Consider the following 72,089-nt stretch of genomic DNA (forward strand, 5'->3'; position numbering starts at 1 on the left):
ATGTGGTTGGGAATGTGGGGGCACCACCATGTCTACTGGCACGCCACACCCCGTTGCAACATTGTACAGGACACATGCTGCCACAATGATCCTGCACACTACTGGGGGTGAATATAGCAGCTGGCCACCAGAGCGGTCAAGGGAGCGGAAACGTGACTTGAGCACTGCGAATGTGTGCTCTACTATGCCCCGGGTTGCAATATGGGCTGCGTTGTATCTTACCTCAGGTGGTGCGGTGGGGTTCCGTATTGGCATCATCATGTAGGTGCTCAAAGGGTAGGCACTGTCCCCTGGGGAGGTGATAATGGTTGTGATTAGTTGGGTTTTGCCATTTCGCTGTGTGGGACATGCATTTATGTGCACAGGCAGTTGTACTCACCAATGAGCCATGTGTCGCCATGCCTCCCAGCTTCCAGGTCCCGGTTTAGGGGTGACATTCTGAATATGAAACTATCATGGGTGGCCCCTGGATAGTTTGTATAGACAGAGGTGATCATTCCCTTGGCACCGCATACCACCTGCATGTTGATGGAATGCCAGTGCTTGCGGTTGCAATAGATGTGCTTAGTGGCCCTAGGTGAACATAGAGCAACATGGGTGCAATCAATGGCACCAAGCACTTTGGGGAAGTATGCCACCCCGTAAAGGTCCTGGACCGCGGCCTACCTTTCTGCAGATGTTCTGGGCATGTATATGTGCCTGCGGACTGAGGGGCATGCAGTCATGATTGCCAACATCTGGTGTAGGCAGTGTGACTGTGTGGGCTGTGAGATGCCCCCAACAATGGCACTTGGCCGCTGAAATGACCAAATGGCCATGAAATGCAGTACATTGAGCACCTTTTCCAAGGGGCTCAGTGTTTGGGAGCACAGGGTGGGTGATGTGAGGTCATCCTCCCACTCAGCAACCAGGTCTAGGATGATATGGGGTGGAAACCTGTACCTGCCATAGAGCTGGTCATCAGGCATTCCAAAAAGGCTGGTCCTGGGTAAAAAAATGCAGGGCGTGGCTATCCTCCTCCTCCTGTGGTGTCCCATGACCACTGCTGTGAGGAACGGTACATTCATCATAGCGGTATGAGCTCATTTGCTGTTTGTGTGCACTTTTATGCTGAGTGGGGGCGCTTATGCCAGCTTTCGCCTGGCGTACGTGTTTCCGGCTTAGTGTGTCTTTTGTGGCGCACAGGTTTCCCCTGTTCAATTCCATGAATATGTGTTGTTATCGCGCGTGTGGGTGTTGCAAGGATTTGGCAGTGATACTTCCCCCAAAACGCCCACATTTTTGCGTGTTGCTCTCCATTCCGCATGTTCTGCCCCCTTTTAAGGTGTGTGCGCTTGTAGGTGGGCGCATTCACTGGCAGTCTTGCGCACAGCCTTCTGGATGTCGCAATGACGTATGCGCCACACGTGAATTCGGCACAGGTCACAGGTAAGCCACGCGCAGCGCCTTCCATGAATCACCAAACTGGCATTTGCGTTGCTTCCACACGCGTGCACTGCGATTTTCACGCTTGCGCCTTCGTTTTCAGTGCACATTAATTTCATGAATTACTCTAACTGCGTTTATTTACTGCTAGCCTTTTAAGCATGCAGGAACACCGAAATTGCACAGAATACAACTTTAAATTGATTGTGTTCACTGACCAGCGCTCATTATTTCTTGATGTGAAATATGTAGAAACAAAAGTATTGTAATTTGTGTTTTTTACAACCCATTGGTGTGATTTGTTTTGTGTAACAAGTAGTTAATTGTGAGCCACAAAGAAGGTGGCATGTGTAGTTTAGTCTGATTTCTTTTACCTATAATTCAAATAAATACAAATATAATTCCTTTGCACCGGCCTGGTTCTTGGCTCATTGGTAGCTCAAAGTGGGGGACCCAAGGGGCATGATATGAGGCTGAACTAGTGCTAATTAACCCCTTTAGTGACATTCTGTTCTGCAAGTCTATGCACTTAAAGGGTTCAAGAACTAACATTAAAATGTTTCTTGTTTGACACCTAGTTTGGGGAAGGAAGGAAGTCCCTGTGTTGAGGGTCGCCTTACAATAAACCGTTACAAACTGGGGACTCCTCCAGGATCTGGCTGGCTATTTCTGACTCATGACAAGTGCATTGTGACAGACCATTAATGTTGATGCAAGTTCATGAAGGTTGAGGGAAAGTCATCTGTGTTTTGTTAAAGTGCAGCAAGCACTTGAACCGTGAATTCCAGTGTGGTCTATAGGTGATAAATTAAGATTGAGTACAAATATATTTTTGATTTGGCCATGTGATTGGAAATTAAGCAGGTATTAGAGCAATTTTTGCCCCTACGCAAATGAAATTCACAAAAATTGCAAATAGGCAATTTTTCAAAATCTATTCATTTGAATTAGATGATGCCAGGAAACATGTCCATACTAAATTGTTCATTTGTGGTGAGTGGACAGGGGCAAATAAAGGGAGCTGGCAAGCTAAAATGATGCAAAAAGTCACATCATAAGGAATTGGTCTCAGAGTTAAAAAGCCTGCTCTCTGAATACCATCAAGAAATGAGGACCGATAGAAGCAGGTGTGAGAGTTTTGAAAATTAATTTGAAAAACACAAACAGGCATTGAGGTATGCTGCCCAATCAGGATATGGGAAAGGGCCCTCTGATCCAGGGGTGATGCCCTCCCCATCATGAACTTAATGCCAGTTAACCACATCTTCCTATGAGCCAACTGCGACTGACCTCATGCTTTCCACCTACCAAGCACAAGGAAACATAAGGCACCTAGACTTACCCAGGCCTAGCCATATGGATCCAGAAGGCTAGACTTATCTGAGATTGAGGAGTACTCACCTCTAACGCACAGAAGGGAAAGTGTATCCTGGGTCGTAAGTTATATTCCAGTGAGTACTTCAGGCCATGAAAACTTCCTTGATGAGAAAATGTGGGAGTTGGACTTAAAATAAATGAAATTGCAGAGAGACTACCTAGCCTGCTTTGCTGGCGAGGAACATTTAAAGCATCAGCCCAGGAAGGGCATTTTAAAAACCTCTGTACATTCAGGGGGAGTAGAGACTTCCCAGACTCGCTGGAAGGAGGAGTAAGGAAACTGGGTTCTGTCCTGGACCTAAAAGTAACTACAGGGAGACTGACCCTGAGAGTTCACTTTTGGCCAGGCGAGAGGATTCCAGGCACTGTAGTTATGGAAGATATTCCCAGTCTCATAGAGATAGGGAGTGACTCAAAGAGAGGTAAGGGAGTACCATAAGCAGTTCTGAGTCTAATGGTTGATGGACTCTGGGGCAGATGAAGAAAAAGACAGGGAAATAAAGCAAGGGTTTTGTGAAAGACCCAATAAAACAAATCAAGGCCACAAAGAGTTTCTTGACCCCATACCACAAGAATGCAAAGTATTCAGTATGAGAGCACCTGGATTTCTATGATCAGATGATGACATCATTCCAGATCAGAAATGATGTGAATTGTGTAGCATTGGCTAAACGGATCTCCTCACCTGAGTACTCCAGTTACATTGTAGGACTGGAGGACCAGGATCATTATAAAAGGTCCACCTATAAGGCGGCCATCATACAAAATTTCTCATCACACAGAAACCCACAGGAGGCCCGTAAGACTGCATATATTTTTCAATTGGCGAGGATCAGGCACCTAGGGACTTTCTGCAGACGTTAAAGCAGGCATTTGCTTAGACTTCCCGACGGGTGAACACAAATAGTAGGGAGTTTATTACAACTGACGTTGAAACAGGTGTCTTTTGATGGGTGCCAAACATCTGTCGAGTTTCGCACGAACTATCGGAATCTACAAGCCCTGCAAAATCTGGAGTGTAGAAACAGCAGATAGGCCAGATGTGCCTATTTCTTCCCCAATACAATTTTCGGATAACCTTCATACCGGTTAGGATGTACACCCTGGCAGATGCCTTATCCTGAAAGATATCTATAGCCAACAGAACTGCTAACACGACTGAACGGATTCTACCTTCCAAAATGTTCATTTTCGTGGTACAATCCATTTTTCAACAGCTACTCAGGGACATTTTGATTTCCAGTCCTCTGCCTTGTTCCTTTTGTCCTTGCCTTGAACTACTGCTTTTTATTCTGTGTCTTCATTTCTGCCTCTACTTGACTTGCTATTTTGGATTCCTATGTTGTATGACTGCCGAAGCTTGGCTGGGTTTGTTGTTGCTGAGTGGAATATTCTTCCTTGCCTGAAACAATGTGCTGCACAAGACAGAGAGGGGTTTTCTACCCCAGAGGGTTTCCCCTATGTTTATTGGATCCAGCCCTGGTGGTGGCCTTGCTGGTCACTTTGTATATGATCAGTGGGGTTTCAGTCTGGCTACTCCCAAAGATTGAGCCTACCTCTACGACTTCAGAAGGAGATGAAAACAAGAGGTGAGATGAACTTTGGTTTGAGATTCCAACAGTGACAGGTCCAGCAACTGACTGATGACTTGTGGCGCATGCTGAGGGCTTAGTCCAACCCTCAACCTAATGCTACTACCCAGAATTCTCCAACACCCAGGGCTGATGCCTCTAGGGAGAAATGACAGGAGGATACATCCGACAAAGCACAGGTTCCTAAGGAGGTGGCCCGGGTCCAGGATATATGCCAGGCACCATGAAGAAGCTTCCTTTCTCACTCAGATAGAGCCCCTAAAAAAACCTCCAAGCCTGAAATTGTCTCTTCTACCCCCAAAATGTTAGAACCCAAAGAGCAAAGGGTAAGTAGGAGATGCCAAAGAAGAACCCACTTTGTGGAGGAACTCTGGACCATCCCCTTTGTACGAGAAGAATCTCTGGAGGAATCAGGTAAACAGACCTTAATTTTCAAAAATGGAAGGATCCCTCTCAAAGAGAAATAGGTCCCAAAAGACCCTGAGTGGGACAGGGTAAGTATGGAGACCGATCTAAAACAAGAAACTCTACAACCTCAAAAAGGCGAGCCAGACAGAATTGAAACTGAGGGGTTGTCCTTTCTCCAAACAGGTTCTAAGAACTGGCGACAGATAAAGGTGGATAGCCAAGGAGCCGAGGAAAAGGAGAAACCCGCAACGACTCCCATTGTGAATTGCAAACTTTTCTTTACGGATCCCCAAGATTGAACAATGTCGGAGTCCAATATCAAGAAAATGAACACTGGCCTGGAAAATGACTCACATTTTCTTTGCACCATTGAGGAGAAAAAGGCAGTTTCTATGCACCGGTCATGGTGCAGGGTCATTGTGAATTATCAGCTCTGACGGATACTGAATCCCAAGCCACCCTCCTGTCCAAAAAGGCCTTTGACCAACTAAACTCAGGACTGTGGGAGGGTCACCAAATTCCCCTCACACCATTCCCTGACAGTTCCAAAATTCCAAGGGGAATGATATTCATGTCGAAGGGACTGTGGATCCGAAAGTCAGCTGAAACATCCTGTGATAGTCGTGACTCCAGAGTGCACACTTTGTTTACTGTGGAAAGATTGACTGAGGAAGTTATCACCTCTGATCGACTGTGTAAACAATGTCCTCTGGACCCATACTAACCGCCCTACGAAATTCAAAATGAGTACCAACTATGTGAGCAGGACATGTAGGAGATCAAAGACGTGATGGGAACCCTTCTCCAATCTTGAAAATCCTCCCAGTTTTAAGTGGAAATCCACATTGGAAGCGGATATCCCTAAACTTTACACCAGTGCAAAATCAAAAGAAACCTTCAGTCCATGAAACCAGACAAGGAAGAACCCGCTCAAAGTCTGAAAGTCACTCAGAAAAAGGGCAGCCAGTTGTTTTTCCCCATTCAGTTAAACCCACATTTAAATTGATTGACAAATGGGAAGTAAGTCTGGAAAACCAAAACCCGAACATCGCCTGCCTAGCAGGTGTACGCTAAAAATGCCCATTGCTGACAAAAGCATAGAACATCATAGTTAGGTCCCATCAAATGTGAGCGTGAAGTCATGATGTATGGGAAACTGTTTTCGTTTTCGTTTTCTTCTGCGGCGACTTGCTGTGACTGTTTTCATGCTAACAGGTATTCCTTTGCAGGCACCAGCCATAATCATTATGTGAGGGGATTTAACCCATCATATTTGAGAAGCAAGTAATTTCCAGCCAACTTTATGCTGCCTATTTCTTTAATTAAGCATTAATTAACAGTGAAGTAATAAGTCCTCACTGAGTGAGTTATACTCATAATTAAAGGCACGTCATATATCAATACATTTGAAATATCTCTTACTAATATGCATCATGTCTAATCGGGCAATTGTTCACATGTTACCTATTTGTAATTAGGTATATTTGGTATACGTTTCTGGAATACGACTATACTTCTGTGACTATAGGACAAATTTATCCTCTTTGTAGACAACGTCAATATCGAGCACGAAACGGGAAGTTTATTATTAATAATAATAATAATAATAATAGTAATAATAATAATAATGAAGTCTTTAACCAAATTAATCAGATTCACTTTATCAAAGGACTTGTTGAATACTAACATCAGAATTACTATATTCAGGTGAGAACATTTGCAATGCAGAGCTATTTTTTGTGATGCTCAAAAACAACGTTTTCTTTCACTTTCTAGCCAAATGGGCATTGAGGATTGTATATATATTTTTGAAAACATATTTCGGAAAGGTCCATCTAATATGGCTATATGAAGCATTTGGATAGGATGGTCATTCCAGATTATGTGACAACACGGTAATCCAAATAAGGAACTGAAACTCATTGACACCAGTGTGGTAAGGTTGATGTGATAGCTTACAACATCACTATTACATTATTAGTGATGAATGCACCAAATCTTTGCATGTATTTCTTTATCACTTTAACTTTGGACTAGTGATACCAACAAAACGCTTTCTACTGTCCTATCACTTTAATGTGTTTCATTTTTTGGATAACATCACGTTTGTAATAATACTTACCCACTTCAAATACTTTGGGCCAGGCAGAATGGTCTCACTTTTTTCTTACAATTGTGTGATGCTTGGACTATGGCATGCTCAACATTAGACCGGGTTGAGATGTTTCACTAATGTGACTTACAACTTGAAACAGAACCATGTATCTGTTATCTAATGACCAGATGTATCGGGGCTAGTATTGTAACCAGTGTCCCTTTTCTATTTTCCATAATCTAATTTTTTTCCTCATATGACTTGCTACCACGTGAATCCATTCCTCCATCCCATACCTGACATGTGACACTATATGGTATGGTTTTTAACTTATAATAATGTGAACGAACACAACATTTACTTATTTTGGACAATTTTTAATTCCATAATGTAATGTGAAATGTGTGCTGTATCATATTACTGTTGATTTTTTCTTACAACTCATTTGTGTATAATGCCAATACATCAATACAGCCTTGAAAACGACCAGAGGGTCGAAACACGTGTCGGCTGTCTACAATCTGAAGAATAAATTAATGAATGTTTCTAATCCTCTGAACTGTTGCAGTGATATAATGTTCATATCAGAGGACTCTCTATACATTTTGGGCGTGTTAGTGTGTGAGATACTTTCCAAAACCCAATCTCTGTTGTCTATTTACTTTCAAATTTTGTAGGAAGTTTGTGGTAAGTGGGTTACTCGCTGCCACCCTAGCTTTAGTCATTTTGGAATTGTATTTGAACCCTACTAATTATAGAGTGCTAACTAGCGCACATCCAACAGATTTATCCCACAATAGCAATCCTATCATCACGTACGTGAGCAAGACTTTGTCCTCTGTTGAGAATAAAATCAATGGACCTCATTATAACTTGTGCGGAATGGGTTTAACGGTGCCGGTAATGGTGCCGGCGCCGTTAAACCCATTAAGCACAATTAAGAGGTCCCCTTGCAGGACCCGCGAGGGGACCAGGGAGCTAACAATGGACCAGTTCGTAATAGGCCCGTTGTTAGCTCCCTCCCCATTCCCATTGAGCCCTATGAGGGCTCAAATGGGAATGGGGAAGGACCGGGCCAGGGTTCCCTGAAGGAGGAAATACTGGGCCCTTGATACTCGGAATGGCCCGGTATTTCTCCATTCAGGGAACCCGGACCCGGAAATGATTTTGCAGGCAGCCATGCCCTTATTAAGGGCATGGCTACCTCCAAAGTCATAATGAGGCCCAATGACTGCGATAAGGCACTCCTGGCAACGGTATGGGAATTGAAATATTACCACCCATTCATTGAGGGGGAGCACATCATTGTCGAGACTCCTCACTAACTCTTGCAATATCTCCAAAATTACAGAATCCTGGTGGGGAACGTTAGTAATTCCAGGATTACTTTCTGGATTCTGACCATGCAAGGCTTTCCTATGGAAGTCAGATATTGCCAAAACAAGAAGAGTCCCATAGCACAAGGGTTGTTGGACTTGCACGATTGTGTTCAAGAAAACTGTCTCAAGGACGAAAGTCTAATGACCAACAACAACATGGAGGCACACTTTAATTCTCCATGCAAAGGTCTATGAAGAAGAAACATGTCAGGGGATACTCACAGTTTATGTGGATGGGTTTTCCTTTCATGTTGACAAAAACGTAGAAAAGGAACTGGTGACTGGCATTGCAATTGCCAGAGTTGATGGCCATTCATCAAGCCATCCTCACTGCAGTGCACATCAATTCCGTGAACTGGTCATATTCACTGACTCTGATTATGTCAGGAATGGGTTTGTGGAACACCTGATTAACTGGAAGAATCAAGGCATACTTTGTGCCAACAATAAACCCCAAAAGCATGCCAAAATGATCCAGTCAATTGACGATTTTGTGACTACCAATGAGATGACCATCTGTTGGAAGAAGATAAGAGGTCATTCCAAGATAGCGGAACCAGGTAAGACTGGGAATTACCTGGCCGAGCAGCTGGTTAAAACAGAGCTCGGCAGGGGGATTTCATTGAAACAGAATCCCTGCTGGGAGAAATCCAATTTGCGCTATCACCAGGTCACAAACTCGTGTGAATAGTGATCTCTCGACTGCCCAGTGGAGTAAAGATACTCCATATGCAGATTTGATCACTGGACAGAAAGAGGACCCGTTCATTGGAGAATTCTATCAACACATTGAAGCCCCTGGTGGGTTTTCTGATAACAGAATCGGATTATACCAGTAACAAGGATCTACGGTGTTGATGAAGTTTTCTCAGATGTTCCAGATCCAAGATGGTTTGTTGGTAACGAGAGCCCTATCTGACAGTGACCAGTGGGTGGTACCTACCTCAATCCAAAGCCTGATGTTGAACCAACCCATGACACAGTCACTGCCAGTCATAGGAGGTTTCACACGACCTTAGAAATGCTTCAGGTTGCCTACTGGTCACACATGGGCCAGGACCTCGATACTTACCTAAAGGGGTGTCTTGTGTGTGCTCAATTTCAACCCAGTTCACTCACAAACAGAGTTCCCCTACAAAAAAGTGGAATGACACTGCCTTGGTCGGATTTGGAACATCGATTTAATCCAGCCAGAGATTCACTCCTCTAGAGGAAACAAATACATGTTGAAGTTGACATTGTTGTTCACAAAGTGAGTAGAACGTCTTCCAGCCCCGAATTGCAAGGAGGAGACAGCTGCTGCACTAATGATCTATCACATCTTCTCTCGTTTCGGCCTCCCGCAAAGGATTGAGTCGGATTGAGGAAGTCATTTTACCATTGAGGGGATGGTGAAGATTTGGGAGACTTTAGGGGAAAAAAGAAAACTCTGCATTGCCTATCACATAGCCTCAAGCGGGGGTAGAGCGATACAACAAAACAATTATGAGTATATTAAAAAAGTTCATTGCAAACTTTGGACCCAGTTGTGACATCCGATCACCACCTGTCCTGCTGGCTATTAGGTCTACACCATCTTCTGCAACAAAGATATCTCCATTTGAGACCGGACAAAAAATTGTGTTATCTCAGCATCTGCTCTATAGAACTCAGGAGCAGACACTGATAAATGCATCCACTACTCATGAGTAAATTGACAATTTAAGGAAGCACCTCCAGCACACTTTTGCTGATTTATTTATTTATTTATTTATTTATTTATTTATTTATTTATTGTAATGTGATACAGTTTTAAAGAAATTAAAACTTTACACATTTAACACAAATTTACAGGAAGACACAAGAAATTAGAACACTTACTTTATAATTAATACATCAGTACATCAAATGTCAATCAATTCATTGGACTTTCTCGTATAAATACATATACTTAATATGTACATTGACAGAAGAAAACCTTAGTAACACACTTAATAAGCAAATTTCCCAGAAGGGGGTGTACAAATTAATCAGATCTTAGGTCAGGTCATTAAGATCAGAGCGAAGAATGATACCTCTTACTGATCACAACTACTCATTTGCCTAGAGTTAAGAGTGTTAATACAATAATTCCAGAACTCATGAGATCCCAGATGATCCATTTTGTGTACATAAGTTCTGAAATACTTGGAATAATGGTGGCTCATCGATGGGCACTGTGTTAACACAATCCTTGCTGTTTCAGGGTTTGATAAAATACCACAAACTCTGCAATTTTTTTATAGATTGTGGAGACACATGAACCCAAGGTCTATTTACTAATGTGGGTAGATAATTAATGCGCAGGAGCAAGATGAAACATCTCAATGCAGGGGAAGGACAGAGATTGAGATATAATTGACTCTTCTTGAAAGTATAGCGGACATAAGTCACAAAACTATACCTTTTCAAGGTAGCCAAATGCACATAATTCTCCTGCCAGTCCCAAAGTGCGATGGACTTCTGCAGACAGTAAAACATCTTTTGGTTATCTTGGCTCCAACACGGGGACCAGCCGCTTGCCTCACTCAGCGCCAACATATCTTGCTCCAATTTAGACTGTTTACAGCCTCCCATAAGATCTTTTACACATTTCAATAAGGGGTTAGTTGGATTGTTCTTAATCTTAATGTAAAGCTCAGCTCTCTTACGCAATACAACAGATTTAAGGGAAAGAAGCCCTAGTTCTAAACGTAATATTGCCACCGGGATGCATTGGGGGAGACCAAGTATACGTCTCCAGAATTTCCCCTCCAAGAGCTGAAGCCAGTCTCGATTCATGTTAGTCAATGATTCTAGCCCATAGGTGACCATAGGTATGAAACACTGCACATAAAGTTGTCTTTCACCCCAGATTGAATAGCCACTCTGATCCTGGGTAAACCTACATATTAAAGATGTAAGTTGAGCTGCTTTTATCTTTCTTGCCTGGATACAGAGTATATAGTTACCTCTATTATCAAACTCCACTCCTAGATATTTATAGGAGTTTGTGTAATTAATTTCAAGCCTGCCAACATACATAGTGGGGCGTGCACCTTTACCTGCAGCATATAGAAGTACTTCGGTTTTATTCTGATTGATGGTCAATTCATTCGCCTCTGCGTATTGCCACAGCCTAACCGCTGATCTCTGAAGTCCACTGAATGTGTGATCAAAAATCACAACATCGTCGGCATAGGCCAAGATAGTACACTGGGTCTTACCCACTTTTGGGGGACAATTCCGTATGCCCCGAAGGTATTCAGGTATGTCTGAGACAAAGAGGTTGTAAAGCAGGTGAGCAGTAACGCAGCCCTGCTTAACACCCCTTAACTGTGTAACTGGGTGTGTTAAATTACCTGTATTATCTAAGCGTAGCTGTACCAAGGTGTTTGTGTGAAGTAACTCTAAATAGTAAATGAGAGCTGGAGGACAAGACCAACTTTTAAGTTTGTGCCAGAGTAGAGCTCTATTGACTGTGTCAAAAGCTGCCCTAAAGTCGACATAAAGAGCATATAAAGGTGGACTATTGGGCTGTAATGCCTTGTTCCTAAATGAATCCATGACTAACAAATTGTGTGACGTTGAGTAACCAGGTCTAAAGCCGCTCTGAAAATGGTCTAAGATCCCCGTTTTTCCACCCATGCTTGTAGCTTTTTTAGTAGGAACGAAGCAAATAATTTTCCAGTGCTATCTAGCATTGAGAGGAGTCGATAATTAGAAGGGTCCAGCCTGTTACCCTTTTTAAAAACTGGTATCAGAATGGCCCTTTGCCATGTTTTCGGCACTCTACCGTCAGCTATTACTTTCTGGAACAGTAACTTCATTAAGTGTGCCCAAAATAGGGGATTACTCTTTAAGACTGCGTTGGAAAGTCCATTGGGTCCCAGGGCACGAGAAGCTTTTAAGTTCTTGATGTTACTTAATAGATCATTAATAGTGACTGTAAAGGGGGAAGGTATTAGGGAGATATAACCAGATGACTCTTCGAACCCAGCGCCACTTCCATTACGCATTTCAAGAAAGGAAACCCATTCCTGGGCACCTATTGGGTTCAGCATTGGGATTCTCCCTTTACTCTTTGCTCCCCCTAGGATTGCCCAAATATTACGGGAATTTCTGGAGCAAAGCACACTTACTGTTTTACACCAGTTGCCCAATTTCAGATTTTTTTTATAGTGTTTTAACCACGTATGGTATTTATTTTTTAATTTTTGGGTATTGAGGGCAATTAGACTTAAAGAATGGTTAGTGGTTCTGAGTTTCCTTATATCTCCCCTAAGTTTACGTTTTGCATTGCAAATTATCTTATCAAATGGGGGATTCGAGGACATTTCCTTCAGTGCCAATGGGCGTCTGCATATCGCATGTTCCCCCGAGAAATTGGTTATCCAGTTTTCAATTTCATCGGGCGACATGGCACCTAGTTTTGTTGCATAGACTAAGTTCCACTGGTCAGTAACCCTAGAGGCCTTAATAATATTATTGTCAGACCAGATAATTCGGTTTGCTGGATAGTTTACAATTAATTCACTGCTATGAATATTCTGAGGAATGGAGAAAATAGTATCTATGGTCAAAATAAGCGGATTATGATCACTCCAAGGGCTCTGGGTTAATGACATATCGAGGACCTTAGTTGCCACTTCGGTACTGGTGTAAATATAGTCGATTGTACTCTGGTACAATCCCTGATGCCAGGTACTCTTTCCTGGTCTATCACTCTGGGTTCGACCATTCATTATCTCCAAGTCCCAACATTTGAAGAATAGACGCCAGCATTCACCCTCGGTATCCTCTAATACAGTCTCCATTCTGCTTTCTTGGTGTAGGCCATTAGTGTGAACAGATCCCCGGTCCCCAATAATATGACAATTCAAGTCGCCGGCAAGAATAATGTGGTTAGACCCGGTGTTCATTCTCCATTTGCCAATTAAATCGTGGAGTGCTTCTTGTATTAGTTCTCGATGCATAGCACCCGGGGGGTTGTAGACATTGATTATGAGCACTTTTATCGCTGTGACATCCATCCCTAATACTGCTTCAATTGCACAGATATAGTCCTCATAGGTTGTGGTTAGCCTGACACTAGGGAAGGTATTCTTCACTCCAATCAATAATCCACCAAATGGGTGACCTCTGGGTCCTTTCTTAGCTGGACAGTAGTGTATAGCATAACCGTCCATGAGAAGTGGTGATATGAGCCAAGTCTCCTGGAGTAGGAAAAAATCTTGAGTACCAATAAGCTGGGGAGAACACTGAGAGGTAAGAAGATGAGTGAAGCCTTGAGTATTCCAAGACAAAAGAGAACAAGTTCATTGCTTTTGGAGGACCATAGGGAGTGAGTCAGCCAGCCATTTCAAGGTGTTTTGAATATCACTTAGTTGTACCTTCTTGTTAGTAGGGAAGTTAGGCATTATGGCCTGACTTGTCTTCCTGGTACTATCTACGTTTGGAATTAATGGGTCCTCTTCTTCTTTGTTTACATCAACCCCCAATCCCACCTGTGCTAGACTAGATTTATGAGCACGAATTAGCTCGATCGTTTCATGTACCTCACAGTGTAGCGTAGTTACATTGGGGTTGGGTACTTTCAAAGGTTGCACAAAGGAGAAATCTTCAGACCGTATAACCCGCAGTTGTGGGATTAGATGAAGTTTGGCCAGCACTTGAGGTCTGTTCAGCCATTTATTTGCATTCCTTTGATTCAAATTTTTAATGTAGCATATTTTCAATAGAGTATTGTTAGGTTTATCGTTTTGTTTCACGGCTGATGAAGATTTCTGTGGAAATGTATCTTTCCTGCGTGGAGTAGAATATACATTGGATTCTTCCTCTGAATAGATTGGTGATCCTGGCTCCTGATCATTGCTACTGACATACGAGATCTCATTATGTTTATCAGGCAGTAACCAGCTAGTTAGTTTGCCTGCTTGTGCACTCAGGCGCTTCTTTGATCTGCAGGCTCTTTTCCGTGCTTTCCTAGATTTTATTGGCACGGGTGCTGTTGCTGGGAGTGGGGAGGCTATAATCACAGGAACCTTTTGGTTCTTTAACCGTCTGGTCAGTCTCCGTTGTTTCTTGGATATAGGAGCCACCTCCCCTTCCATTAAAGCAGATGCCCTTTCTTCATTAATAGAAGGAGCCTCAGTTGTAGAGATTTCTTTGGGACTCACAAGTTCCAGATGGGGGGTGTCTTGCAAGATTCGAGGGTCGGGTAGACCCAGCTGGAGGACTGTATTGACATGAATTCTACCACAATGTTTGAGTAGAATTTTTAGGGCAAATTGCATGGTGCCCATCGAAGTTTGGAGTTCAGCAATTGATGTTGCTTGGGAATGGGAGTTATCGTTTCCCCTGATCTCATCGGCCCCGGCTGACCCTTCCAGGTCGATATACAGATTAGGTGAGGCCGAAAGGCGGTCCCTTTCCGAGGTAGATGATGGGATATTGGGGAGAGGTGATTGTAGGTCTTTAACTCTGCTAGGGATAGTGCCACCAGTTGGTATCAGGTCTTGAGGCTCAGCGAATGATGCTGCCAATGCATCTGTCGCACGCAAAACCTGCGCTTCAACTGTCTGGCCACCATTGATGGCAGGATTTCCACCTCCTGGGAGAGGGGTCATGGATTTTTGTATGGACAGACAGAGATTCAACAGCGAGTTGTTATCAATATCCTCATAGTTAGAAACATCCAATGGTTGACTCCCATTGTGATTAGATTCATGGGAATCACCTAAAAGGTCAGAGCCCAATTTATTTTTTTAGGGATGACTTTTTGGAATAACGCAGGTATAGTGCCTTTATCGGGCTTCTCCCCCTCATGCACAATCTTATTGTCTTTAACAGTAGGTGTATGATCGTCCTTGGCACCGTTACCCCTCCTCAAGTTGTAGCGGGTTTTGGAAGTTTTAGGTTTAACCATTTTGAGCAATTTGAACGATTAAAAGGTAACCAGGATCAAAGAGGCTGTTAACACCTCCGCAGTCTCCTGATCACACGTATGTTTGCTTACTTAGCAATATTTCATGGAATAGTAAAGTTCAGCTTCACAGCCCTTACCTCCACTGAAGTTCGTAGTGTTTCGGTTCGACTGTATAGGGCCCAGTGTAGCTAGGTTATATGGCACCCCAGCACCAAACAGCCATAAAACAGTCAGCGCCCTTGACACCGTTGGGCTTAACGCCGCAAGGGTGAGTGTGGGCGTGTTTTAAAAGAACTTCTGGTCAGGTGATGTGTCACGTGTCCACCAGTTGGCTCCGCCCCCTCCAGGGAACGAAATTCACACAGCAAGAGTCCGTGCTGACTCGCAATGCTTTGGTCCAGTGAACAATTCAAAACGTTCGGTATGGTGAAAGAAAAGCTGCTTTGCAATGGATAAAAACGCACCGCTCGCCTGAATGCGGGCGCGTTTTAAAAGAACTTCTGGTCAGGTGATGTGTCACGTTTCCACCAGTTGGCTCCGCCCCCTCCAGGGAACGAAATTCACACAGCAAGAGTCCGTGCTGACTCGCAGTGCTGTGGTCCACTGAACAATTCCAAACGTTCGGTATGGTGAAAGAAAAGCTGCTTTGCAATGGATAAAAACACTTTTGCTTATGCTCAGCACAATTTACAAAAGTTGGCTGAAGGAATGGAGACCTATTATGATTTAAAATCCACCAAGAAAGAATATGAAGTAGGGCACAAGGTTTACCTGTACAATTTTCAAAGGTATTAAACCAAGGAGTGGAAATGTTTTTGTCTTGGCGTGATTCCTTTGAAATTGTAGATTAAATATCACATGTTGCCCAGAAGATCTGCATCCTAAAAGGGGAACAGACAGAAGACAAATGGGTCCACATCAATCAGTTGAAAAGCTGTCATCCCAGACACGCTTTAAGACTGATTGTAGAGACAAAACAAAGTCGAGCCGACAAACCATTCAAGGTGTGAAAACCCTGGATGGGAAAATATACCAGGTGATTGTTGTAATTATTATTCTTTGGAAATGATAAAACAAACTTGTTGAAGATATGTTCTCAAATTTGTGTATAGTTTTATGTAATATTTTCCTCTTTTGAATGGAAGTCTTAAAATGTATGTCTATTTCTATGTAAATATTTTCTCTCAAATGCATTGTCCATCTTCCAGGGAAATGTGGTGTGTAAAAAGTACCAAACCTGTTTTTCTTTCTATTGTTAGATGTCTAACTTCCTTAACTTCCAGCCTTGAGGCAAGAAGGGAGTCCGGAGAGGACCTTTGGGACCCTGCAAGGAAAAAATAAAGGGGGTGCCAAGCTACACCCCCAACCCAAAGATTAAAGGGGAAGCTGGAGTGCCCACTCCCTAATGAAGGAAATTTAACTGGATTGACTCCACCCGAAAGAAAAATATAAGAAAAAAAGAAAGGAGTCTTCGGATTAAACCCCACTCTGCCCTGTTCTTCCCAACAAAAGAATCATGGAAGAAAAGGCGGGGGGCATGTGGGGTGTTATCAAAGGCCCCAAAACAACAGAACTGACGAGCCCTCTGGAAAACTGACCTGCCGGCATTCAGAAACCTGCACACTGATAAATTGGGCCAAATTAGGCAGATTGTGAGGGTGTCTTTCTGCAGGAGAAGTCCAGAGAAGGCTAAAACAAAAATGTAATCCAAGTGCAGATTGAAAAAGAACGTCACGTTGTGGGCTGAGAAATAAATGCAGCAATTTTTCACTGTAACTGTCACCCATCGAAATGGAGTGCACCGTGACAATTCAGACCCACTTTTTAGCAGAAAAATTAACAGCAGATAATTAAAAGTGTATTTTGTTCAAGACTGAAAGAAACAGCCCTGCACTCAAAAGCAAAGTGAACTCTGGTCAGTAAAACACACAGTGTGTCAAAGAATAATGGCTCATATTAGAAAATGCAGTATGTGAGTTCATTTCAGCCAAGAATAATGTCCACAATTCAGGAATGTCTTCCCCCACTGCCAGCCTTGTTTGTGCATCCCAACTGTTTTCAAATGCAATAAAATGTGGCCTGCCTGAAGGGTGTTCAAAAACAAACTTTCTCTAGACTTGCTGTCTCTGAAGGCTTGGCTTTCTGCAGAATAAATGGCACTAGCCGGTACGTGACTGAAGGTGAGGAGGGGTTACACATAAGGGAAACTGAAACTTTGAAAGAAATTCAAGAAATAGAAGCCTTTCTGATCAAAATGGTGGTCCCCTTCATATAAGAGGACAGTATGCCATATGGCACAGGGCCTCGTGACATCACAGCTCCTTATCTGCAGTGGGAGATCTCTGTGTAGCAAATGCATCCCCCATTTACGATCTGTATCCACCAACTTCAAACAACCAACTTCAAGCAACAAAGAGACTAATAAAAACTCTGGTCACACGCTGGTCAAGAGAGACAAAAGGCTTTGAGGAAGCATAGCTCCTATTTGCATAACTTAAAGATGCAATATTAATTTAAAATAACTATTATCATTTAGGCTTTTTCCCCCAGCAACCACAAGTCGTACTGCCTTGATTTAGGAGTGATTTGTTAGATAATTTTCAGACGATTTTGTTAAAATCATCCACCTGCGATTTAGTAAACTGTAATGGCCATCTAAAATGGGTTTCTGGCTGATCTGAAAATGCCCTGAATTTAAGAGTTTGCAAAATGGTGGAGGGTACAATTAGGAATGTTGGGAGTAAATTGCGTGTTCATAATTGATATGCGTTTTGTGTAAATGGTGGAAAATTGCCACATGGCCGTGAAACATAGTGTGGACCGGGAGGTCATTTTATTAAATTCCCTTTGAGTAGCTGAAGCAGAATATATGTATGTTATGGCAGTTACAAGTAAAATGATGAAGTTCTGCTACAAAACTCAATAGATCCTTAGCCTATTTAACTAAAAAATATTAATTAAATAGATTCCCCTTGGTTGCACACCACATAGTGATTTTTGTTAAAATTCAAATTAACAAAGCTCATTCCTGGTGTGCACTGAACACTATAGAATGTAATTTAATTGGGTAATCTTATGTGTCCTGTTCAACCTGACTTCTTTAGAAAGAGAGGTTACTTTGTCCCATAACTAAATAAATCCCTAATCTGCCAGCTTCCCCAACATAGGCCTTTAAGTGGAGAGGGGGTCTAAATTCTGAAATTCTAAAGTCATCCCAAAGTTTTGCTGTCCAGCTTCCCCAATACAGGCCTTTATGTCGAGGTGGGTCTCTAATCCAAAATTCTTCAATCATCCCAATTCTTCTGTCCAATTTATCCAACACAGACCAAAGTAGGGGGGTCTGAAAAACCCACTACTCAATCACCATGGTTAATTTTACTGCTAGCCTTTTAAGCGTGCAGGAAAACCTAAATTGCACAGCATTGCATCTGTAAAATAATTGTTTTCACTGACCAGCACAAATTATATCTTGAAGTGAAAGAAAAGTATTGTAATTGTGTTTTTTCAACCCATTGGTGTGATTTGTTAGTGTAACAAGAAATTAATTGTGAGCCACAAAGAAGGTGGTGTGTGTAGTTTTGTGTGATTTCTGTTACCTATAATTCAAATAAATACCCATATATTTCCTGTACACCAGCCTGGTTCTTAGTTCATTGGTAGCTTAGGGGGAGGGACCCAAGGGGTATGAGATGAATTGGAGATAGGGCTGAATAAAGAACTGACATTAAACCGTTTCCTGTGTGACACCTAGATTGGGGAGGGAAGGAACTCCCTGTGGTGAGGGTGGCCTCTCAATAAACCGTTGCATATTCAAGTAGGTGTGACCATTCTAATTTGTGTCTACACACATGAGAGAGATGTGCTTGTGCATGGAGGGCCATGTGCGCTTCAGGATGTTTGTGTTTGTGTGTGAGTGTGTGCGCACATACACCTTTAGGTGTGTTTGTATGAGAAGGTGTCTGCAGCTCATACCGCTAATCTACCACATGTATTGCTAGCAAAATTGTTCTTTCCTGAAGTTTGCAACTTAGAATAACAAGCTATTTCATGCCTTTTGTGGTATCCTGTGCTTCCTGCACCCATGTGGATGGTAGGAGCTAATTCGTATATTATTGTCAAGCAAGAAAGTCCAACACCAGTGTGTTAGAGGGCTGTGTTCGTTCTGAAATATGTGCTGCTGCCTTATCGTTCCTTAAATCTGCAGTGTGATGAGCCAGTTAATTGGATGACATATTCTTACAAGAAAATAGACTTTCAATCTATATTTTTCAGTATGGTAAGAAGTTGCTTCACAACTCTAATTATTGCCTCCTTATTTAACAATGATTTCAATTGTGCGTTCAATATTCCAGGGCTCTGAGCTCAGAACTCAATAGTTCTTTCAAACTTCAAACAGCTCGCTTTCAAGTCCAATAATGTATCAGTTATTTAAGTGTGCTAGGATCTTGCCTCCAATATCCAAGACTTTACTCCATGTACCAGAATGCTGCAGTATTTTATATGTACCAGCATCTCGACTGGTCATAGAAACAGGTTGTTCAAAATTCCAAGACTTTAACTTCAAGTCCCAAAATGTAACAGTCCCTTCAATGTTCCAGCACCTTGACTAGAGTGCAGCGTGTTTCCACATTCCATGTCTTTGCTCCCAGGCCCCTAAATGCAACAATAATACAAAATATTACCTGTTTTATTCCTTTTTCTTTGTGGAGGACTATGCGGGCTTCCCACAACTCAAGATGCACATATCACATGCTCCTCCTGTTACTTGCACTAGGAAACTCCCACAAATAGTTCAAAGACACAGCGCTTCAGCTCAAGTCTCATAGTGTTCATTTGGGCATTTACTCGCCAATGGAGCACGTATGTCTTCCTGTGTCCGATGGCTGGTCTGTCCTCCTCTTTTGGCATGTTGGCATTCACACACTACATGCAGCTCAGTGACTTTCTCGTGATTCATTTTGGTCTTAGGCAATTCCTGGCGGCCTTTTTCCTCTGTTCCATGCTTCTTTCTGGCTTAGCTACTTTAGACAGCTTTCTTCACCTCCATTCTCCCATTCCTCCTAGCATTTCCTTTCTGCTCCTGACAGAGTATTCCTTCTGCGGCTCGGCGAGCGCAGTGTCTCTTCACAATGATGCTCTACAATCAAAGGCACCTTTAATACAATTTGAGCCTCATTAGTGTGAGGTTGATGCCGTACGTCTTGATGCTAATCGCTGCTTAGGGGAGCTTATAAATGATTTGTTGGCAAGTTCTATATGAGGGGAATGGATCTACTTCCTCAGCCTGGGGAATGCTTCTTCTCTGAGGGATGGGTCTGCTGCACGAGAAGAGGGGGCTGTGTACCGTCTGCGTATTTAAAGGGTGTTAGACAAATAATAGGGGGTTACAGAAGCGTTTCCAAAACGTTGTGATGTTAGGCATTCCTTTTGAGGCTGTATGCTCCGTTATATATTATGACTATGTCTGCACCATCGTGTATTATACACAAAATTATGTTGCCAGATAAAAATAACCTGTTCTTGTCATGGCACGGCTTGTGCTTTTCTGCTTAGAGCCAGGCTAGGACCCATGGCTCGAGCATAGCTTGCCTTTTTGCTTGACTCTAGCAGTAGATTCTGAGCATAAGGAAAGTGAGAGTGCAGTGTGCTATCAGGGACGTCATTTCACCAAAATGCCTGGCCTAGCGGAAGTGACATCACATGACCCGTGACATCTGATGACAACACAGGAAGTGATGTCATTTGACACCACCTCGAAGTGTCATCACGGGAAGGGAAGGAAAACGACCTTTCACCCCTCGACAAAACAGGAAGTGGCATCACATAGCATTGTTTCTAAGTACACTATGAAAAATATGGTTACGATATCACTGTAAAGTGATATACACTTCCTACAAGAATGGATCTCCATGTGTATTGTTAATATCAGTGCGTATAGGCCCATATTACCAAATCAATGTGAATGCAAGCAGACATCCAAGGCCAAACGATAATGATGTATTGTATAGTATTTACACTTAAGCGCTTCATATAGAACAAATATACATACAATATCACCCAACCTGTGTTGGTACTCATTTATCAACCTCAGTAGGATGAAAGGCTGAGTTGACCTTGCTCAGAGTCGAACTAGTAGATCACACACTCATTGCAGCAGCCAGCACTCTACCCTCTGTGTTATCTCATTGGCTATAGATATCAGAAACCCAGCCACTCCAGAAACAATGAGCCGCATGCTGCTGGCCACAGCCCACGAGCCTCAATTTAAATAAATTAAATATTTGTTTTTTTGTTTAGGGATAGCAAGGGAGACCTCAGGGGTCACAGTTGTGCCATGCTGGTGAACGGGAGTCTGTTGTGACATTAGAGAGACAGGGAGTGGGTGGGATTCAATGACTGACAGAGAGTGCAGTGAATTAAATTAGGGAGTCTGAAATCAAAAGTAATGATTTAGGGGAGCATAGAGTGGAGGTCTTAATATGGGGGGCAGAGAGACGAGAGACACTAGCAAGGCTGAGAGAGGAGGGGGCAGACATGAGATGGTCTGACAGTGCAGGGGCCGGGGGGCGGGGCGAATGTATGGTAAAAGGGGCTCAGGACGGAGAGGATGATACCAAGTGGTCTGAGAGTGGAGGGGTGCTTGAGCATGGAGAGTAGTGATATGAGGGTGGGGGGAGTGGGTGGTATAAATGAGTGGGTGTCAGTGTGGAGGAGGATAATATAAAGGGACTCACACTAAGAAAGTAAAGATGAGGTTGGGCAGGTGGGCAGGAAGGGTAATAGGTGAGTCATTGAGTGAAAGGGTGTTAGCTAGGTTCCATAATATTTTGAATGATATCTATCAGTGAAGGTGGCTTGAAAACTTTATCAAACCTATCGACTGTTTTTCCAAAGACTGTTTTGCGGCCATTCCACTGCTAGCGCGTGGCACAGTTTTGAAGCCGCCTAAACTAATGTAAACAAACATGTGACTGAATTGACCTCCCGCCCTGGCTGCACGCAAGCCATTTGAATGTTTCCGGCATTTGAATGTTTCCGGCGATGTGATCATCATACCCATGACATATCACGCATTTGGCAGGTATCAGACTCCACCCCAGCCACACTGGCCTTCTCATATGTTTCCGAACTGCCACACCACCACCCACTTTGAGGTGCTCCAAAATCAACCCTAAGATGGACATACTCTGCCCCAGCCCCATTAGCCATTCAAAAGCAGAAGCCTGATAGGAAATCATATGATTTCCATATGGTCACCTTCACCACCAGTCCTGCTCAGTGGGCTTCAAAGCTTGTATCGGCTCTGGGTCACAGAGCATCGTCAGTCAGCACTGGAACCTTCCTTCAACCAAAACAAATTGAAAGAAGCATTGGAAATGCCAACAGTTTGGGCTTTTATATAGACATGGGAAAGGCACTTGCCAGGCACAGCAGTATTGGTATTAACTGATCCTTGATGGTGGCAGGTGCAACATAGTGTGAGTACCAGGGCATCTAATAGTTGCAAATGCTTAATACTTTTACCCAAGCCTACATTGCTGGCTTTGCCAGTGCTTGTGTTTATGCCCCGGCTGGCCCTGGCCCTTTCTGCCTCTGCCCTTATTAACTCACCCCTCTGTGTAACCTATGTCACAGGGAGTCACTCCCAAGCCCGGATATCGGTCTACCATTTCTTGCTAGGCCTATACCGCACAAAGGGCCCTGACTGTGCACAGTCCCATGAAAAGGTACCAAGCGCCTGCCAGGCGGCAGGGTACGTACATCGCCCGACGCCACGCGTGGCAGCAAGCCCCGGCAAGAGGGGGCCCCCGCCTGTTCTGTTTGTGCTGCTAACAGTTTGGGAGTCAGCGGCCCACAGGGACTGACGGGAGCCAAACCCGCACAGATGGTGCCGAAGGGACGCCACGATTCCGCGCCCGCCATCTGCATCTGCCTGGCAACGTGAACGGATGGATTTCTTCCTCTGCCCTTGATCGGGAAGCCAATGTTTCTCTGTAATCTGTGAAAAGAGCCAGAGTTTCGAGATTGCAGAATGTGAAAACTGCTTTATCTGTGCTCGGCCGCTAGAGGCGCGCAGCCAGGGCACGTGGCCATGGTCTAACGGTAACCGGAGCCAAGGTGAGAGGCAGCAGAAGAGCACATACTAAATGGAAGAGTTTCTAAACCAAAGACGTGACGTTGTGTAAGCTCTGAGAGGCTGGCAGACTGGCATGGAGCAAACAGCCAAATGTGGGGGTAGGCTTAGAGAACACCTTAAAAGCATATCCAAATAATCACTCACTCCCCTCTAGGAGTGCCCACAAACATCCGTTTAACATGTTCAGTAAAGCCTCTTATTTACTCATGTCCTGATGTGTTCGTTTTTTTCTTTGAGTCTGTGTCTAGGATTTTCGAAGCCCTGTTTGGCAAAAGCTTATGCGTTGTCCCCATCTGATATGACGTCATAGAAAAGCCCTTACGAGGAATGTCATCTGTCATTTGCAACACTCAAGGGCATCATAGAATGTGACATTGTAAGAAGTCGCCATGGGTAAGCCAAGAGAGAGGAATACATTTGTGGAGTGTAATAGAAGAATTGCCAATTTTATTTTATATATTATTTTACATACAGAGAGCAGCACGATAGTAAACGATGAGTGAGGCTTTTTTTAACAGTATAAACTGGGAAGTGAACATACCAATTGTAGCTGACAAGGCATAGCACGAATCAATTAATTGCCCAGGATCACACACTTTGGGGAGACTCGTATTCAAGCTCATTATGCATTTTAGCACTGAAAGCAGGCATCTTTCCGGCTTTAGCTTCTGCAAATATTGTGAAGGTTTGGGTTTCAAGAGGCAAAACAATAGTCGTATCGAAATGCCATGAAAAAATACATGTTTCATAATAAACTAAATTGACAACATATAAATCGCAAAGAAACATATTGATCAAAAGAGCTTGATTACAGCTTTATTTTCCCCATCTTGAATGGACGTTTTCAATAGCAACATGCAAAGTTCTGTGAACCCAAATAAATGCCCTTTGGGTTTTAAAACGATGTTAGCCAAAAACTGAAGGCAGTGCATGATAGGCTTACCGGCTTGTAGTCATTACTTCACACGAATGCACGGTTTGTACTCCTTCCATGTGTAATCATAAAGCCGCTGAGGGAAGGCCAAGTGGAAAGGCCTTTGCCCCTCTCTGCAGCTCGGCTGCGAGGCGAACTACAAAGAGGCACAATCGCTGTGCCCGCAGCACCAGTGCTGTTCCAGGGCCCCCACTTGCCTGCCCGAGCACTCTCTGGGGCTACGACACGCTATGAGGAGCGTAATCAACCTAAGATGGCCGCCGCCGTATCTGTATCTATGGAAACGACCACAACAAGAAAATGCCGCCGAGCCGATTGCCTCCCACACCTCGCACCGACCTCCCCTCCTGCTTTAAATGGAGCGGAGGTGAACTGCGAGGTGAGGCCGTTGAGGGAAGGCCAACTGGAAAGGCCGTCGCCCCTCTCTGCAGCTCTGCTGCGAGGCGAACTACAAAGAGGCACAATCGCCGTGCCTGCAGCACCAGCGCTGTTCCAGGGCCCCCACTTGCATGCCCGAGCACTCTCTGGGGCTATGACACGCTACGAGGAGCGTAATCAACCTAAAATGGCCGCCGCCGTATCTGTATCCATGGAAACAACCACAACAAGAAAATGCTGCCCAGCCGATTGGCTCCCACACCTCGCGCCGACCTCCCCTCCTGCTTTAAATGGAGGGGAGGCGTGCAGCGAGGCGAAGCCGCTGAGGGAAGGCCAACTGGAAAGGCCGTTGCCCTTCTCTGCGGCTCTCCGCTGCTCGGAGATGCTGGATGCAGGAATCCATTCCCGAAAGGGGATCACTATATGCTCGCAAGCCTATACGGCCCTCCCACCCAATCTAACACGCAGAAACGAGCACCTCTCGCTGCGCTCTGGCTTCCGGAAACCCGGCACATTCCCGCCCAGTATCGCCTTCCGAAATGATCGCCTGCGCACAAGGTATGAGGCACTAAGCCGCTTTCACCACCCCACTAGCGTGTACTCTAGCCATGGCACGTTGAAGCCCCGTTCTAATGTAGGTCACAGTACACTGGCAGCACGTACGGACACTATATCTGAACATACCCGCAAGCCAGCCTTTACACGTACAGAACCTGCAATCAATGAGGCCATACGCCGCATGAATAGGGACGATCCGCACGGTGCCCTTCCTGCAGCACAACATGTAAGTTCTATCTGCACAGACCTAAACGCTTTCACTAGTCTGGTAATTGTCGCTTCTACTGCCTTGCCGATCAAAGATGCCCCTACCAATGCAATGTTATGTAAAAGTGACCCCACTGCGCTGCTGGTCAAAGATGCCCCTACCAATGCAATGTTATGTAAAAGTGACCCCACTGCGCTGCTGGTCAAAGATGCCCCTACCAATGCAATGTTATGTGAAGGTGACCCCACTGCGCTGCTGGTCAAAGATGCCCCTACCAATGCAATGTTATGTAAAGGTGTACCCACTGCGCTGCTGGTCAAAGATGCCCCTACCAATGCAATGTTATGTAAAGGTGACCCCACTGCGTTGCTGGGCAAAGATGCCCCTACCAATGCAATGTTGTGTAAAGGTGACCCCACTGCGCTGCTGGTCAAAGATGCCCCTACCAATGCAATGTTATGTAAAGGTGACCCCACTGCGCTGCTGGTCAAAGATGCCCCTACCAATGCAATGTTATGTAAAGGTGACCCCACTGCGCTGCTGGTCAAAGATGCCCCGACCAATGCAATATTATGTAAAGGTACCCCACTGCGCTGCTGGTCAAAGATGTAACTGCATTCAATGATGCCTTGCTAGATTCTGCTGCTCCGAGCAATGATGCCTTGCTAGATTCTGCCGCCCCCAGCAATGATGCCCTGCTAGATTCTGCTGCCCCCAGCACTATGTCTGTAACTGCATTCAATGATGCCTTGCTAGATTCTGCTGCCCCTAGTACTATGCCAGTAAATGCCTTGACTGCACCATGCTAGACTCTGCTTCTCCTAAACCCACACTGACCACAACAACCAAACACTGCAGGCCCAACCCCAACCTCCTCTTTTCCGCCCCGGTTAACGCCCGTTCCATCCCAGCACACATGCTTGACGTGCATGATCTTATCTCCAAAGATAAGCTAGACATTCTCTTTGTGTGCGAAACCTGGTTGCAAGACACCTCTGGCCCTGCCCTCTCACTGGCTATCCCACCAGGATACACCATATTCAGGCAGGACCGGCTAGGTCAAAGGGGTGGAGGTGTGGCCATCATAGCCAAGGACACCCTTGACATTAAAAGAATTCAGTGTGATTTTGGTCATAATGCGGAATACCTCCTCATTAAACTCAAGACCTCCCCCAACTCTTCCATTGCCTTTCACCTCGTATATCGCCTGCCAGGCCCGCTAGGTGACTTCCAAGAATCCATCATCCACTCTCTCTCTCCCACAACTTGAAAACTACAACTAACGTAGTATTACTCGGCGACCTCAATCTCGGTCTAGGCGATCCCCATGATTCCAATGCCTCCACACTTCAGAAAGGACTAGCCACCCTTGGATTTCTTCAAAGCATCACCGAGCCCACTCACATCAAAGGACGTACACTGGACTAGGTTGCACATCACAACTGTCCCATCCCATTCTCCACCACCACACCCTTACCTTGGTCAGACCATTTCTATATCAACTTTCACATTGACATGTCCTCAGATCCCTCCAAACCCTCTATCCTTCTCCCTGCCATACTTTTTAGGAGCTCCAAGAAGCTGACAAAAGACTCTCTCCTACCGCACCTTCTAGTTCCTGCACTGCAACCTCCCTTTCTAAATGATCCTGTTATCCTAGCCAACACCTTCAACCAGTTGATTACCACGGCGGTAGACATCATTGCCCCCCTTACAGCCAAAAAAGGCAAGAAAACCAAGCATTCTAATGCCTGGTTCTCCCAAGCACTCATGGATCTTTGAGCCAAAAAAAGGGCATCACTTTCCACATGGAATAAAAACCCTACTGAACTGAACAAAACCGCATTCAAGACGATTGCGAGGGAATATAAATCAGCCATCATTCATGTCAAAGCTGATTCCTACAATACTAGGATCAACAATGCAAAATCAGGGACCAAAGAAATCTTTGCGATTTTTAGGGAACTCGAATCACCCTCCTCTCCACCCACCACAATTGTTAAAGATCAATCATGGTGCAACCAAATCCAATCTGCCATGCTTGACAAACTTGACACCCTGCACACCAAAATTCTTGCCCATCAAGAAGCCCTCGCCTCCCTCATAGCCTCCCACACAGCACCCCCCACATGCAATGCAGACAACCGGATACCTAAATTCGAATTTACTGCCATGAACGAAACAGAGGTCATGGCCCTCATAAAATCCATTAAGCCCTCCAAATGCAAGGGGGACGCATGCCCGGCGCACATCATCAAAGAATGTGCACCAGCACTTGCGCCATTTGTTACTGCTTTCATCAATTCGTCTTTCCAAACAGCTCATGTACCTATATCCCTTAAAGAAGCTTGGGTGAGACCCCTACTAACCTGTCTCGATCCAATGACACCAGGGAACTATAGACCCATCACCACAGTTCCGTTTTTATTAAAAATCCTCGACAAAGCAGCCTACCTGCAAGTTCAAAAATATATTGAGGACAATCACCTTCTTGGACTTCACCAGTCTGGCTTTCAACCTCGCCATGGCACTGAAACGGCACTACTAGATTTGAAAAACCAAATAGATGACCTCAGAGATGCAGGCAAACCTGCTCTCCTCCTGCTTTTAGACCTCTCCGCTGCCTTCGACCTCGTTGAGCACAAAACCTTATGTCACCATCTCACCTCCACGGCAGACTTCTCTCCTAAGGCCTGCGACTGGATCAACTCGTTCCTTCAGGAGAGAGTAATGAAGGTCTTTTCTGAATCGGCCAATGCCACCCCGAGCCCTATCAAATGTGGGGTCCCACAGGGCTCATGCATAGCCCCTACACTGTATAACCATTTATCCAGACCCTTATTCAAAATCTTAGACTCGCTGGGCATCTCATATACTAATTATGCAGATGACACCCAGGTGCTCATACCTCTCACAGGAGACTATCTAGCTGACTCCAACACCCTCAACCTCATCTACTCCACCATACAATCTTGGATGGCAGATAATTGGCTCTGTTTAAACGGTGACAAAACGGAACTCCTGCTGATAGGATTCCCCTTCACTCAAAATAAACTTGCCAAAGAATACCATACATTCACAATTGATAACATCCCTATCACAGTATCACAAACGATCAAAACACTAGACGTGTACCTTGAACCAAGCCTCAACATGGACAGGCAGGTCAACGCCATCGCATCCTCTGCAGCTTACCACGCCAAACTTATTAACGCTGTCAGACCCTTCCTAACCCAACAGAACTGTATCACCATAGCTAGAGCCCTCATCGGCTCTAGACTGGACTACTGCAATGCCCTCTTCATTGGCCCATCCCAATAGAATCTGGCCAAACTTCAGATAGCACAAAACAACGCCTTAAGGGCAGCCACTGGCCTTTCACGCAGGGAACACATCTCCACGATCAGAAGACAGGCACATTGGCTACTAGCCCTAACCCACAAATGTATTCACAGCCTCGCCCCCAGATATCTTACGCAAAGAATCTCCAGACAAACAGCCTCCAGACCTGCAAGAACTGCATATGCTAACCGCATCACAGTACCTCACTCACGCAGAGTGCGTGCTGGAGGATCTAGCTTCCCAACTATGGCCGCCACTCTTTGGAACAAACTCCCAGACCAGATTAGATCTATTGAGTCCCATGCCGCCTTCCGCAAGGCCCTAAAAACAAGGCTCTTTGTCTAAAGAGGATATTCTTCTTCTATAATGTCTCTACTCCTGCTATAACTTGAACTCGACATACTCTGTATTGTAGAACATTGTACTCAGTAACTCACCTGTATAAATAACTATATGTTGTTAAGTTTCACACATTGGGCTGCTTATTGTAACCCACAAGCAAGCCTCCTCAAGTATACTTATAGCGCCTTGTTGCTTAGAGGTTTGCAGTGCGCTTTACAAATCCCAAAATAAATAAATAAATAAATAAACAAATCACACCTCATAAGAGACACAGTCAACCTATAACAACCAGTGGGGTCGCTAGAGGGGGATCTGGGAGGGGGGCGCTTGTGCCCCCCACCTAAGGCGAGAAAAGACCATGTTCTATGTTCGTGGTGTTATTTGTACTCACTAAGGCAAATGTCTGCAGATCACACAGCAAATACTCTCCTTTTGTCTCAACACTAGCAGTGATCTTGGTATGCATTCTTGCATCGGTATGAACATGAGCACGAGCCACTTCTCAGGTGTTCCTGCCCGGCTTCTGCACAGCGACCTCCATAGCGTGCAGGGCAGCTTGTCTCCCCCTCCCATCAGAATGTAGTGCACGAAACTGCTAATGATGGGCCATTAGTAATTGAATGGTTTCGTGCCTGTATTCTGATGGGAGGGAGGTGCAGTGGGGTGTGGGTAGCTGGTGTGCACAGCAGCCTCTCTGTAGGAGTGCTTGTGACATCACACAATACCTTTCAAAGGCGCGCCCCCTACCCTTTTGTCTCTGCCCCCCTATTTTTGTCTTTGGTGCCCTCTGTGCCCCTCCTAAATTTGATTTTGGCGACGCTACTGATAATAACCCCTTCACTGCCGTGTATGTGGCCACCTACCACTAAGCCGTCCTTTTCGATGCACCGCCTAAACAAAGGATGCAGTAAGAAACTATTTGGCAGATCTCATGGAGAGCTAGTGGGTCTCCCTGTCCTTTATGGGAAAAACAGGCAAACTTAGCTCTCTGGGCTGTGCCCTGAGCGCTCTGAAAGCTCCGAACGGTTGATCCTGGGCTGGACAAGTGACATGTCACCGGGACCGTCTCCTAAACGGTTGACCACGGACATGCAGTAGAGCATGGCTAGCTTGGCACGCTGTAGCTTGCAGTGTTCCTCGTATACCGAGGGTCGAGTCCCAATAAGCGGCTACCACTTTTTTTGTAGGTGAGGCTCGGCACGTGCTTTGGGCTGGCACTGGCCGGAAGCTTGGTTGAGGTGCGTCAGCCCCCCCCAACAACCCCCCCCCCGCAGCAGACGTTGTAGTGCAAGATCTGTCATGGATCTCAGACGGGGGTAGGGTCTAGACTGCCCTGTTCAGGGTAGGTGTTTACACCCTCACTTGAAAGTTAGAGAGAATCGTATGAAATGGGCGCGCAGCCGCAGCTGTGATGTTTATCCAATATAAACCCTGCTGGACAGTGTGCCAAGGGAAAACCTAAAGCAATCTTGGTTTATTTCATGTCTGCCAATGAGGTCCCAATCGACAACGGATCATGAAAGGAAATGACAGCGTTCCAACATTTTGTAATGATCCACGTGACGTGGTGTCAGCTGGTAACTGTGCTGTTGTTTGCCCTATTCGGCGGTCAGAGAAAAAAGTGACCAGAGCCACGAGGTTGAGCATTGTGCATGTGGCATATGATGGTTCAGAGCTGGTGCTGAAACAAGGCAATGGTTGGTGGCTGCCAAGGGCCCACCAGCAGCAGTGCAACACAATGCCCACTCCTGGCCCAACAAACCTCAAATCTGGCCCCATCGTAAGGAAGGGGGCATCAAAATGTCACTCTGCCCGGGGTTGCTTATTCCTTGCACCAGCCCTGGAGAGGGTGAAATAGCCACCGTTCAGACCATGATCTTAGCTCATCCTGACTTTCGGATCAGGCTCAGTCCTTTCATCTGGCAGCCGGTTTGGCACGTTGTGCCCAGTGAGCCCGGGGTACAGCTGCACGTCGCTCTTTACCAGTCTGACCCACTTTAGAGGACTTTTTGTCTTTCTTCGACTGAAGACCAGGACTGATAACTATTGTGTTACCTTTGGGTTTGTGGCTACTGAGATGGATGCTTCTCCTCAACAATCACGTGTTTCACATGTGTTGAGAACATAGAATGGCCTCGCTCTGAGAGATCTGCTTGTCCCCATGTCTGCTCCCGTGGCCATGATGGAGTTATCAGCTGCCTTTCCAGAATTCTCACGACAATGCTTTACCCATCTACCTCATCTTTCTTGGGATCATTATCCCCCCTCCTGTTACTGAGCTCGACACCCCAATTCAACTTGATTATTTACTGATCTCAAGGCCATGTTCAATTTGGATTTTGTTTGAAATTAACCATGGCAACAAGGACTCCCTCGGGATACAAATTCTACTCAGGCCCTGGGTGGTGTAAATCCAGCTGAGTTTTTAAGCTCGGTTATAGGTCGCTCTGTGTCCCATTTTGAAGACAACTAGGGGAAAGCCCCTGTTCCGTGTCTTACTTCTCGATGGCTGCTAGCAGCAAACAAAGTTGCTCAATTAACAATCTCATTTTGGACTTTGATCTAGATTTGATTTCTACTACGGAAACCTGATTGGCAGGTCACACCCTGTCCACATTAAATGATCTTGCCCCACTGGGTTTCTCGGCTTTTATCCACAATCGCTCAGCGGCGCATAGTGGCGGAGTCGCTATACATTCTAAGGAATCATTCAAAATCGTTGTTAAATGTATACCTGAATTTGGTTCAGTGAAAATGCTACATGTTAAGTGCATTGTTAACTCTTTAACTTCAGTTGATTTTCTGTTAGTTTACTTTCCCCCTCCCTTAATACTTATGTCTTAGTCTTTTTCGTAGACGCAATTGCTCAGCTCCTTCCATTTTGCTCTAGCCTTTTACATTTGGGAGACTTTACTTTCTGGGAAGTAGGTGGTAACCACAGCAAAGCTAACCATTCCTTGATTCCCTGGCAAAGCTCGGCTTGGCCCAGCATGTGTCATCTCCTACCCATGTAGCCGGGCATATTTTAGATTGTGTTTGTGATAATTCGGGGTTCGTTAAGGTTGATGCACCGGTTTTCTTACCTTGGGCGGATCATGTGGGCATTCCCTTTATAAATGGTTAAGCCGATGATAGTGCCACTTTTTCATCTATGGTCACCACACACGTTACTATTGGGAACATTTGCTTCTAGAGAGTCTAGCACCATGCATTCCTGCCTCCAGTGGTTCGGAGTCACTTGAAGTTTCATTTCCTCACCCTTCTTGGTTACTAGATGCATTTCATGAAAAGATTTCTTTGGCTCTTGATCAGTTGGCACCAGGCCTTCCACCTTTGTATAGGGTAGGGGGCTGGAGGCAGGCTCTTTGTTTCCCCCTACCCTTAAATTATTGAAAAAAGAAATGAAGACAACGTGAAGGGATGTGAAGGAAACATGATTCAAAAGTCAGATTTGCTTACAAATTGCAGCTGCGTTGCTATAAAAAGAAATTAATCAGAATTGACCAATGCTTGATATTCCTAAACTTATCTCTTTGGTAGACAGGTCAGGCGACGGATTTCCTTAGGAAATCTTTTCATCTTTCTAGGCTAGGACAGAATCTGCCCCTCACGAGCCCTGTCCCGCTAGATGTTTAAAGAAGGTCTCAATCTCTGCCTAGTGATAAATATGTTGCATCGGGCTTGGTCTTTGACTACCTGGAATTTGCAATAGTTACTCCTTCACTGATAAAACCCTCTTTGGATCCGAGTAATCTAGCACATTTTGCCCGAGTCCTCTGTTACACTATCCAAGTAAGCTGATGGAGGAAGTGGTAACATCACAACAAACAGTCTTTTGATGAAGAGCATGGGCTTTTTGTCACTGCCCAAGCCAGTTTTTTGTCCCGTCATAGCACTGAATTAATACTGGTGACAGCAATGGATGACATCAGATGCCTCATGGATGATGGAGAGGTGAGACCCTGATTTTTCTGGCCCTCACAAGGGCATTTAACACAGTCAACTATACTATAACTTTAGAGGGAACCCAGAACCTGTAGGCTATGCAAAATTTAGGATGCCGCGGAAGCGAATGGGCACGTTTTACCACCATGCAGTGCCTTAACATAATGGTATATTACCAGTTTGGGGAAATGTGTACATAAAACAGACAGTGTTGCTGCATAGACCTTTTGGCACTGGAGCTTGGCTGTTACAGATATTTCACTGACTTTGGCCATTGTCAACTTATGCTACAGAATCGAGAAGATTCTAATAAAAAATGAGTGTAGGGGACACTCATGTCAGGTATTGGAAGATGATAACACAAGCGGGCGTTGATATGAATGATCAATCCAATAAGGTTGAAATGTTAATAGATTATTCAGATTACCCCCTGATATGGTAAGGGGGTTGTTTCTCCTTTAGCCTGTTGGCTAGACTTCATACTATTAGAAACTGCTCGACGTCAGGCCTTAGTTACGCTGATTTTTTAACTTATTTAACTAAATTGTCTAACTGGTGTTCTAACTGCATTAAGGACAGTCAGGCTCAAATCCGATTAGAATGTGTTAGTATAATTAGGCACTTTAAATGTACATTGATTAATGTAGTCTTATTTAGTAATTGCTCAGCTTACTGCACAAACCGTATTGGATGACATTTAATTGTGATTAACACTTTAAATAAATATAGTGGTGCTATCAACAAAGTTTGGGACTTCCGATATTAGGATTTGTTAGGTCTCTAATGAAAGCTTTGAATTGTATTTAATTATATTTTAGATACTTTTGGGAATATAAGTGATTTTTAGATTCATTAGTTATAATATTATTATTAGAACGATGACATGATTACAACAATATTGTAGTATTGCATTCTTGTGTTAAGGTGTTGTGTCTATAGTGCCTAATGAAACTTTTAGTTACAGTATATGTTATGTACATAGATATGTGAAAAGTTTGTAATTAAACTACATCACACTTAATAAATAAGATAACTTGATCGCTGCTCTACAGTTCAGGGATTAGAGACACTGCCCTGGCCTTGCTGGCGTTCCTCTTTTCTTACATTTGAATTGGAAAGAAAACCTATTACTTGTGGAGTTCATCAGGTCTCATCGCTCAGCACTCTCCTCTCCTGTTCAATCTCTATAAAAGACAATTGGCTGACCTAACTAGCCCCTTTGGGGTCATCTGTTTCATTTATGCTGATTATGTTCATCTTATTTCTCGCTTAGGTTATTGAGAGAACATGCAGGCAGACTTCTCCAAGACTGTCTGGAACAGGTTTGCATCTGGACGAATCTTAACCATCCGATGATTAATATTCAGAAAACAGAAATCTTGCTATGTTCCACTTTTCTGCATGGTCAACCAAGCAATCCTGCCCAAAAAGATTTACCAGAACCCTTAGCTTCGCCTTTAAGGTTGGATGAGTATTGGCCTACCTGGGAGTTTGGCATGATTCCTCGCTTTCTTTTTTTTTTAAATTTAATAATTTTTATTGTTTGAAATAATAATGATAATACAAGTGTACGCAAGTTACAGACATCAAGTGGAGCTTACAACTAATGGTTAACAGAAGTTTACAATATCAATTAGTAAAGAAATTGGATTACACATTAAATTTTCATTAAACAATTGAGTTATTCTACATAGATGATGGATCACAGTTTACAGGAGCAAATTAATATAAAAGAAAATTGTTATAAAAAGTCTGCACAGATACTGATTAGGGGATATTAGAAAAGAAAAATGGGGAGACAGACTAGTAGACAGAGAGAGAAGATACTGAAACAAATGGGAAGAACGTAAGGAGGAAGATGGGTATAATGTGATATTTTATCAAATTGTTATTGCAACTGTAATAATGAAATATGACAGGCTTATGCGTGAGATTAACAAGAGATTGCTGTAGGGTTAAATGTAAGTATGTAGGTTCAAGTTCCATGCGTAGTTACATTGAAACAGTTGAGATAACGAATAAAGAAAAACCATTTAGCATTGTATTTAAGGATTGTATTCAAATTGCTAGCAATACATAATTCCATTCTAAAAATGTGACAGATAGAGTTCCACCATCCTCTGGTAGGGAGAGATCAGAGGTCAGGGCAGATGTTTGTTGTTATGGCTAAACTTCCTAAAAAGACATTTAAAAAGGATAACAGAATATTAACAGAAAAAAATATGCTTGATGAACTTCCAAAACCTGAAAGTAAATGGGCATTCAAAGAACATATGCATATATGAAGCAGGAGTCCAACCACATGACCCGCATTTAGCATCATAATTAGGTTTAGCCTTTGCTAGTTTAACAGGAGTAATACATGCTCTATGAATAAAGAAAAATAATGTTGTGTTATATTTGCTGAAACATATATATTTTTGATTTTAGAGAACAGACAGACCCAAATATGATCATGAAACGTGCATCCTAAATTATATTCCGATTTAAGATGAATACAGCAAACATCAAATGTTGAGGTGAGCATATTATAACATTTTGAGGCTCTTACATCGTTGATCATGGTAAGCTGTAGTAGTCTGATGTAGTAGTCTGAAAGCGTCTGGAGAAAGAACCTCATTAGAGAAGTGATTAAGTGCATCTAGGCAGGAATGAATTAATTTGTTATAATACAGAAAGTCTGCTTTGGGGATTGCAAATAGAGATGATATTTGCTGAAAGGTGAGAATGGAAGGATCATGAATAATTTGTTGAATGAATCTAATTCCTTTTTTTATCCATGATCTGCAAATTAAGGCCTTGTTATTAATCACAATATTCTTGTTATGCCATATTAAAGGGGAAAGGTACTTATTGGGTGTTTTGTTATGAGGGAAGAGAGTGGCTTGTAGGGCTGAGACAGAGGCTTTAATGGGGTCCAAGACATTCATGGATGTATGTTTAAATATGTAGATGTCCTCAGTGACGTTGTAAGGATAAGTTGAGTGTTTTTCCAAAGTGCACCATGTGGGGGTATCAGAGATTTAAGGATCCGCAAACCAGTGGCAGGATTGTTTTAGGAGAAATGCAGAGTGATATAACTTGAAATCTGGAAATCTGAACCCACCCATTTCATGAGGTGCCTTTAGTTTGCTTAAGGAAATTATTTTACTTTTTCTTGCGCCCCATAGAAAGTTCAGTAAAATAGAATAGCTATATTTGAAGAAGGAAAGAGATAGGGGAACAGAAGGAAGCTGCAGGTAGTTTAGTACAATAGGGGAAAGCATCATTTTAATTGTATCTAGACGTCCCCACCAAGAAAAGTTAAGGGGGACCATTTGGATGTGAGGTCTTTAAGAGTGTCTAATAAGATCTTAGTGTTAAGTTTGACAGTGTCTTGGATTGTGGGGGGCAAATCGAAGTATTTAATAGAGACACTATACCATTTAAGACCAAAGGTGTCAATATCATGTTTATGGCAATAGGAGTTTGAGGGCATAATTTCTGATTTGTTTGTACTTAATTTGTATCCTAATGCTTGACCAAGCTGATAGAAAGCATTAAGTAGATTGGATAGGTGGAGTTTGGGATTCTTAATAAGAATAAGGATGTAATCAGTATATGCCACTATTTTAGTACATGAGGCACCCGCAGGAATGCCAGGAATATTTTTACTAGATCTTATTAGTTCCAATAATGGATCAAGTGAGAGAATATATAGTATAGATGAAAAGGATCAGCCCTGCCGAGCACCTCTGAGTAGAGGAAAGAAGGAGCATGCTTGGCCATTTAGATAGATAGAGGATTTAGGGGATGAGTAGAGAAGTTTGACCAGGGAGATACAATTATCACCACGTCCATTCCGGTGTAGGACTTGAAACATAAAGTCCCAATTTACACGGTCACATGCTTTTTCCGCATCCAATGTGATGGCTGCATAACCTTGTTTATCTTTTTTATCTTTAGCAGATAAGTTAATGGCATTAAGTAATTGCCTAGCATTTGAGGATATGTTGCGTCCTTTCACATAGCCATTTTGGTGTGATTTAACGAGAGCAGGGAGTGAGGATTCAATTCAGTTGGCTAGCATATTTGCGAAAACTTTAATTTCAATGTTGATGAGGGAAATGGGTCAATAATTACTAAGGTTGTAGGGTCTTTATCTGGTTTAGGGAATATAATGAGTAATGCTTCTGAGAATGAGCCAGATGATGATTTTTGAGATATAAAATATGATAATAGTGTTTTAAGATTTGGGTCTAGAAATTTAGATAAGTTAACATAGAATTCAGTGGATAATCCATCAGGACCTGGTGCTTTCCCTTTGCCCAAGCCATTGATAGCTTTAATGATCTCCAAAGATGTAATGTCATTGTCTAGGTAGGAAAGATCTGTTTGAGGGTATGATGTTCGGCTAATATTATTAAGAAAGGACTCAACATTGTTATTAGGGATAGAGCTTTCAGGGTTATATAGATCTGCATAGAACTTTTTAAAGCAATCAAGTATATCTTCAGAACGGGGATGACAAATGCCATCTGTATCCTTAATATGGGAAATATGAAGCTTTTCCTTTTTAGTTTGAGGCTAGCATTTTACCAGCTTTATTTGGCGTTTGATACATTTTTGTTTTATATTTAAGTATGGTCCCAGCAGCAAGTTCTGTGATTTCTTTAGTGATTTTGAAGCGTAGCGCTATGACCTGACGAAGGTTGGTCGAGCTGGACTCTTGATAGTAGCATAGCTCAGCTTGAGTACGTTGGGAATAAAGATCGCCTAAGTGTTTTTTTCATAATTTTTTTTTTACCTGAGAAGGCCATAATGTGACCTCTTAGAGCTGTTTTAAACACATCCCTATCATTTACAACTGAAGTGTCACAGTCTTGATTATTTATAAAGTATTGTTGGATAAATGATTGAACAGATTGAGTGAACTGTGGATCCTGTAGAAGGAAATTATTAAGTTTTCATCGGCTAGTTATGTTGTTCACATCTGAAAGAAAGAAGGATGTAATGACAGGGGCGTGATCTGAGATAGTAATATTAGAGATTTTAGAGTCTACAATGGAGCCAGAGAGGGTTTTGGTGGTGAAAATATAATCTAGGCATGATAGTCTATTGCGAGGAGGTGATTGGAAGGTATAATCTAGTTGAGTGGGATGGGATAACCTCCAAGTGTCAATTAATCCTGTTTCGGCTAGACAACCCATAAAGGATTTATGGGTTTTGTTTGTCTTAAACATACAATTGGATATTCGATCAAGAAATGGATCAAGGACCTGATTAACATCACCACACACAATCAAATTGGTAAAGTTATTTTTGAGTATCATCTGTTTGCTAGAGATCCAAAAGGTGGGATCTGGTAAAGTGGGACCATAGATGTTTAAGATAGAGACATGGGTAGAATCAACTACACGTTTTTACCCAAACCCATCTTCCATTAGTGTCTAGAATTTTAAAGGGTTGTTTTTTACTTATTAATATGGCAACTCCAGCTGGACTGGAGATAACCTCCTTAACCCAAAGGGACTTCAGTTTCATTGCCTCTTTATTGGATAAATGAGTTTCTTGTATACATTCAACTGATGGCTTCAATTTATCTAGGTGAGATATCATTTTACATCTTTTGATGGGATTCTAACATCCTTTAATGTTCCATGTAATACACGTCAAGGTCATTTAATCATAAAAATAATGATAGACATACATCTTATAATTGTAGTATAATATTAGAATCTGAACCATAGAAATGCAGTTTGAATCATATATACCAAAGTAGTGACATAAAAGGATAGCACATCAGGGATCAGGGAAGGGGGTGGGGGTTTGATCATAGACTGAAAGTATATATGCAGGGTAACACAAATGGCTGTAGAGATCAAACAGGACATGGGAGTATGAAAGGGGAAAGAGAAATGTAACAGGGATAAGTATCACCAACTGGGTTGTCAAAAGGAAATAGAACAACCACAGTGGAAGAAGGACGCTGCAACAGCGGCCAGCTCACCCTGTATAGTAAATGGGTAATGATTACATTAAGTAAGTAGAAAAAGGAAAAGGCAAAAACAAGTAGCATGGTCAAGTTATCAAGTAACAGACAAAGTTGAGGCACTTGTAGGTGCAGAAGTGTCCATTCCATCATTTTTAATGGATTGAATAAAGATCCTAAGGTCAGCTGGATCATCAAACACAGCCCTTCGACCTTAATCTGTGACTTTGAAAGAGCACGGGTAGTATATCCCATATCGGATGTTGAGCTGCTATAGGGCAGGATGAAAAGATAGGAAAACCTTTCTGCTTTGGCTGTGCTTCTGGCCACATCTTGAGATATGAATAGCTTGTTTACGTGCCAGATGAGGGATTTGCGTTCCTTGGCTGTAGATATGATGAGCTGAAGCTGAGAGTATTCCAAGAGGTAAAATATGAGTGTTCTGGGTAAAGGACGAGAACTGGTGGAGACTGTAGGTTGACCAATTCTATAAGCACGCTGTATGTTGAGTACTGTTTCCAGGGGTAGATGTAGGATGGCTGGTAGAAATGTTTGTAGAAAGGCAATGGGGTCAGGGCCTTAAGAGCCTTCTGGTAGACCAGACATTTGCAGATTATTGCAGCTACTACGATTTTCTAAATCTTCATTGTGCTTTTGAAGCTCTTTTATGGATTTTTCTAACTTTACGACTCTGGGGGATAAGTCTTCAACTACCCCGATTCTCCTCTCCACTTCCTCAATTCTGATATCAAATAGCATCCATCTGTCATCTAATTCCTGCAGTTTATTATTTGTAGTCACAATGAAAGGTTTAAGTGCTCTAATTTCAGCAAGAATGGCTTCTATGGCGGGATCAGAGATAACAAGTGGAGGTGGTGAGTCACTTTTAGGTCTTTTACGATTTGTTGAAGAAATGGTGGATTCTTTTGTAGTAAGTAAATTTTTTTATTGGATTGACTAGTGGCGATTTTGACTAATATTATTTAGGTCTTGAGTACAGCGCTGAGTCGGAGATCCGGAAGTGAATGCATGTCAGTATAATGTTAGTTTTTTAGACAGTAGTTTGGACACCTTTTTGTAGTATTTTGGAGTAACGTGCTCCGCATGAAGAAGTTTAATGGTATTCTTTTTAGGTTCTATAATATTTGATAGTATGCAATTATTACGTTCATATTATTTAGACTGCTAACTCTTATAATAAGAGGTTAAAATGAATAGACAGAGAATAATAAGGAGCAGACTATAGATAATAGAGCGTATAGGGAGGTCACCAATTCAGGTATAGAGGTATAGTACTGTTCTTGTGAAATCTAGCTGCAAACAGAAGCTTGATAGAGGGTCAAGCAAATACTAATGATAGGTCTATAGTATTCAGATGAAAGCTGCTAACACTGTAGTTAATGATGAAAGGAACAAGCAGACAATGGTAATAGAGCAATAATGCCCAGGTTGAAGCTGCCAATTTTATCGGAGATTAGTTAGTGAGGAAAGGAGCATGCAATAAGGCTATATAAATTGTGCATGCACACTATGACAGAGAGCAAGAGGCAATTGTGGTAGATTTAGTGGTAGTATAACTGTGGCATACAGATGTGATTCTTAGAGGTGGAAAATGTTTAGCACGATGCCATTTGACTATTTTGAGATGTGCTGAAAGGAGATAGTGTTTATGCAGCTGCGTAGCTAGTTGTGATAGTCTATATAAATATCATATTTATCTTCTTTTGTACTTCTTTTTCTCCTCTCTTTTTTTAAACTTTCTTCTCCTCCTTTCTCCTTTCCCTCCTTATTTTTCTCTCCTCTTCCTTCTTGAGTCCTCTTTCTCCCCTTCCTTCTTATTCCTTTTTTTCCCTCCTCTTTATTCCTTTCCCCTTTCTCTCCCTCTCACCTTTTCTCTGTTCTTCGCTTCCTTCCTTTCTTCCCTTTATATCATTTTATTTTCTCAATATTCTTCCATTCTTCATGCAGTTGGCCTGTGGCGCCAGAGGTGGCGTTGGTACATTAAGGAAGTCCGAAGGCCCAGAGCCGGCACGTCTCTTGGAATGCAAGCCACTCCTCTCCACATGAGGGGCGGCGCATCGCAAAGCAGCCCACGGAGCTCTGCGTCAGAGAGGAACGAGGCTTCAGGCAATGCAAAGCTGCATCAAGGCCTCAGCGATAATGTGTGGGACAACAAGACGGTAGGTAAGGTTGAAATAGATGCATGAAAAACGTGCAAAAAAGAAAGACTTAATGCCAATTTATAGTTTGGTGAGGCGGAGCTGCTCGTGTAGGTGGCCATCTTCTCTGGCATTCGGCCACGCCCCTTCCTCGCTTTCTCTTGAATACTCTACTCACTGGGTCTTTACAACCTATATTTCCTTCTACGTGCTTTTCAAAGATAGTGTTTTTTTCACCTGTACACATAAAATGAGCGACTAAATGTTTCAGTTTTTAGTCGGCTGGACTCCAGTATGATATGATATTTTATTTATAGCGTGCCTATACACAAGTGTTTGAAGCCTATTCACTGTAACGCTATTTATTTGGGTCTATCTAAAACAACTTTGCACTGACTATAAATTGTACAGTATGCTGTAACAAGAGTTGTATTGTATTTGGGCATCAGGTCCCATATTTCAACGAATCCAGTTCAGTGCGTTATGTTTGCTACATAAGTCTTATCAAAAGCTAGCGCATCTATTTTCAATTAATTGCAAAATGTTCACACAAAATGTATCACTCTATGAACTTTCCACTGATACAAAAATGTAAGGTGCCAGTCAAGAAAAATAACACATGTTTGATGATGCACTGGTCTTGCTAAAAAGAAGAAGTAAAAACGTGCAACTCTAAGGTAATTAGCAAATAAACAACGGTAAAGAGGACAGTGCCTCTTGCATCACACGCCAAAGAGACGACCGTGAGCATTTTATTTAAAGAAATACGTTATTTTTTCTTCATTTGAACATATCTTGTTGGCTTATAACAAATCAAAGACATTTTCCAAATCTGTTGAGAACTCAGAAACCCAGCAGAATGCCGCGGTAGTTACCCTCCCTCCGGAGCGAGATCTAATTTGGCAATGCAACTGGTCATGCCATGTGCTAACTCCTTCACACCTTTCCAAACCATCATCACTGATGATCTGAACAAGACAGTCTCCAAAATGTAGGCCTCCTCTTCACGAAGCCACCCATGCCCGGATGTTGGTTCTTGCCTTGACCACTCTTCTCAATTCCTGTTTCACTCATGGAGGAGTGCCTTCTGATCTTAAGAAATGCGTTATTGTGCCTCTCTTAAAAAGCCCCCAGCAGACCCAATCATAGCAAGCTGTTAGGCAGAAACCTGTGCAGTTCCCTTAGGGACCACTGCAAAAGATTTAGGACTGCAGGTGGTTGGGAGTAAACCCAATTGGTAGCAGTCTGTACCACCGAGATTTACCTGGTAGCTGTGGCTGATTTATTATTATTATTTTTTTTATTTTTTTTATTTATAAAGCGCTCACACAGCCCGCAGGCATCGAGGCGCTGTTACAGGAATTGTTTTTTTTTTTTCTTAGTTACGTAATTGTGTTTTTTTTTTTTTTTTGGCTTAGTTACGTATTTATAATGCGCTTAAACATCCAGAGGTTTCTAAGCGCGGACCCGGGGATCAAACCTGTTGTTGCTTCATGTCGTCTTGCTTCCAAGACGTGCACTCTGTCGCTGAGCCATCCTCCCTGAGCAGTCAGACTTTTCTCAAGATGAGTTAGGCAGTATATAGAGTATACACAATAGGTACAGAGATACAGTAGCACAAGCAAACACTGACCAGAGCTTTGGTGTAAAAGTATATAATTATGTATTTAAGACACACTTGTAAATTACACTACCACAAAAAAGAGGTAAGTAAATTCAACACAAAGTCACTATTATATATATACAACCCTGATTACTTATTAGACAAGTCTTAATGAGAAACATCACTTATTTTCAGACAGAGGTGAGTGCTTGACATGAGGTGTCACTCTAATAAGTTATATAAAAAGGGAGGGAAAAAGGCCAAGTTATGAAAGCACACAAGTTTCAATACTTTTCAAGAAGCAAAGTGAGGCAGGTTAGGCAAAATCTACTGGAGAGCAAGGAAGTTCAAATGCCAGGCCCACTCTTAGAGAGAACAAGCAAAATGTGTCCAGGATCACACAGTGGGGTTATGCCCAAAGAGTCTTTGTAAATAGTTCACAAAAGATTGAGATCAAGTCAGGAAAAGTTAGTTAACAGGCCCCAGGCTAACCCAGGTTAGAAAGTCGAGGAATTACTGTCACCCCGAACGATCTGTCGCAAGGGAATCCAGGCGGGGCACAGTACCTGAAATGGGAAGAACGCTCCAGCGGGGGTAGTTGTTCCTGGCAGCGGGTGCAAGTCGGTGTTTTGTCCAGAGGAAGAGGCGGTCTCGACGTAGAGGAAAGATGAAGGTCGTTGCACTGCCAGGGAAGAAACCAGCCGCGGAGTTTCCCGGTTACAAGGTACTACCCTTTTCTTCGCGGTAGTGGTAAACCGTGGTATTCCAGTTGCCGGGGTGCTTGGCACGGGCAAGGCGGCCACGAGATGGTCCAGAAAGGTGAAAAGACGGGCAAACTGGTTATCCCCACCAGTCAAAGGAAGAAGACTCTCCGGGCTGGAGATCTGCTCTGTCGTCGGGAAAAGTGGTGAGACGGTTCAGCAGGGCTCCACCGGTGGTGTCGTCGTTGCAGGTCGGCTCGGCTTCTCCCTCCTCGGATTCTTTAGGTCCTGTGGCGACTTCTGAAGTTCCAGTCCCCAAAGCCCTGCTTTTATGCAGAAAACCCCCATTCATTCAGCCTAGCTGTCACTCAAACATGCTAAGTGGTGAGCCGGGCGGCTCACCACTTGGGCCAATCACACAAGAGTGCGACTTGAGTTGCCGAGGCAACTCAGTCCAGGGTGCCTAAACCCCCTCCCACACCCCCTGTGGTACCCAGACAGAGTGGCACCACTTTTGGAGGCTTCTGTGGAGAAGCCCGCCAAAAAGTGGAACAAAGGGCTCGACTTGGGTGGAGTCACAGAAGCGAACACAAACGCCATTTTGGAACCAAGTTTTGACAAAAAATACCAACCAGTGAATTTATATTAATTCAATAAACCGGCGGTTTGTTCGAGGCTATTTTAAAAAGTGGTAGCCTGGAACAATGGGAATATCCCATAGGAATATATTCGCGGTCGAATATAAAAAGTAGTATCCACTGCCACCAGCCAAAACTCGGTTGGGGGGGACTGGACAGTGCCCCCTCGAACAAAAGATCCCCGGGGCAATCGAATTGCCCCGACCAGTACGTCCACAATATGATGGTTTGTACTGGTTCTGTTCACAATTTGAGACTAGTAAAGCCAATGGTGACTTTACATGCCCTGGGAGAAAGTAGTCAGTCCCATGGTATGGAGTCTATGTTTGGGGGTCGCTACGACACCCCTGGGTTACAGCACGGAGGGTGCTGTGTAACCCACATATCAAAACACATGAAGCCCTATGGAGTAAAAGACCCCATAGCCCATAAGACACATTCAAAGTCAAAGGAACACCTCAAATCATGGCTAAGAGTGGGAGTAAAAGAGTCTCACTCTTAGCAGGAGAAAAAAATAAACCCCAAAAATCCAGCAAAGCCGCTGGGGGACTCCCTAGGTTTGGGAAATCAGCCTTTACAGAGAATGCTCCCCTACACTGGCCCCCTCAGACTAAGAGACAGGAGGATTTAATCCACTCCTGGATGAATCTCATACCTCTAGTCGATGACATACATCCTAGAGAGACCATCAGCATTTTGGTGATGACACCCTGACCTGTGCTCAATGGTGAAATCAAACCCTTGTAGGCAGATTGACCATCTCAATAGTTTTGGATTTTTCCCTTTCATTTGCATCAACCATCTCAAGGGTTGGTGGTCAGTCTGAATGACAAAAGTAGAACCATACAAGTATGGCCTAAACTTCTTCAGTGCCCACACAATAGCAAAACATTCTCTTTCAATAGTTGCCCACCTTGTCTCAGGATCCTTCAGCTTTCTGCTGATGAAGCAAATGGGGTGCTCCCTACCTTTCTCATCCAGTTGGCTAAGGACTGCACCTATACCTACATTAGAAGCATCTGTCTGCACAATGAAAGTTTGGTGATAGTCAGGAGCTCTCAATACTGGTGTTTGGCAAAGAGCTTTTTTCAGGATTTCAAAGGCCTGATTGCATTCCTCATTCCATTTGACCAGGGAATTTTGGAGAGGATATTACATTCAGTGGAGAAGCTATGGTCCCATAGTTCTCTATGAAATTCCTGTAATACCCAGTGAGGCATAGGAAGGCTCTCACCTGGGTTTGAGTAGTAGGTGTTGTCTAATTTTGCACAGCTTCAATCTTACTGAGCAAAGGCCTTATTTCTCCACCTCCTACCTCATGCCCAAGGTAGACTACCTTACTCTGACCAATTTGGCATTTACTTGCCTTTATGGTCAGATTGGCCTGTCCAAGAGCCTGCAAAACATGTCCTAGGTGGTTAACATGCTCTTCCCAGGATTGGCTGAATACTGCAATGTCATCCAAGTGTGCCATGCAGAAATCCTCCATCCCAGCCAGAACCTGATTTACCATCCTTTGGAATGTCGCAGGTGCATTCTTCAATCCAAAAGGCATAACCTTAAATTGGTATAAGCCAACAGCGGTAGAAAATGCAGTCTTCTCCTTGGCATGGTCTGTCAGGGCTATCTGCCAATAGCCTGACGTACGGTCAAATGTGCCGAGGAACTTGGCTGAACCAAGTCTATCCACCAACTCATCTGTCCTTGGCAAAGGGTGGGCATCAGTCTTTGTGACTGCATTAAGAGCTCCATAGTCCACACAGAATCTGAATTCTTTGGATCCTGCCTTTGGTACTAACACAACTGGGCTAGACCATGGACTAGTCGAGGGCTCTATTACCCCGAGATCAAGCATCTTCTTGACCTCCCCTTTGATGTGGGTCCTTACATTTTCTGACATTCTATACCCTCTGCTTTTCACTGGCAGACAGTCACCAGTGAGTATATCATGATGTCCCCAAGGGGTCAAGCCTGGTGAAAGTGAGAACAGAGAGGAACACTGATTTAACATGGCTTTGCACTCTTCTTGTTGCTCAGGTGTCAGATTTGAAGAGAGATTTACTCCTTCAATCTTTTCGTCCAAGGGTAAGCCTCTGAGGAGGTCAGGGAGAGCTTCACTCTCTTCTTCCTCTTCCGTTGAAGCTCGAAGCAAGGCTCCTACTTCAGGCCTGGAGACATACGCCTTTAGTCAGTTGGTGTGGAGGACTCTGGGAGCCTCCTTGGGATTGCCCAAGTCCACCAGATAGTTCACCTCTCCAAGTTTACCCACAACCTTGAAGGGTCCCATCCATTTATCTTGCAAAGCCCTCTGCCTTGTTGGGATCATAACTAGAACTAGCTGGTCTTGAGTGAACTCAACCATGTTAGCCTTTTGGTCATGCCAATGTTTGACGAAATCCTGTCCAGCTTTCAGGTTATCACTTGCTTCTACCATCATTTGTGACATTCTCCTCCGGAGTCCTATCACATAGTCAGTCACTCTGACTGGCTTGGGGGAAGGAGCACTCTCCAACCCCTCCTTAATCAGGGCCAATGGACCTCTGACTGGATGGCCATAAAGAAGTTCAAAGGGAGAATAACCTACTCCCTCTCGAGGGACTTCTCTATAAGCAAAGAGAAGGCATGGCAATAGAAGGTCCCACTTTCTGTTAAGGGGATCTTCTAAAGCACCTATCATGCTCTTCATGGTTCTGTTGAACCTTTCTACCAACCCATTTGTCTGAGGGTGGTAGGCGGTAGAGAACTTGTAAGTAACTCCACAGGTTTTCCACATGGCTTTCATGTAGTGGGACATAAAATTTGACCCCCTCTCAGAGATTACTTCCTTAGGAAACCCAACCCTGGTAAAAATACCAAGGAGGGCCTTAGCCACAGCCTGAGCTGTAACAGTCCTCATAGGAATTGCCTCAGGGTACCTAGTAACATGGTCTACTACAACAAGGATAAACCTGTTGCCTGAGGAGGTTGGGGGATCAAGGGGACCAACAATGTCAATCCCTACCCTCTCAAATGGGACTCCCACAACTGGCAGAGGCACGTAAGGTGCCACATTCTTGGAACCCACCTTACCAGAAGTCTGGCAGGTGTGGCAGCTCTTGCAAAACTTATGTACCTCAGCCCCCATTTTTGGCCAATAAAAGTAGAGTGAGAGCCTTTCCTTGGTTTTCTTGAAACTCAAGTGACCAGCCAAAGGAATCTCATGGGCCAGTTGCAAGAACTGTTGTCTGTTTTCTTGAGGTACTACAAGCCACTTGTAGTCTCCAGGTGCAGACTCAGTTGGTTCACTGTAGAAGAGGCCATCTTCCCAGTGTAACCTATACTTCCCAGGCTCTTGCCCATCAGCCTGAGAAGCTGCCTGTTGGCGAAGACCTTCCCGAGTTCGACATTCTCTCTGTCCCTTACTGAAGTATGCCCTGGGTCCACCTTCTGCCAGTAAAGACTGCAGCTCAGGATGGTCAACAGGATCCAGATCTCCAATGAGTTCTTGGCCTTCCACTAGCTCTTCTTCAGAGTCTAGCTCAACCATACAGGGTTGTACCTCCCTCTCAGCTTCAGCTGGAGGTGGAGTTACAGGTGTAACTTTGGACAACCTAGGGGAAGTCCTTGTTGTAAGTACTGGAGTGCTTGCTGTTGGCTGTTTCTTGGAAGTCTTGGGTTTCTCCTTTGCTTCTTTTTGTTCAGTGATAGCAAGGTGTAGCTCCAGTGGAGTAGGAGTGATATCTTTTTTCATCATCTCCTTGGGAGTACCTCTCATGGTTCTCTCCCTTGCAGGTCTGGTGAGCTCCTGTAACCTTTTACTAAGAGGTCTGGGGGTATGTGACACTACTCCAAGAGTTTTCAGGTCATTACCCAACAGAACCCTTCCTGGTACCTCACTTTGTATGCTGACAGGTATCTTCACAGTCATGCCATTACACTGGATGAGAACTGATAATTGGGGAAGCATCTGCACAGGCCCTCCAGCTAACTTGGTGAGGCGTTTGGGTGCCTTAGCAACATCCTCAGCCTGAAAAAAAGATGTATCCACCACAGTTATGCTGGCCCCAATGTCTCTAATGGCAGGAGTCTCCTGACCATTCACCTGGACACTGTCCTTATAATACTCTTTAGTATTATCTGGGATAGAGTTATAGACATCTAGATTTTGTTGTTCCCACAGACCCAGAGATACTAAAGAAACACTGGCTGAGACTCCAATGGGTTCATCAGCCAGTATAAGAAAGTTTCCACTTGCCATTTGGACTTCCACCTCTGGAGCGAAGGCTAGGGAAACAAGCTGGACCCCTGAAGGTTTTCCCTTACATCTGGGATCTCCTTTCACATGGTCAGGCGAGCCACAAACATAGCATTTACCAAATGCTTTCTGGAATGGCGGCTTGCTCTGACCTCCTTCTGGTTTACCACCAGAGGGTACACTACTCTGATTTGGTTTCCCTTGTGGCTTACCCTTATTGTTTTGTTTGGGGCCCTCTTTGGGATTGGAATTATTAGAATTCTCTTTGGAGTCCTTTTTTGGCTGTTTCCCCTCATCCTTTTTCTGAGTTACCCCAGAGTCCTTTTGAGTAGCCCTATTGGCAACCCACAAGTCAGCAGCCTTAGCTAGTTTCCTGGAATCTAATTCCTTTGAATCAGCCAAGTGCTGTCTGAGCTCAGGAGAGCAGGCATCATAAATTGACTCCAAAATCACAAGATTCTTCATTCCCTCATAAGTGTTCACTTTGTAACCCTTAATCCATCCCTCTAAGTTCTTCAAACTTTCACTGACCCAGGTAAACCAAGGGGTACCATCATGCTTTTTGAGGGTCCTAAACCTCTTAAGGTACTGGGAAGGGGTCTTCCCAAATCTGGCTATCAAAGCTAGCTTCACACATTCATAATCATTCTTATCCTCCTGCCCCAACTCCATTACCACATCAGTTGCAACAGGGGGGAGCCTAGAGAACAACCAGGAAAGTAACTCATTTCCTGTAATGTTCTGGAGCCCATGATTATATTCAAACAATCTCAACCAATCCAACACATCCAATTTAGGCTCATACAGACCCACCAACTCCTTAGGCATCTGGGGCCTTTTGGGACTGGAACTCCTAGAGGATTCGGAGAGAGAAGCACTTTCCACAGACGATTTTTTCATTTCTAGCTCATGGTTGAGCTCCATTTCTCTGAGCCTTAGTTCTTGGTGCCGTTGTTCTGTTTGAGCATTCATTCTTTTGAATTCCAAAACAGGCTTCATTTTTTCTAGTTCCATATATTGGGTATTAAGTGTGGGACCTGGTAAAGGTCCAGTAGGTACAGCTGGCAGGGCAGGTAGAGGTCCAGGGGAGACACCTCTAACTTCAATGCTAACATTCATATCAATATCATTGCTGTTATCTACAGTTGCTGGGATGGTAGGTTCCTCTGAACCACCATCCAGACTTTGGTTTGCTAACAACCTTTCTATTAGCTCCATTGTCTTGCTCTTAGTCAGGAGGTTCTTATGCTTACAGAGAACTCTTAAAAAATCAGCAGTTTTTGTAACAAGGGACTCTTGACTATAACTTTCCATAGTTGACAGGTTTAGAAAATAACTTCTTTAGTGCTAAGCTTTGTGGTTAGTTGCACTAAGGTATAAGCACACTAAAATGTATACTCAATACAAATCCCACCGCTGTACACCGGTGTTAGGCAGAAACCTGTGCAGTTCCCTTAGGGACCACTGCAAAATATTTAGGACTACAGGTGGTTGGCAGTAAACCCAATTGGTAGCAGTCTGTACCACCCAGATTTACCTGGTAGCTGTGGCTGAGCAGTCAGACTTCTCTCAAGATGAGTTAGGCAGTATATAGAGTATACACAATAGGTACAGAGATACAGTAGCACAAACAAACACTGACCAGAGCTTTGGTGCAAAAGTATATAATTATTTATTTAAGACACACTTGTAAATGACACTAGCACAAACAAGAGGTAAGTAAATTCAACACACAGTCACTATTATATATATACAACCCTGATTACTTATTAGACAAGTCTTAATGAGAAACACCACTTATTTTCAGACAGAGGTGAGTGCTTGACATAAGATGGCACTCTAATAAGTTATATAAAAAGGGAGGGAAAAAGGTGATGTTTTGAAAGCACACAAGTTTCAATACTTTTCAAGAACCACAGTGAAGCAGGTTAGTCAAAATCTACTGGAGAGCAAGGAAGTTCAAATGCCAGGCCCACTCTTAGAGAGAAATGTGTCCAGGATCACACAGTGAGGTTATGCCCAAAGAGTCTTTGTAAATAGTTCACAAAAGATTGAGATCAAGTCAGGAAAAGTTAGTTAACAGGCCCCAGGCTAACCCAGGTTAGAAAGTCGAGGATTTACTGTCACCCCAAAACGATCTGTCGCAAGGGAAGCCAGGCGGGGCACAGTACCTGAAATGGGAAGAACGCTCCAGCGGGGGTAGTTGTTCCTGGCAGCGGGTGCAAGTCGGTGTTTCGTCCAGAGGAAGAGGCGGTCTCGATGTGGAGGAAAGATGCAGGTCGTTGCACTGCCAGGGAAGAAACCAGCCGCGGAGTTTCCCGGTTACAAAGTACTACCCTTTTCTTCGCGGTAGTGGTAAACCGTGGTATTCCGGTTGCCGGGGTGCTTGGCACGGGCAAGGCGGCCATGAGATGGTCCAGGAAGACAAAAAGACGGGCAAACTGGTTATCCCCACCAGTCAAAGGAAGAAGACTCTCCGGGCTGGAAATCTCCTCTGTCGTCGGGAAAAGTGGTGAGACGGTTCAGCAGGGCTCTACCGGTGGTGTCGTCGTTACAGGTTGGCTCGGCTTCTCCCTCCTCTTCCAGTCCCCAAAGCCCTGCTTTTATGCAGAAAACCCCCATTCATTCAGCCTAGTTGTCACTCAAACATGCTAAGTGGTGAGCCGGGCGCCTCACCACTTGGGCCAATCACACAAGAGTGAGACTTGAGTTGCCGATGCAACTCAGTCCAGGGTGCCTAAACCCCCTCCCACACCTCCTGTGGTACCCAGACAGAGTGGCACCACTTTTGGAGGCTTCTGTGGAGAAGCCCGCCAAAAAGTGGAACAAAGGGCTAGACTTGGGTTGGAGTCACAGAAGCGAACACAAACACCATTTTGGAACCAAGTTTTGACAAAAAATACCAACCAGTGAATTTATATTAATTCAATAAACCAGCGGTATGTTCAAGGCTATTTTAAAAAGTGGTAGCCTCAATAATGGGAAAATACCATAGGAATATATTCGCGGTCGAATATAAAAAGTAGTATCCACTGCCACCATCCAAAACTCGGTCGGGGGAGACTGGACAGTGCCCCCTCAAACAACAGACCCCGGGGCAATCGAATTGCCCCGACCAGTACGTCCACAAAATTATGGTTTGTACTGGTCTGTTCACAATTTGAGACTAGTAAAGCCAATGGTGACTTTACATGCCCTGGGAGACAGTAGTAAGTCCCAGGATATGGAGTCTATGTATTGGGGGTCGCTACGACACCCCTGGGTTACGGCACAGAGGGTGCTGTGTAACCCACATATCAAAACACATGAAGCCCTAGGGAGTAAAAGACCCCATAGCCCATAAAACACATTCAAAGTCAAAGGAACACCTCAAATCATGTCTAAGAGTGGGAGTAAAAGAGTCTCACTCTTAGCAGGAGAAAAAAATAAACCCCAAAAATCCAGCAAAGCCGCTGGGGGACTCACTAGGTTTGGGAAATTAGCCTTTACAGAGAATTCTCCCTAACACAAGCTACCACCCGATCGCAAAGAATCCCATCAACATCATAGAAAAAATGGTATCTAAACAGCTTATCAACTACTGACCAAAAGAACATCTTTTTCCCAACTTCTAGTCTGACCTCCACCCAGAGCACTTATCAGAACCTGCACCACTCCGCATGAAGGTGCTCCTGTCTAAGGCTGATGAGAATCTGTCTATGGTGCTCTTTCTTTTGCATCGGTCTGTGGCATTTGACATCATAGGCACACAATCCTTCTTCAGAGGCTATGGCACTCTATGGGCATTCAGTGACAGCCTCTACATTGAAAAAAAACAATCCCTAGACCCAGCCATACCCACCAACTACAGGCCCATCACCACAGACCCATTCCTACTAAAAATCCTGGACAGAGTTGCCTACATCCAAATTAAGGAATACCTGGAATCCAACCAACTGCTAGGAATACGTCAATCTGGCTTCAGACCTCAACACAGAACAGAAACCGCCCTTGTTGATCTCAAAAGCCAGATTGATGAAATTAAAGACAAAGGCAATGCCGCAATTCTACTCCTCTTAGACATCTCAGCGGCCTTCGACCTGGTCAGCCACAAAATCCTTTGCAACCACCTAGCCACCGCAGCTCACTTCTCCTCCTCTGCCTTCACATGGATACAATCCTTCCTGGCAAATAGAACCATGTGAGTCTTCTCAACAACAGCTGCAGCAGACCCCATCCCCATCTCATGCGGGGTCCCACAGGGATCCTGTGTATCCCCCACTTTGTACAATATATTTACAAAGCCTCTATTTGACCAACTGGACCGTCTGGGTGTCACCTACACTAATTACGCAGATGACACCCAGATACTCCTCACCATCACAGGCAATTACCAAGCAGACGTCGCTCGGATCAACGAAATATTCTCCATCATTCAGGCATGGATGGCCTCTCATGGCCTCTGCCTGAATGATGAGAAGATAAAGCTCCTCATCGTCGGCTCCCCCAACACCCTAACTAAACTCAATCCCAACTACAACAACATCACGATCGATGGTCGCACCATCCCTATTGCCAAAAGTGTGAAAACCCTCGGCTTCTATCTGGATGCCAACACCAACCTCTCCAAACACACCAATATGATTGCCTCACCCTCTGCCTACACCGGCAAGCTCATTAGGGCCAGCAGACCCTTCCTATCACCCAATAGCTGCCTCACCCTCGCCAGAGCCCTCATACAATCCAAACTAGACTGCTGCAACAGCCTGTACCCAGGTGCCAACCAATCTGTACTTAACAAACTACAGGTACTTCAAAATAACACTCTGCGCGCAGCCTTCAACATTCCCAGGCGAGAGCCTATCTCCACTGCTAGGAAAGCCTGCAAATGGCTCTCCTTACGCCAGAAAATTGATTTAAAAACCATCTGCCTCACGTTCAAGTCCCTCAATCACCTAGCACCACCATATCTAACTAACAAATTCACCCTGAAACCCACTACCAGAACCACCAGATCCTCCAACACTCTATGCCTGTCAGTGCCCAGATTCCACCTAAAAAGAGTTGGAGGGACTAGCTTCACAGTACTTGCCTCCCAACTCTGGAACACCCTACCTCTCAACATCAAATCTATCGAATCCTTCCAGATCTTCAGGAGGCAAGTCATCAGCTGGCTCCTGAACAAAGAGTAGCTAACACCTGACCACTAACTGGCTCATGTACTGGTTATGACTGTATATTATAAATGTATATTGCTACCTGTATATTATTCTAACACTTAAATTGCAAATTGTATTCCTTATATTACATATGCATGTCCTATAAGTATGTATGTACGAAGTATGCAAAACAAAGATACTTCTCAACTATGTAACCATCTTCTTAAGCGCCCTTCTACCCCTGGGTTTGGAGCGCTATACAAATAAAATAAACAAACAAACAAACATACATTGGCTATCCTCCTACTTGCAGGTCAGAACCTATCAAGTGAAATGAGGCTTTTTTAGTTATAAAGCATTCACCAATTCCTCTGGGGTGCTCCAAGGCTCTGTCCTTGCTCCACTTCTCTTCAATTGTCATGTTGAGCCACATGCAGATGTAAACCCGTATTTCATGGGGGTTGCTGTGTGTAAAATGGGCTCTGGTATCACATTTGCTTAGCAGGTCTCTCTCTTTCCGTAGTGTGTGTCCAGCAGGAGAAGTCCCGGGGAACTTGGTATGCTCTGCCAGCAGGGGGAGCGGGCGTGTGGTTGAGGTGATTCCACCTCGTGTCCTGTCATGAGTCCCTCGCAGTTTAGCAACTGGTGTTAGATAAAGTGTGCCCCTGTGTGGCGCGAAAGGGAAAATCTCCAGGGAATCAGTGATGGCAGCCCGGCTCTCAGCGTGGAAGGAACGTCCCCTGAGGCCGTCTTCGTTCCGGGTTCGCCTTTCACCCTCTCTCCCCAACACAGCGTTGAGAGGGCGTGTGTGTCTGGAGGCGAGAGAGCTAGCCGGCCTGGGTTTGCCACATGGCCAAGGGACGCTCTGTAAAGTCAGAGCTGTGTCACGCTCGCACATTGCTGTGTGTGTTTGGCTATGAGGTAGGAGTGAGACAGTGAGGGGGAGGAGCGGTTTTCCTGAACTGTGTTGCCATACTGACTCCCATGTGTTTCCAAGACAGGCTTATTCATGAGCACAAGTGCTGTCAGTGTGAGGAGCGGAGCGGCTTGATTTGTCTTTTTTCTCGGTCCATCATGACGGGTTGAGAAGTTCTGGTTTCCCCAGCAAGAGAAAGGTGCTCCTGCAGGGGTGCTCGTGCTGGTGGAGGGACACAGGGGGTATACTCATTAAACAAGAGAAAGAAAAGGCAAATAACTGAATATAACATCCAGCAAGAAAAGAAGAGAATAGAAATAGGCTTAACCCACAGGGTTCTCTCAAAGGCCTGGCAGGACTGACGAATTTGGTTGTTTGCTCACTAAGCAGATGTAGCATTTTTTTCCCCTCGTAAGGTAGAGCGTGTTGCGAAGGTTTTTCGAGGCCGGGGTAGCAATAGAAGGTTTGCCAGGTAATAGTATTGCGCCATTAGCTATCGCTTCCCTGGTCTTATCGCGTGTTTAAGATGGACAGGGCGGCCTCAACCTCCCATCTGGGTGTCACCATACATAGGGGGAGCCAGTGGAAAAAGTATACTTCATGGGTGGATAAACTACCCCGCCTGTGCACAGAGTTGTAGTGGAGAATTCCTAATGTTAGCCGTATTGTGTCTGTGGTAGTTTTTATGTTATACATATGGTGTCATGTGGTAGTCTGCAGCTACCAGGTGCTGAGGAGTATGGGGATGAACTCAGAAGGAAACAAATGTGAACAAAAAGGAAAAACCACCAGTACTCTGACAAATACTGCATTGAGAATATTTAAGTATTAATTTACCGAACGTGAATTGACTTGCTTACCGGTAACCCGAGTATACTATTCAGGTATTTATTTACCAAAGGTGAATTGACTTGCTCACAGGTAACCCAACTATAATATTTACATATTTCCTTACCAAAAGTGAAGTGACTTGCTTACAGGTGACCCAGTTTATAATATTTACATATGTACTTACCCATAGTGAGGTGACTGGCTCCCATTTGACTCAATGTGTAATATTTACGTATTTATTTATCCAAGGCGAATTGACTTGCTACCATATGACCCACTCGACAAAATTTAAGTATCTATTTACCAAATGTGAATTGACTTGCTTACAGGTGATCCCAGTTATAATCTTTAATTATTTATTTACCAAATGTGAACTGACTCATTCCCAGGTGACTCAATTGATCATATTTAAGTATTTATTTAATAAATGTGAACTGACTTGTTCCCATGTGACCCAATGTATCATATTTAAGTATTTATTTACCAAATGTGAATTTACTTGCTTACAGGTGATCCAGTTGATAACCATTAATTATTTATTTACCAAATGTGAATTGACTCATTCCCAGGTGACCCAATTGTTGATATATAAATAGGTATTTACCAAATGTGAAGTGAATTGCTCCCAGGTGACCCATTTGGTAATATTTAAATATTTATTTACCAAATGTGAATTGACTTGCTTACAGGTGGCCCACTGGATAATATTTAATTATTTATTTACCAACTGTGAGCCTACGAGAGCCCACCCATCACCCCCTGGGTTGTCATTCACACATGTGTGCGGTAAGGTATAAGTATCCCATGCTCAGTACTCCTACAGGTTGTTGCCCACCTTTTCTGTTAGAACCATTAGGGATAAACACCTTACACAGACATGATGGAGATTTTAGAAATGGCTTTCCGGCGGTATTAATTAATTAATTAATTAATTCATTCATTCATTCATTGTGTCCTTTGGATAGCACCTTTCACCATAATTATGATCCCAACACACTTTATGCTGATGATACACAAATAGCCTTTAAGATCCAAAGCATGACCATGACATCGCAAGACACACCATATGCTTGGTTGCCCTCCAAGATTGCACAGTTGGCAATCACCTATGCCAAAATGCTGGAAAACGGTGTGAGCATTTTCTTTTTGTCTTAAACACTCCGTAACCCTGTCCGTTGCCTGGTCACATCCCGTGGGGCCTATCTCTACTCCAATCCCTCAGGTGAAGAATCTTGGCTTTTTCTTTTGATTGCAAACACTCCTTTAATAGGCCATTCAGAAAATGCTTCAAAACATGCCACTATCACCTGCAAAAGCACAAAAAGATCCTGCATTTTTTGAATATGCATCACAAAGTGAATGTCGTTCGGACCACAGTCTAATCCAGACTTAACTACTGTTAAAGGCTATACCTGGGCATCCCTAAACACCTAGTAACTCATATGCTCCAGCATTTTCCGAATAAAGTGGCTACACTTATTCTAACTCCCAAAGCCCCGATACACATCAAACCGGCTCTGAACACACTGCACTGACTCCCACTTGTAAAAAGGATTGCCTTTAAATCACTGTGCATTATCCATTAGATCTTGCCTGGCAAAGGCCTGAAGTACTTAACTGCTCATTTAAAAAATACGATCCTTCAAGAACATTTAGGTTTTCAGCCTCAAAAACTCTTCCACCTGCCTCCTTCAAGATAAAAGATAAAATGACTGGGCCAGGATTCCATTAGCGCAGGGGGTGGGAGGGTCTGCTTATGGAAGACCCTTCCTGCAGACACTCAGCAAAAAGAAAGCTTGGAAAAATGTGGGACAAAAGTGAAAAGCCTACCTTTTCAAGCAAGCTATTAGACTCAATGAACCTCTTTCTTTAAGACGTTCTCCATTGCCAACATCTAATCACTTGCAAACCTTGTTGTGATTAATTCTGAATTATGGCTAATGTGGCCTCCCTCCGATCCCCTGGTTTCAGGTACTCTCCAGAATACGCTTAATTCCATGCCTGATCTTCATGTGGCTAGTGTGGGGCCTCTAACATGTGCTCTGCAGTTGCTTGCCGGCAGTATATGGCTGGTCTCTCATCAGATGTCATGGGCGCTCTCCTCACCCTAGTCGGTGCTGACGGCCTCAGTGTTTGACAGCTGATGGCCCTTCAGGTTTGTGCCTCGCTCCTTGCATCTCCACCTGCATAATATTCATTCAGGAGTACACAAGTCCTGATGGGAAATGAAACGTCAGACTTGGAAAATAAATATAGATTATCAAACACTGTAAGTCAATTATTTGGGTTTAGTTAATTCCATGTCACCACGGTGCTCATCTGCTAGCGCTCGCAATGGAGGACACGACTTAGGTACCGGGCTAGTTAGACAAATCGGGCAAAAATTCCACCTAGGGGTCAGGCATTCAAAGGAATTTTGTCACAAAGACAAATTGAAACAAGGTACCATCACTGTAACGTGATGAACTTGGCTTGTTCCTTCAGTTTGCTTAATCAACTGCCCGCTTTAAAAAAAATATTTGTGAAGTGTAATGACCCCTTTATGAAAACTATTTAATGTTAGAATTGGCTGATACCTTTTGTGGTTGAAAATAAAGCCACAATGGGAGCGAAGTCTAGGTACCAACTTTCAAATTTGGCTGGATTACCTCCCTTTCCATACTGTTTACAAATCTTTGTCCTTGGGGAAAACTGTGTGTTAGCTGTGCATTGGGTGGCTAAGAGGTGGATGTCTAACTTGGGTGGTTTGGAAGACATACCAGCAAGCAAGAGAAGGCGTGAGAGGACAGATAAATGGGCACCATGCATATTTGTAGGCACACGTTAGATAAGTAGAATCTGAAAGTAGTTTAGAATGTAATGTTGTATTGAAACATACATTGGCACACTCGTACCACCCTGGTCTTACTAAGTAAAGGTGAGTTGAGCTCTATTTTTATCTGCTCTTAAAGGCTTGTAAAACTGTCACCAGTTCACCAGGGAGATCTGTTGTTAGTTACTTGGAAACAATCTTTCACTGATCCATTACCCAGTTGTGTAGTGTTTTTCTTGTTGCTTTTTGTTACACGTTTACTGTTGAATGTGAAGGATAGAGGGGCTGCTTTGAACAGACTTCACAATATGACTTGCGAGGACAATTTCATCCTAGTTACTTTGGATGTGACCTCTCTGTATACAGCAATATGTATACCTTAGACACAAGAGAAGTCTGTCCTTAAGCACAATATAAATCACTAATGTAGATGGAATTAAAGCAGCAGATTCTTTCGTGAGAAATTGGTCATCTAGCTTTAGAAAGATGCGTTGATGTTATTGTAAATTATCAAATTTGTTTTGAAACATATCTTTTTCTGCTTCAGTGATCCATACTTTTTACAAGTGAAGAGGACTGAGATGGGCATGACGTTTGCCCCTGTTTATGTCAATGTATTCATTGGTTATTGGGAAAATTGCTCTGTTCTCAAAAATACAGCTAACCTGTGGAACAAAAACATATCTATTTTGCTATGTTATATTGATGATTTATTTATTTTATGCAAAGGAGCTACCACAGATCGGTTCGATTTTGGAAATTTTACCAATTTTAGCAACTTCAATTCCAAGTCAAGTTTCTGTACCTCACAATATGGGTAAAAAATGGTGTCATTCAAACTACTGGGCATCATAAAGCCACGATATGTAACTCAAACCTACATATATCTTCTTCTTAACCTCCGAGTAATATGAAGAACATACCCAACTCTGAAGTTTTGAGGTCAAAGAGAAATTGCTCACTGGAACAGGATTTTGAGAACACTTGTAGGGATATGAGATACCAGCTTAAACCGTGCCAAATGTAAGCCCATCAGGCAAACAAAAGTCATACATGATTCCATTATTGATAACCAATTATATTAAATGTATCATCACTTATGGTGCACAATTTTCTAAAATTCAAGGAATACTAAGAAAATGCAGACATTAACAGGCCGATTCATGGAATAATTAGCGCGGCGCAAGTGGGCAAAAACGTGCGAATCGCAGTGGAATAGCGAAAATCGCAGTGCAAGTGCGAAAATCGCACGAAAAGAAGCGCACGTCGATTCATGGAAGGCCGTGCGCGAGAAAACCAGCGGATGTGCGATAAAAAAGTGCGTGGCGCACGTTGGCGCACAGGCCATCTAACAGCGTGCGCCAGGTCACAGCGAAAATCGCACAGGCCACAGCGAAATTCGCACATAGCGCGGCGCACGCAACAAAAGTAGGCGGAACACGGGCGTAACACTCGGAATGGGGAACAACTTGCCAAAACGTGGGCGTCACGGGGGAAGTACAGGGCACAAGTGCGCGGAACGCCCACACGCTCGCGTACAACACGTATTCATGGAATAGAATAGGGGAAAAAAGCGCACGCTGAAACCAGCGCACAGGCACAAACACGACCGCCACAAGAAAGCAGGCGGTAGCGTCTCTGCGGCTGTAAGAAATGTGCGCCAAAAGGTGCGCCAACAAATAGCACCTATATACTGCCATGATGAATGTCCCATACTGTGGCCCTCCAGGAAAAATGACGTGCAAAGGGGTACCCACAAACACGGACACCCGCTGACAAAAAATATGTGTGCGCGTATACCGGGGTGCGCGGGAAGTCTCACACGCGATTTCAGCAGGGTACGTGCATCACAGGGGTTCGCGTGAAGTTATTCACGCGATCGGGCCTGGGGGAGCGGGCTACGTGTATTTCAGGGGTTCGCGTGAAGTTTCTCACGCGATCGGGCCTGGGGGAGCGTGCTACGTGTATTTCAGGGGTTCGCGTGAAGTTTCACACGCGATCGGGCCTGGGGGAGCGGGCTACGTGTATTACAGGGGTTCGCGTGAAGTTCCTCACGCGATCGGGCCTGGGGGAGCGTGCTACGTGTATTTCAGGGGTTCGCGTGAAGTTTCACACGCGATCGGGCCTGGGGGAGCGGGCTACGTGTATTACAGGGGTTCGCGTGAAGTTCCTCACGCGATCGGGCCTGGGGGAGCGGGCTACGTGTATTCCAGGGGTGCGCGGGAAGTTCCACACGCGAATAGCAATAGCCTGGGCGCGTGTATTTCAGGGGTGCGCGGGAAGTTCCACACGCGAATAGCCTGGGCGCGTGTATTTCAGGGGTGCGCGGGAAGTTCCACACGCGAATAGCCTGGGCACGTGTATTTCAGGGGTGCGCGGGAAGTTCCACACGCGAATAGCCTGGGCGCGTGTATTTCAGGGGTGCGCGGGAAGTTTTACACGCGAATAGCCTGGGCGCGTGTATTTCAGGGGTGCGCGGGAAGTTCCACACGCGAATAGCCTGGGCGCGTGTATTTCAGGGGTGCGTGGGAAGTTTTACACGCGATTCCTGCACGGTACGTGTATTTCAGGGGTGCCGGGGAGTCCCACATGTGATTTGACAGTGTGGGTCCTCCCAGGTGTACCCTGTACACCCTCCACGGCCCCTGCAGGCAGCCCACACCACAGGGGACTACCCTGCATCCCTGGTCATGTCCCGCAGGCAGCCCACCCAACATGGGCATGCCCCCCAGCAAAGGCACATGTCTCCTTGAACTAATGAACACCAACTCATGTCCCCTTGCACCCCCACCCCCCAGCACTGTGGGGCACCTGCCAGCAGGCCCCCACCCATGTCCAACTCATGTCTCCCACCACCCCCACCCCCCAGCCACCAGGGTCACCCTCCACCAGGCCCCCACTCATGTCACCCACCACCCCCACCCCCCAGCCACCAGGGTCACCCTCCACCAGGCCCCCACCCATGTCTCCCACCACCCCCACCCCCCAGCCACCAGGGGCACCCTCCACCAGGCCCCCACTCATGTCTCCCACCACCCCCACACCCCAGCAGTGCAGGGGCACCCTCCACCAGGCCCCCACCCATGTCTCCCACCACCCCCAGCCACCAGGGTCACCCTCCACCAGGCCCCCACTCATGTCACCCACCACCCCCACCCCCCAGCCACCAGGGTCACCCTCCACCAGGCCCCCACTCATGTCTCCCACCACCCCCACACCCCAGCAGTGCAGGGGCACCCTCCACCAGGCCCCCACTCATGTCTCCCACCACCCCCACACCCCAGCAGTGCAGGGGCAGCCTCCACCAGGCCCCCACTCATGTCTCCCACCACCCCCACACCCCAGCAGTGCAGGGGCAGCCTCCACCAGGCCCCCACTCATGTCACCCACCACCCCCACCCCCCAGCCACCAGGGGCACCCTCCACCAGACCCCCACTCATGTCACCCACCACCCCCACCCCCCAGCCACCAGGGTCACCCTCCACCAGGCCCCCACTCATGTCTCCCACCACCCCCACACCCCAGCAGTGCAGGGGCAGCCTCCACCAGGCCCCCACTCATGTCACCCACCAGCCCCACCCCCCAGCCACCAGGGTCACCCTCCACCAGGCCCCCACCCATGACTCCCACCACCCCCACCCCCCAGCCACCAGGGCCACCCTCCACCAGGCCCCCACTCATGTCTCCCACCACCCCCACACCCCAGCAGTGCAGGGGCACCCTCCACCAGGCCCCCACTCATGTCACCCACCACCCCCACCCCCCAGCCACCAGGGGCACCCTCCACCAGGCCCCCACTCATGTCTCCTACCACCCCCACACCCCAGCAGTGCAGGGGCACCCTCCACCAGGCCCCCACTCATGTCTCCCACCACCCCCACCCCCCCAGCCACCAGGGGCACCCTCCACCAGGCACCCACTCATGTCTCCCACCACCCCCACCCCCCAGCCTCCAGGGTCACCCTCCACCAGGCCCCCACCCATGTCTCCCACCACCCCCACCCCCCAGCCACCAGGGTCACCCTCCACCAGGCCCCCACTCATGTCTCCCACCACCCCCACACCCCAGCAGTGCAGGGGCAGCCTCCACCAGGCCCCCACTCATGTCACCCACCACCCCCACCCCCCAGCCACCAGGGGCACCCTCCACCAGGCCCCCACTCATGTCTCCCACCACCCCCACACCCCAGCAGTGCAGGGGCACCCTCCACCAGGCCCCCACTCATGTCTCCCACCACCCCCACCCCCCCAGCCACCAGGGGCACCCTCCACCAGGCCCCCACTCATGTCTCCCACCACCCCCACCCCCCCAGCCACCAGGGGCACCCTCCACCAGGCCCCCACTCATGTCTACCACCACCCCCACCCCCCCAGCCACCAGGGGCACCCTCCACCAGGCCCGCACCCATGTCTCCCACCACCCCCACACCCCAGCCACCAGGGGCACCCTCCACCAGGCCCCCACTCATGTCTCCCACCACCCCCACACCCCAGCAGTGCAGGGCCAGCCTCCACCAGGCCCCCACTCATGTCACCCACCACCCCCACCCCCCAGCCACCAGGGTCACCCTCCACCAGGCCCCCACCCATGTCTCCCACCACCCCCACCCCCAGCAGTGCAGGGGCAGCCTCCACCAGGCCCCCACTCATGTCTCCCACCACCCCCACACCCCAGCAGTGCAGGGGCAGCCTCCACCAGGCCCCCACTCATGTCACCCACCACCCCCACCCCCCAGCCACCAGGGGCACCCTCCACCAGGCCCCCACTCATGTCTCCCACCACCCCCACCCCCCAGCCACCAGGGGCACCCTCAACCAGGCCCCCACTCATGTCTCCCACCACCCCCACACCCCAGCAGTGCAGGGGCAGCCTCCACCAGGCCCCCACTCATGTCACCCACCACCCCCACCCCCCAGCCACCAAGGGCACCCTCCACCAGGCCCCCACTCATGTCTCCCACCACCCCCACCCCCCAGCCACGAGGGGCACCCTCCACCAGGCCCCCACTCATGTCTCCCACCACCCCCACACCCCAGCAGTGCATGGGCACCCTCCACCAGGCCCCCACTCATGTCTCCCACCACCCCCACACCCCAGCAGTGCAGGGTCACCCTCCACCAGGCCCCCACTCATGTCTCCCACCACCCCCACACCCCAGCAGTGCAGGGGCACCCTCCACCAGGCACCCACACATGTCCCCCTGCCCCCAGGTCCTGACGATACTCAATCATGGCAGTAATGGGCAGCATACCCAGCACAAACACCCAGGCAAGGATTGCATCCACCCACATAGTGAATGCAATTACATGATACAACCCCAATGGCAAGTCTGTAAATGAACACATGTCCGTCACACACACATACACAATGGGTGCAAGTCAATGTCAAAACCCATATCATGACATGTATGAAACCAATGAGAAAATACCACAAGTGAAAGTTAAAAAGAACATGTATTAAAGATGAAAAATAAGTAAAAAAATCAAACATATAACAATGGGAATAACAAAATAAATGGTCCATGTCCGAGAACAAATGTAAAAATAAAAAAAACAAAGTAATCCAAAAACAAATGTTGTCCAAAGCAAAATCATGTGGAAGTAAAATAATGAAAAACCATTTCCTCATGGTGAACACAATAATTAATAAAAAAAATGTTTCTTCAAAAAGCAAACTATATACACGAAAATTCCAGGGTCCATGAGCCCAACACCATAAATGAAACCTACTACTACCTAATGAAAATAATATATACAAAAAAGTGGCCATTGTCCGAGCGGTCCAAAAAAACAAAAATTAATAAAGGAAACCTAACACTAACTAACTAAATAACTATATACAAAGGCAGCGGGCAAGTCCTGCGGCTCACTCGGTGATGTTGCTGGCCAGGGCATCATCGAACTCCATGTCGATGTCCTGGAGGCGGGACTCTGTCCTGGCCCCGAGGTCTCGCAGGGATAACCCCATGTCCAGCTCAAACTCCCTGCGAGCTTCCTCGAGGCACTCAGCCCGCCTCAACGCCCGACGCATGGAGAACTCCGCCCTGACCATGGTGAGCCGCTCCTCTTCCGCCCGCTGCCGCTCCGCACCTATCCGCTGGACCAACTGCTCCCACACGGAAGACACCACCATCCCAGGGTTGCCCTGCCCTCCGGCCGATGCCTGCCCCTCTGATCTTGAAGGCCCCGAGCCATGATGCCTCCCACGTCGAGCCTGCTGCTGCCTCCGACGCCACTGCCTCTGCCAGCACGACGGCATCCAGGCTGATGGAAACCACCGACGCCGTCGTGCACGTGCCCTGCCTGATGATGCTGTCACATCTTCCACCTGCTGGGGTCCAGTTGCTGTGTTGTCCACCCCTGCTGGACCTCCGACTCCCAACTGTGGCAGGGATGGGATCCCCACCGAGCTGGCTGCATTGGTCGGGGCAGGTCCACAGGGGGCCCTGGTGGCATCTGGGCCGGAAGACGGCAAGGAGAACGACTGGTGTATAGCCTGCACAGAGGAGGAGAGGGCCGCCAGATTGGACAACACATGCATAAAACCCCCGAACATGGCCGATCCCAATTGGGCCACGTCGGCACGGTGCACTTCGTGATGACGTGCGTTGTCCTCCCGGGAAGCACGCACGGCATCACGAATCACAGCCGTGCGCATCGCGACCCCAATCAGGACCTTCTCCACACGGCCAGGGGTTCCCACGTCCGCAGGTGGAGGGGAGTCAGGTGACATGGACATCCCCTCTACCTGCGGACGGGCCTGGGACGGGGCATCCCTGCTGGTGCATGGTGGTGCACTCACAGGGTCAGGGACAGCGACATGCACAGGCCCCTCCACGGTGACCTGTGCTGCCTCCTGCCCCTGGCCCTGGACTGCACCACTTGCACCAGCAGGGATGCCCCCACCAGGCCCCATGTGTGCCCCAGTGGCGGCCTCCTCCTCCTCTGTGCAAACCACCAACCTGGATGGCTCCTCACCGTCTCCCACCGTAGCAGGCCCCTGTGGGGGCTCACCCACCCCTTCCGCTGCAGCCGTGGGGGCATCCCCGCCGCCTTGCTCCACAGCGCCGTCTCGGCCCTCTTCTTCACTAGCCGCTGCGTAGAGGGAGACAAAGAACACAAGCATCAGGGCACTGTACAATGGTCCCCTAGACAGGAAGCAATAGCAGATGAGCACCACTGTCAAGGTACACTTCCATCATGTCCCTCCACAACACATGGGTCAGTCCAGGCAAAACACACACAGTAACAGGCATGGTGCATGCCATGGACATTTCCATGCATGTCCAATGGACTCTTGAAACATTCAATGATATGTAACTCACATGCATTATGGCTCATGCCTATCACATGCACACACTTCACCTCAGTCACATCCATCTGGCCCCAAACACACCAAACACAGCGGATACAAGGGTAATTTGGCTGCTTCACTGAATCTGTGCATTGTCACACACATGTGTCATGCATCCATGGCATGCACAAGTCACAGACATGCAGGTCAGGCACACAGACATGGCTACCATATATGTACCTGGCATCAGCACCCATCCCTCACCCCCACCCATGTCCAGGTACAGAGACTGGCATGCTCTCATGTTCAAAATCTGCATAGGGCTCCCCATGCGGCATTTGAACACATGCAACAACCATGTGGGTCACACATCACTGGTCGCACATGCATTACCATGATGTCCCTGCACACATACATGCATACATGGCCTATGGCACACATACAGGCAAGTATCATAGAACCAGCACACCGCAACATGCCCTGTCTCACACAGTAATGCTTGGACACTTACCGCTCAACTCCAGACGGGCCTCCCTCTCAAGGATCTGGGCTTGGAGCGCTGGGCGTACGCGTTCCAGGACCCTCATCTGGATGGAACTCATGCGGCCCCGGCCCCCCTCCACGAGGCGCCGGGCCTTCACAAGGGTCCTGGACCTCAAGTCCTCCCAGCGCTTCTTGATCTTCAGGACGTTGCGGGTTGCCACCCCCTCCGCGTTGATGGCAACCACACAGTCGGCCCAGATCCTCTCCCGTCCTTCCTTGCTGGCGCGGGACGATCCAAAGAGGGCATCATACTGCCCCAGGACATGCTCCACCAGGACACCAACTTCGGTGGCAGTGAAGCTGGTGCCCCTCTGCCCCTCTGGCCTGGGGTTGCCACTGGTGCCAGATGTGGAAGTGCCCGACATGGCAACCCCAGAGGCAGGTGTGGGTGGGCAACTGGGTCCTGGGGCTGGGCTGTGGAGCGATGTAATCCCAGTCGGGAGTCTTCAGTTCCAGCAGGGGTGGACACAGCAACTGGACCCCAGCAGATGGCTGATGTGCAGGCACCAAATGGCAGGGCACGGTGGCAGCAGGCAGGCAGGCAGGCAGGCAGGCAGGCAGCAGCAGATGGCACGTGGGAGGCTGCTCGGGGCACTGGGGGGCAGTAACTCGGCCTTCTGGGCAGGAGCGTGGTCTTCCGTGTGTTTTCGCGTGGCCAGCTTGATACGGAGTGATTTGGCACGTGAAAATCCTGCACGTCAGCGTGAAATCCGAGAAAAGGCCCTCAGCGCGTAAGCGCGTCTGTGACGTGACCCGCACGGGTGTTCCCCACTCAGCACGTGATGACGGGGCACACGTGGAAATACTGCACGTCAGAGTGTCATCGCGTGTAATTTGACAAAAGTGCGCGTACACGCGATTGGCCTATGTACGTGTATTTCATGGGTGCGCGGGCACTTACACACGCAAGTACGTCAGCGAACCTGTATCCCGTGGTGCGTGTGAATTTCCACACGCTATTGGACTGGGAACTGGATTCCAGGGGTGCGCGGGTCACACGCTCGCCTAGAACACGCGCAAAGCATAAATTTGCGCACTTTAACAATAACAAGCTCAGACGCCAGGATGAACATACCGTTCCTAGCAGCAGTGGCAGTGGGCTACCAAAGGAGGAGGAGGAGGATAGTCAGGGCCAGAATATTCACACCCAGAACCAGCCTTTTCGGGATGCCTGATGACCAGGTGTATGGGAGGTACAGGTTTCCACCACACATTATACTGGACCTGGTGAGTGAGTGGGAGGATGACCTCACATCACCCACCCTGTGCTCCCAAGCACTCAGCCCCCTGGAGAAGGTCCTCAATGTACTGCACTTCTTAGCCACTGGATCATTTCAGCGGACAAGTGCCATAGTGGGTGGGGTGTCACAGGCCACCCAGTCACGCTGCCTACACCAGGTCTTGAACATCATGACTGCACGCCCATCAGTCCGCAGGCACATATACCTGCCCAGAACACCTGCAGAAAGGCATGCTGCCGCCCTGGATTTTTACGGTGTGGCACGATTCCCCAAAGTGCTAGGTGCCATCGACTGCACCCATGTGGCTCTACGTCCCCCCAGGGCATCTGAGCACATCTATAGGAACCGCAAGCACTGGCATTCCATCAACGTGCAGGTAGCATGTAATGCCAAGGGAATCATCACCTCAGTATATGCCAACTATCCCGGCTCCACCCACGACAGCTTCATTTACCGAATGTCCACCCTAAGCCGGGACCTAGAAGCTGGGCGGCATGGCGATACATGGCTGCTTGGTGAGTATGTATGCCACTGCACATGCATGCATGTTGGATACTGAGCAAGGTCACAACCCCACCAATGATACCAATAACCACCTCCACAGGGGACAGTGCCTACCCTCTCAGCCCCCACATGATGACGCCAATTCGGAACCCCACCACGCCACCCGAGGTAAGATATAACACAGCCCACATTACGACCCGGGGCATAGTGGAGCGCACATTCGGAGTGCTAAAGTCACGCTTTCGCTCCCTTGACCGTTCTGGCGGGCAGCTGTTATACGCTCCCCCAGTAGTGTGCAGGATCATAGTGGCAGCATGTGTCCTGCACAACGTTGCAACACGCCGGGGCCTGGCCGTGGACATGGTGGTGGCCCCACATCCCCAACCACATGCACAGCCGCTGCGCATGGGAGGGGAAAGGGCACGGGGGAGGCAGCCCGTACACAGCTAGTGGCTAATTACTTCACATAGAAATCACACCCCTGTGGAGTGCACACTGCCCTGGCACATTCCATCTGACAATCAATGATGACTCAACCTGACACTGATCCTGAATGTCTGGAGAATGAACCGTGAATACCATATCAGCCTGAGATTGTTCACCTGGAAGTGTCACAATGTGTGCATCCCTACCCACACAGACACCACCAATGCAGTTTTGTGAAGTTACACATTCAAGCAGCTAAAATGAATACCCACTTGCAAAATGCAACAAGAGGACAGTGCCATGTCAGCCAACCCAACCCCAGCACCGCCACACGACACACCGTGCCATGTCATGCTAATTGCAGGTAAACAAAGTAATCCCCACAACATGACACTAGTCTCACTATGTACAGTGTCCCTATTAGAAACCTGCAACACCTGAAATGCTCACAGCAATGCCGGACCAACAACATACTTGAGCACGTAGTACCGTTAACATGACATCACAAATGTTACATATTAGTAGTCTCACCACCTGGAAATGCCTGCACTCCCACCACTACCAACTGTGCAGTGTTGGCACCATGTAGAGTTGTAGGTGCACTGCTGCCAACATGGACCCCATCTCCAGACTAGAGGTCCTTGTGTAGACATGAAGAAGGGACCTGCAAATTGGGAGGTAGACACAGAAGAAGAGTTACACATCAATGCAACATGCAGTGTACAACACAACAGCAATATGCACTAGGAATGTATACACAGTATTGACTACAGACTGCCCACACAGCTCATGGGAGTCCAACGTCACTGTGTAATTCACTGTCACTTGGGCACACCCTTTGCAAGCCCACGGAAACGGGAAGCAGGAGGGGTGTGTGTGACTCAAACCCAAGCATCTGAACCAAATACATTACAAGCCTGCATGTGCCCAGCCACAATGCAGCGTATGCCCACAGGAACCACGGAAGCCAACAAATCGTCCCAAAAAAATTGGGAATAAAAGAAATCAAAATAAAAATAAAAATAAGAAACAATCAAAAATGGCCATTGATGGGCCCGGCGGGGTTGGGGAGGCCACCCAGGAGGTCCGAGGACAGGATGCACACCAGAACCCACCTGCGTGGATCCTGGGAAGATAAAACACCTCCATGGGCTCATGGCCCACACGGCTACCCTATTGTGGGAGTATCACTGCTGTCGCTATTATCACCCTGTGCAGCTGCATCCGGAGGTGGTTGCACTATGGGAGGCAGCCCACGCAAGGCCCTAGTCTGCTCCTCCATGGCTGCAAGCATGCGGGTGTGGTAGGTCTGGTTCTGGAGGATGAGTGTGCGGAGGTCCCCATGCAACAACTCACGGGATGCCCGGACCTCCGCCCTCGTTGCCTGCATCTCAGCTGAGAGCGTACGGGTGAGACGCTCCAGCTGCTGTTCTGTCCTTTGGTGTGTTGAAGCCTCAAGCTCAACAAGAGTCGTCCTGAGGTGAAGGAGCTCCTGCCTCAGGGCTTCCCTGTGGCCCTGGGACTCAATGGAGATGGCCTCCTGCAGAGTCGCCAGTGCCGCCCGCCTGTCCCTGTTGGACCCCAACATGTCCTCCCTGTGTGACTGGCAGATGGAGTCGGTTGCCTGCTCTAGTCGCTCCATCAGCCTTTCTGGGGGGACAATGGAAGTGGCCACCCTATCCATGGCCTGAGCCATCATCTCGGATGATGCAGCCTGTTGGGTTGCCATACCGCAAATGGATTGCTCCCATGCGGTATTGCCGGGTGGCATACGGCCACCACGTCGGCGGGCACCACACCTGTCTGGGGCAAGGCGAACTGCGCCTTGCTGTGCCGGCACTGCCTGAGGCTGCAGGACTGCATTCCCCCTCTGATCTGCTGGCCCAGGAACAGGATCAGATGTCGCGGAGTGTGACCCTGCATCCGTAACCCCCGAAGGCGTAGCTGCCAACACTGACATCCCCATGGAGGGTTCTGACCCTGGTGCAGGTGGGTGAGACAGAACAGAATCCCTCCCTGGAACACTCACCTGCGACGGCACGTAGGTCTCATCCGAATCAACACCTGAGTACAGCTCGGGGGAGGTGCAGCCAGAGACACCCCTTGAGAGCACGACCTGCAGCACTTGTGGGTTCTCCCCCACCACCACACCACGTCCCTCACTGGTGGTTGGTCGGCCCTCGGACCCCTCCTGGGTCTGCACCATCTCCACAACCCCAGCAGTATCAGGTGCGTCTTCCCCTGCAAAGACATGAAAACAAAGAAATGGAAACAGGCATTAGCACCATGGCACACAATGAGGGCTGAGAAGCAAGAGAACCAGTACTTGATTGACACATGTCCCACATGACTGAAACCCTCCCATGCATGCACCCTCACTGCGTATGAAGTGCAGGCAAATGGCACACACTGATGACACCAAGATGGAAGATGAACACATTTTCTGCATGCTGCCTGGCAGTGGCATCACACATTGGCCTGTGATTGCCAGGTGATACACACATGCCATCACACAGATGGCATGTACCATTGCTATTGAGTGAAGATGGAGAGGAGGGCAGCACCTATTCATTCAGTCCAGTTCCCGCATGTAATCGCTTTTCTAATTCTAACAGGTCAGATTTTTCACCTGGAGCTGCCAGTCTGAAATGGTCCAATTGCACAGGGACATGTGTGTACAAATGATATCCAGGTAACAAAGTCACTCCACTTTACCATAGCCATGTCAGACATGTGACTAGTGGACAGCGACATGCCTAGTGAAAGTGGTGGAATGCAAACAAACTGACTGAATGAACAGTGAAAAATAAGCAACTATGTTGTGGCAAGGTGACACTTCAAGGGCAACTGGCGTGCAGTTGGGCTAGATGTCTACTGTTGGCAGAAGGGATACTGCTATGGCCAAATGCAGCTGCGCAGGAAGTATTGCATGAAGCACATGGCTGACCCATACGACTCAGGCGCACACGCTCTCACCTGGCACACAAACAGAAGCCCTCACACACACACCATGCACATGGATGACACACACATGCATGTGCACTCACCGGACAATGCCTCGTAATCAGCCAGATCTCCCACGCCTTGGATCTGTTCCTCCGTGACGTAGGTCCCAGCGACTGACTCATGTGGAGTGAGTTCCATGTCTACTACTGGAGACCCACCTCCAGTCACTAGAGTTGCGGCATGACTTGAGGCCAGCTTACTCTTTGCCCTGCGCTTTAGGTCATTCCAGCGCTTATAGCAATCATTGGCTGTGCGCCTCACGATTCCAAGGGCACTTACGATGTCCGCAACGGTCTGCCAGTGTGCCTGGCGTTGTGCAGGTGTGGTCTTGGATCCTGCAACAATGACCATCTCGTTGTCATGTCCGGACACATACTCGACAAGTGCATTCAGTTCGTCATCCGTGAAGCTGGGCTTCCTGGATGGGCCGGACTGTGTAGCCGTGTCTGGGGCATCAGCCTGTGCCGGACGAGCACTCTTCCTCTTCCGCTTGGAAGGTGGTGGTGATCCTGAGTGTCCTGCGCCGCTCTGGACACTAGGGGCAGGAGCCCTGGTGGACTCTGTATCAGGAGTGTGGGATTGCACACTCAGCATGGGAGTTGGTGCAGGCATTGGCTCTAGTGTGATGGTGTCAGGGGGAATGTCAGCAGCATGGACTAGGACTGACACTGTCCTGGCTGGGTGTGTGAGGGCTGGGGTGGATGGAGCCGCAGCTGCCCCTGCAGCCTCTCCGCCCTGCCTCCTTGGTGCAGCAGATGACCTTGCTGGCCCAGATGCACGTGGCATGGTAACATCAACGTGCACCAGCGCACGTGTCATAGGCCTGCTGACCTGGAAGTCAGCCATGGAGTCAGCCAGATCTGGTGCCACAATGGGCTGGTCCAACAAGGGCTGAGCATGGATGGTGTCAGCCACATCAGCCTCAACGGGAGGGGGGGGGGATTATGGGTGCCCTTGACTGGTCCTCCACACATGGGGGGACAGGCTCACCCTGCAAGTAACGACCACGTCCCCTACCGGATCCAC

Source organism: Ambystoma mexicanum, chromosome 11, assembly GCF_040938575.1.
Source record: "Ambystoma mexicanum isolate Mex_15411 chromosome 11, UKY_AmexF1_1, whole genome shotgun sequence".
In the NCBI taxonomy this organism is placed as follows: domain Eukaryota; kingdom Metazoa; phylum Chordata; class Amphibia; order Caudata; family Ambystomatidae; genus Ambystoma; species Ambystoma mexicanum.